The sequence below is a fragment of the Lepidochelys kempii genome, chromosome 15 (assembly GCF_965140285.1).
Source record: "Lepidochelys kempii isolate rLepKem1 chromosome 15, rLepKem1.hap1, whole genome shotgun sequence".
Lineage (NCBI taxonomy): Eukaryota > Metazoa > Chordata > Testudines > Cheloniidae > Lepidochelys > Lepidochelys kempii.
Genome location: NC_136394.1, coordinates 2,068,413 through 2,138,092, shown reverse-complemented (window position 1 = coordinate 2,138,092; position 69,680 = coordinate 2,068,413). Strand labels below are relative to the sequence as shown.

Below are 69,680 nucleotides of genomic sequence, written 5' to 3'. Positions count from 1 at the left end.
GGCAAGTTTGGGGCCCTGTCGCAAAGGTGCTGCCCAGCATACCCCCTCATGGCCAGAAGTGTTATTGTGGCACTTCTGCCCCATTTGCCCAGGATCTTCTCTGACCTACTCTGGTCATCACAGTGCCTTGACCCTCTAGCCCGGCCTCTTTTCAGAGTCCCACGCTTCTGAGGCCTCAGAGTCCACTTAAAGTCTGATATAAAATAGCAACACAACCAAGTCTTCAGCCCAGTCAGGCTCTGGTGGTGGCCCCTTCCTTGCAGGCCCGCCCCAGTTGCTATAAAGTGTCCTAATGCCAGCCCCATCCATTGGTATCCATCTCACTGCCCAAGACCTCACGCAGTCTGAAGTGCCTGGTCAGTACCCATACTGAGCCAGGCTCCTTGCCACCCTAAAGCAGCTCATGGCCTGGCCAGGGCAGCCTCCAGTTTCTGGGTTTCCCCCTTTTGAACTCCCTTCTCAAGCTTCCCAGACAAGCCAGGTGTAGCAGGGCATGGTGCATTAGCCTCAAGCCACTGGTTAACCCCTTCCAGACCCAGGTGGGGTTTGTACACCCCATCAGAGGCCCATTGCCTATCCTTGTGACACTGAGCCACTATATGCATGGGAAAAGTAACAGTGAATATTGTGTGGTACCTAGCCCCTCCCACAGTTTGATGTGGGGGTGTATGGGGATAGAGTGCAGACCTCACCTCTTCCATGGCTTCCCCTGGATCACACCACACAGACCCCCCACCACACCCAATCCAGACCAACCCCCAGCTCCATTTTCTGCACTGTGCTGGGTCTGGTCCCTTTCTTCTGGAATAAGATGAACCAGGGCTGCTCGTTGTACTTTCCCTCTGGGGCTTGCCCTGATGAGATTGATGGAGTCTCCACCTACTGGAAATTCACGTACACCTGGTAATAATGTTTCTGGATCTGATCCCGCCACTGTCCCCGTCACAGCTCATCCCACTCAGTAACTAGAGCTGAGGCAGCAGAAATCCCAGGGCTGCCTCACATAAATTACAGCAGCGATCACAGGCTTTCCTCTCCTCTCCTACCCCACCAGGGCTCCATGGGAGGCCAGCAGAGCTGGCCATCCCCAGATGACTTCCCTCTTGCAGCCCCAGTTCCTGAGATCTGGCAGTGCTTCCTCCCAAGAGCAGGTGGAGGTCTGGTCAATGGATCTGACAGCAGCTCTGCATCTCTCTCTTTGGGTCCCTATCTCAGGCTCTCTGTCAAGGTCACACCATTCACTTGGCAGGACACAGTAGCCCAGCTTCCTAGCCTCACAATGGCTGAGGCAGCCAAATAACAGGGAATGCAGCCTCTCAACGTGCTGTGTGTTTCAGCACCATCACTTGCAAACTGGAGCAGAAAAGCTCTGGAGGATATGCTGTTAGGTGCTATCCCGGAGCCCGATTCTCCCCCCACAGGACACCAGTAACTGCCATTGCCTTCTCTCTTGCTGTGGGGAGAGGGCGGGCGGGGAGATGAACTAGAGAGTATCCAAAAGGTATTTTCCAGCTGTAATTTCTGTGGGCCTGATCCTGCACTGCTTATTCATGCAAAATGTCCATTGCGGTCAGTTAGAGCTTGGCAAGAGTAAGGACTACAGGATCAGGCCCTGCAGTTTGTGATCTCAGGGACCATCCTCTTCCCTTTGACGAAGCCCCTTGCCATGCTGTTCTAGGCCTGCAGTCATCATGGCTGGGCATTCAGGCCTAGATCCACAGAGGGACTTTGGCATTGCAATCCCTAGCTTTTAGGCGTCCTGCTGCCCCATGGAATCTGCAGCTCCAAGATGGGCACCCCAGCTCCGCATTGAGGGGTGGGGGAATAAAACAAAAATCCTCCTCTGGCCACCCACCCTGTCTTGTGTGTGTGATACTCCTGCTCAGGGCACATCTCCCGGCTCAATCAGGCCCCACAGGCAAGCTAGGCAGGGGAACGCCTGGTTTGGAAATGCACCAGGGCTCAGGTGTGAGCTGAGGGGCCAAGCTGCTCGAAAGTGGCAGAAACGTAGGCACCTGCAGAGCAAGCCAGTGGCTGACTGGGGATTTTGAGGGTCTCACTGGCACCCAGTGTTGGAATTGGGATCTAGCCCTTGGCAACTGAGCCTCAGCCACACGCACGCAGGGAGCGAACCTCTCCCAGGGGCTGCTTAGAGCTCACCTCTCATCCTAACAGAGCTAATTCCATTTGGAAAGATCATCTGGAGAGGAAATCAAATTGTTCCCTCCTAATGCCTTGCAAATAAAATAATCTGCTGGGCTATTTCCCAGCGCCACCCCCACTCTCAGCCTGGCCAAAGACTAGTGTACTTCCAGAAAGAATGCCCTTCATGCACCCCATGCTCCAGAGGCGGAGCCGGGCTGGGCCATCTCTCCTCTGAGTTCACTCACTCCCACTGCCCAAGTGGGACTGGATCAGACAAGACAAACTTTCTCTCTCCTTCCACCCCTCCAGGGCTACCCCAGCGGCCCCCTCTGCCCTCCATGTTTCCAGAAAAATCTCTGGCCCTGCAGCAAAGCATTCAGAGCTTCTTGCAAAGGCTGCCGAGACCCCTGGCCAAACAGAGCTGGTGAGACTCGTGTCCTGGGGCTAACCTCAGCTGAAGAGTGTTTTGCCTTTCACACAAGGGTCTCAAAGCATTTTACAGATGAGGAAATTGAAGCACAATAAGACTGAGCTACAGTCACACAGTGAGCCAGAGTGTGAAATAAAACCCAGCAGTTCTGACTGCTCTAACTGTTAGACCACACTCCCACCCAGAAATAGAACCCAGGAGTCCTGACCCCCAGGCTATCGCTCTAAGCCCTGGCTGACATGTTTCCCCAGTGTATTTCTTCTGTAAAACTAGGTTTCAATTTAATTTGAAACTGTTACAGGTGAAGGAGGTGCCATTTGCCCCTTACAACCTTCCGGCTACACCCCCACTCCCTCACCCTGATGTCACATTGAGCCCTCGTCTCAGGTCTCCTGATGGCTACAGCCTGGCTGCCAAGGTACTTTGCTTTATTACAGCCACAGCATCCTCCAGCAGCTCCCAGTGATCGTGGCCGGGGTCAGGACACTCCTCAGCAGCTTCTCTCTGAGGCCTGACTCTCAGATGTGCTGAGCAAGTGCAGCGCCCGTCGGCTTCTGTTGGGGTTGTGGGTGCTCAGCACTTCTGCAGACCAAGCAGGGAAGGCCTCGGAGCCATGTCTAACCAGGCTGTTTCTGTGGCTTTAAGAAAACTGCGAGTTCATGTTCAGCTGGCCTGTGTTAAAACAGAAGCATCCCTGGGCTCTGGGGAGTGCAGAAGATGCTTTCAGTGCATTACAGTGAGAGGGCCAGCACTTCCTACCTTAACGCTACCGGCGAATGGGCACCCTGAGACTCTTGCAGTGACCGGGAGGTTTGGTGGGCATTCATGTCTTTTCAAGTCTAAGCTGACCAATGATGAAAGGCGGGGAGGAGAGAGGCTGGGGAAGTTGGCTCAGCTTATTGTAAAGGGTGTGGGATCCACCACATTCTCCCCATGAGATCTGGGTCTGTCACATTGGGAGATTCCTAGGGCAGACCAGTGTCACCATCTTCTGCCACAGGGGATCTGAGCTTAAGCTTCAACTCCACAAGGCCCAGGGGTTGGGAGCCTGGTGGGGGCAGGGAAAATGCCACCTTATTCTCAAGCCAACCACTTTTTGAGATAATGCTCAGAGAGACATGGACCGGCGGGGGAGGAGGGGTGCGCTGCTTTGACAAGGAGAGGGGCAATCAGGGCAGGGGCTACCAGAACATGGCCTCCAACAACATCGGCAAAAAGATACCAGGAGATTGAGGAGCTGCTTGGTTTGTTTCACTGCAGAGCATTGGCAGAGGTGTGTGGGTGTAGGGAGTGGAGGTTAGGGAAGAGGATGGCTGCTAGGTCCTGCTTGCACAGTGCATCGAAACCCTGGAGCCTCATGATGCTCTGAATGCATATGAGCAACGTTCATCAACTTCAACAGCAGCAGGCCTCAATGCTGAGTTGGCATAACCAGGCCTCTAGCTAGCAGGGACTTGTCCATCTGTTTCGCTTCTGACAGTCAGCCTCACCTCAGTCCCTGGAAAAATCATGGAGCAGGTCCTCAAGAAATCAATTCTGAAGCACTTAGAGGAGAGGAAAGTGATCAGGAACAGTCAGCATGGATTCACCAAGGGCAAGTCATGCCTGACTAAGCTAATTGCCTTCTATGATGAGATAACTGGCTCTGTGGATGAAGGGAAAGCAGTGGACATGTTGTTCCTTGAATTTAGCAAAGCTTTTGACATGGTCTCCCACAGTATTCTTGCCAGCAAATTAAAGAAGTATGGGCTGGATGAATGGACTATAAGGTGGATAGAAAGCTGGCTAGATTGTCGGGCTCAACAGATAGTGATCAATGGCTCCATGTCTAGTTGGCAGCCGGTATCAAGTGGAGTGCCCCAGGGGTCGGTCCTGGAGCCGGTTTTTTCAATATCTTCATAAATGATCAGGAGGATGGTGTGGACTGCACCCTCAGCAAATTTGCAGATGACACTAAACTGGGAGGAGTGGTAGATATGCTGGAGGGTAGGGGTAGGATACAGAGGGACCTAGACAAATTGGAGGATTGGGCCAAAAGAAATCTGATGAGGTTCAACAAGGACAAAGTGCAGAGTCCTGCACTTAGGAAGGAAGAATCCCAGGCACCGCTACATGCTGGGGACCAACTGGCTAAGCAGCAGTTCTGCAAAAAAAGGACCTTGGGATTACAGTGGACGAGAAGCTGGATATGAGTCAGCCATGTGCCCTTGTTGCCAAGAAGGCTAACGGCATAATGGGCTGTATTAGTAGGAGCATTGCCAGCAGATCGAGGCAAGTGATTATTCCCCTCTATTCGGCACTGGTGAGGCCACACCTGGAGTTTTGCGTCCAGTTTTGGTCCCCCCACTACAGAAGGGATGTGGACAAATTGGAGAGAGTCCAGCAGAGGGCAGCAAAAAGGATTAGGGGGCTGGAGCACATGATTTATGAGGAGAGGATGAGAGAACTGGGGTTATTTAGTCTGCAGAAGAGAAGAGTGAGGGGGGATTTGATAGCAGTCTTCATCTACCTGAAGGGGGGGGTCCAAAGAGGATGGAGCTCAGCTGTTCTCAGTGGTAGCAGATGACAGAACAAGGAGGAATGGTCTCAAGTTGCAGTGGGTGAGGTCTAGGTTGGATATTAGGAAACACTATTTCACTAGGAGGGTGGTGAAGCACGAGAGTGGGTTACCTAGGGAGGTGGTGACGTCTTCGTCCTTAGAGATTTTTAAGGCCTCGCTTGACAAAGCCCTGTCTAGGATGATTTAGTTGGTGTTGGTCCTGCTTTGAGCAGGGGTTGGACTAGATGACCTCCTGAGGGCTCTTCCAACCCTATGTGTCTATGATTCTAAAGCCAAGCTACCTTTGAATCATAGAATATCATAGAATCATAGAATATCAGGGTTGGAAGGGACCTCAGGAGGTCATCTAGTCCAACCCCCTGCTCAAAGCAGGACCGATCCCCGACTAAATCATCCCAGTCAGGGCTTTGTCAAGCCTAATCTTAAAAACTTCTAGGTAAGGAGATTCCACCACCTCCCTAGGGAACCCATTCCAGTGTTTCACCACTCTCATAGTGAAAAAGTTTTTCCTAATATCCAACCTAAATCTCCCCCACTGCAACTTGAGACCATTACTCCTTCTTCTGTCATCTGCTACCACTGAGAACAGCCTAGAGCCATCCTCTTTGGAACCCCCTTCAGGTAGTTGAAAGCATCTGTCAAATCCCACCTCATTCTTCTCTTCTGAAGACTAAACATCCCCAGTTCCCTCAGCCTCTCCTCATAAGTCATGTGTTCCAGTCCCCTAATCATTTTTGTTGCCCTCTGCTGGACTCTTTCCAATTTTTCCACATCCTTCTTGTAGTGTGGGGCCCAAAACTGGACACAGTACTCCAGATGAGGCCTCACCAGTGCCGAATAGAGGGGAATAATCACTTGCCTTGATCTGCTGGCAATGCTCCTACTAATACAGCCCATTATGCCGTTAGCCTTCTTGGCAACAAGGGCACATGGCTGACTCATATCCAGCTTCTCGTCCACTGTAATCCCAAGGTCCTTTTTTTTGCAGAACTGCTGCTTAGCCAGTTGGTCCCCAGCATGTAGCGGTGCCTGGGATTCTTCCTTCCTAAGTGCAGGACTCTGCACTTGTTCTTGTTGAACCTCATTAGATTTCTTTTGGCCCAATCCTCCAATTTGTTTAGGTCACTCTGGACCCTATCCTTACCCTCCAGCGTATCTACCTCTCCCCCCAGCTTAGTGTCATCTGCAAACTTGCTGAGGGTGCAATTAATCCCATCATCCAGATCATTAATAAAGATGTTGAACAAAACCGGTCCCAGAACCGACCTCTGGAGCACTCTGCTTGATACCAGCTGCCAAATAGACATCAAACCATTGATCACTACCCATTGAGCCCGATGATCTAGCCAGCTTTCTATCCACCTTATAGTCCATTCATCCAATCCATACTTCTGTAACTTGCTGGCAAGAATACTGTGGGAGACAGTATCAAAAGCTTTGCTAAAGTCAAGATATATCACATCCACCATTTTCCCTGCATTCACAGAGCCAGTTATCTCATCATAGAAGGCAATCAGGTTGGTCAGGCATGACTTGCCCTTGGTGAATCCATGCTGACTGTTCCTGATCACCTCCCTCTCCTCCAAGTGCTTCAAAATGGATTCCTTGAGGACCTTTGCTGTGGTGCAAGCTCAAGGAGGCAAGTGAGCCCTGCTGGCTCATTGCACATAGTTAACCTGTAAAAACCCTTGTCACATGTTGTTTGCAAAGCACTTCACTAAAGTATGGATAATTCTTATTTCACAGATGAGGAAAATGAGGCACAGGAAGAGGGAGTGACACAAGTAAGATCAAAGTGTAAGTTAATGGCAGAAGCAGGAATAGAAGCCAGGTCCCCTGACTCCCAGGCCATTATGTGGCCTCCTTGCTCTGTTAAGAGCCAGCTGTGGCCAGAAAAGGGACAATCAACCCCCAGTGAAGTTACTGTCTTCTAGCCTGTCACTTGGAAGCAGTCCTTTTGATGATGGCATGTCTACCTGGACTGCTGCAGCAGTTCAGCATCAAATGGTGATGTGAGCGGGGGTCACTCCTGCTCTGAGCTGCTGGTTGCTGGGGGAAAAGATGCTTGACTCTTGGGGAGAAGAGGAAGAAAACCAGGTTGCCCACGAGAGCAGCAAGATCCCTTCATGCTGTGATTTCCTCAGCTCTCACCAATGAAGCAGGTTCTAGCCAGGTGAGTAGTTTGAGAGGAGACCTCTTGGAATCCTGGCTGTGAGGGAAGTTGTACTTTGGGATTTGGTGCTCTTCTTTCTGTATCAGTAATAAACCAGTGTCCCAGGCAGGTGAGAGAGAAAACCAAGCACCTGCCCATTTGTGATCTGCAAATAGTCCAGGGCCCTTTTTGCAAGAGTCTGGGTGCTAACTCCAGCATCTTGGCCAAGTAATTTCATTCTGCCTCCCTCTTGTGGCTTCGCTCGGGCATTACATACGTTTGCGGTATATGTTGAATGGGTTATTAAATTGCTGTCTCACTCGCCAAGGAGCTGCAGGTCAGTGTCGGAGAAGGGAGAGTGCCTTTAAAAGTGGTGGGCAAACTCCTTTTGACTAGGAAATGTCAAATTGGCAACACCATACCAACAATGGAGTTGCTCGGTAAATGTAAAATTCCTAGGGCAAATTCTCCTGCAGCACCATTGAAATCAAATGTGTTTGCTCCTTGCCACTGACAATCAGGCCACTTATTTAGCCACCTACATTAGATTGTAGCACCTGACTTTAGCAATCCAGGTTTGAAAATGTTGGCTTCAACCTTTCTGTGCCTCAGTTCCTTCATCTGTGAAATGAGGCTAATACGGAAGAGTAAAGCAAGTTCAGCTCAGCTCCATCTGGATAGTGGAAGGGTGAATTAGTGTTTGTTAGGTCATTGAAAAACAAACAGCTGAGCAATGTAGGGGTCCGAAGGGCTCAGAGAGGTGGTAAAGGAAGATTGGCACTTGTAGGCCCCTAGTCCAAGTGGGTAGAGATTGAAAGACGCCACCATCCGATGGAAATGAGCTGTAGACAATGTCCCCTGTTGCTGGCTATCTCGGCAGCAAGGCCTGGTTCTGGCAGCTAAGATCCACTCTTTTCCCCTCTGGGCCAGGGTTGAGGCACATTTGTGACTAGCAGGGGTATACGTGTTCCATAGACAGAGGTCTCCCCACCCCATGTCAAACCAGCTCAGCAGTGACATTCTTAGAAGTAAAATCCCACTCCCAGCTCCCCTCTTATTTAAAGAAAGTCCCTCTGCATGCAGCACAAGGGAAAGGAACCAACCCCCCCCCCCCCCAAGCTCACCCTCAGTTGCTTTCCTCAGGGCTCCTCCTCTCCCAGTGTGCCAATGATGTTGCCCTGGGGACTCGCCTGTGGTCACAGCCGGGCTATGAGAGCTCACAAGCATCATGCAAGAGTCCCCCCACCCAAGCAGTGAGCTCTCCCTCCTAGCATGGGAACAAGACTGGAGGGACCCAGCCACAGCCCTTCAACCCCCCCAGTTTCAGCACAGGCTGAAAGAGGGATGTTGTCTGTATGTGTAGCCTGGTGCTGCGGGCGGGCTGGGTGGATGGGTTAGAAATGCAGACAGAGATGGGGTGTAAGGCGATAGATGGCTCTGGGTGCCCACCCAGGGGCTTCGCCCTCCCAAACTCTCCTGAGGAGGCTGCCCTTCCCCCAGAAGAGGGCATGCCGGCAGGCACACACCTGCACAGATAGGCCCCGCAGCACCGGTGAAAGGGGAGAGAAATAACCCGTTTCAGGCCTTGCCTGTGTCATTCTCGAGACCTGGCGCGTCCTCTGAGCGTCTTTCTGCTGTTGCTGCAGCAGCCGCTCCTTCCCCCGGCGGGGCCGGGCTGCGGCAGCTCCAGGTGGCTCATGGGTGATTCGAGTTTGCAAGTCATCAGCCTGCGCGGTTCCCTTGCCTAGAGGGAAACGGGCCCCGCGCAGCAGGGATGGCCCCTGCTCGCCTTCAGGGAAGTGACTCGCCTGTCCCCACTCTCTCCCCGCAAGGCTCTAGCTCGGTGGGGCTCCCGGGTTTCTTTCCAAGTGTTTGCCGGTGAGGTGGAGGCCGGAGCTTAGCTGGCTAGCGAGCCAGCCACAGAGAAGAGCGCAGGCCTGGGAAGAGCTCCCAGCAGAGCTTCAGCTCCCTGCCCCTGCTGGGGATGGGACATTGACCAGCCTCTCCTCTAGCCAACCGCAGCAAAACCCAGCGGGGTGACTCCCCGCAGCGCGCCGGGGAGGGAGCGGAGAGCGGCCGAGCCGGGGGACCTGCCGCCCTCCCATCACCTGGTCCCTTCGAGCTGTCGCCTCTCCAAGTCCCCGCCCTGCCCCGCTCACCCCAGCGCAAAGGGAATCTCGCTGGCGGCGGGGTCAGGAGCGGGGCCGTGTTCTTGGGGGGTTGCCCGCCTCATCTCGCCAGCGAGGAAAGGGAGGCGTGCGGGGGGGTCTTTCTAACTCCTGATCTTCTCTTCTCCTGGGGTTCGCCTGCTCCTTTGGGGCCACGGTGGGGAATCCCCCTGGTGGGAAGGGGTCAGGGGATCTTCTAATTCCTGATCCTTTCGGGGCTCTCGCCCCCCCCCCGCCCATACACCCGGCACTTGGCTCCTGCCTTCGCCCCCCCCCCCCCGCACTGAACGGGCGGCGCAGCCGGCGAGGGGGGGCGAGGGAGGAGGAGAGCCCCCTCCCTCCCCGGCTCGGTGTCTGTGAGGAGGCTCCGTGCGCCGGGAGCCCTATATAAGCGGCAGCTCCCCTCGCCTGCCGCAGTGCCCCGGCCCGCCTCGCCCGCACCATGCTGAGCTACAGCGTGGACGCGCTCTTCGGGGCCAGCTCGCTCCGCAAGGAGAGCGCCCGCAGCGGCGCCCGCTCGCTGGCCTCCAGCGGCTTCCACTCGCAGTCGTGGTCCCGCGGCTCCACCGCCGCCTCCCCGCTCCGGCGAGGCGCGGGCGGCTACAGCCAGCTGGGCTCGTCGGCCGAGAGCCTGGAGTCGCTGAACGGCGAGCTGCGCGCCCGCTCGGAGAAGGAGCTGCTGCAGGCGCTCAACGAGCGCTTCGCCGGCTACATCGACACGGTGCGGCAGCTGGAGCGGCGCAACCGGCAGCTGGAGGGCGAGGCGGCGGCGCTGCGGCAGCAGCAGGCCGGGCGCTCGGCGCTGGGCGAGCTGTGCGAGCGGGAGGTCGGCGAGCTGCGGGGCGCCGTGGTGCGGCTGGGCAGCGAGAAGGGGCAGCTGCAGCTGGAGCTGGAGCGGCTGGAGGAGGACATCCAGCACCTCCGGCAGCGGCTGGACCAAGAGGCCCGGCAGCGGGAGGAGGCCGAGGCGGCCGCCCGCGCCCTGCGCCGCTACACGGAGGAGTCGAGCCTGGCTAAGGGCGAGCTGGAGAAGAAGGCGCAGGCGCTGCGGGACGAGGCGCTCTTCCTCCGCCGCGGCCACGAGGAGGAGGTGAGCGACCTGCTGCTGCAGATCCAGGGCAGCCAGGCCTCGCTCGAGCTCCGCGACGCCGCCAAGCCCGACGTCACCTCGGCCCTCAAGGAGATCCGGGCCCAGCTGGAGGGGCACGCGGTGCAGAACACGCTGCAGTCCGAGGAGTGGTTCCGCGGTGAGCGCCGGGGAGGGGTCGCCCCCGTGCAGGGGGCTGGGGAGACCCGGGGCGGGGCGGGGCGGGAGACACGGTATCGGAGCAGGAGGCTGCGGAGACCCCTTGGCGCTGCGGGGCGGGGCGGGGCGGGGCGGGGGACACGGTATCGGAGCAGGAGGCTGGGGAGACCCCTTGGCGCTGCGGGCCGGGGCGGGGGTCACGGTATCGGAGGAGGAGGCTGGGGAGACCCCTTGGCGCTGCGGGGCGGGGCGGGGCGGGGGACACGGTATCGGAGCAGGAGGCTGGGGAGACCCCTTGGCGCTGCGGGGCGGGGCGGGGCGGGGGACACGGTATCGGAGCAGGAGGCTGGGGAGACCCCTTGGCGCTGCGGGGCGGGGCGGGGCGGGGGACACGGTATCGGAGCAGGAGGCTGGGGAGACCCCTTGGCGCTGCGGGGCGGGGGTCACGGTATCGGAGCAGGAGGCTGGGGAGACCCCTTGGCGCTGCGGGGCGGGGCGGGGGACACGGTATCGGAGGAGGAGGCTGGGGAGACCCCTTGGCGCTGCGGGGCGGGGGACACGGTATCGGAGCAGGAGGCTGGGGAGACCCCTTGGCGCTGCGGGGCGGGGCGGGGGTCACGGTATCGGAGCAGGAGGCTGGGGAGACCCCTTGGCGCTGCGGGGCGGGGCGGGGGACACGGTATCGGAGCAGGAGGCTGGGGAGACCCCTTGGCGCTGCGGGGCGGGGCGGGGGACACGGTATCGGAGGAGGAGGCTGCGGAGACCCCTTGGCGCTGCGGGGCGGGGCGGGGCGGGGGTCACGGTATCGGAGCAGGAGGCTGGGGAGACCCCTTGGCGCTGCGGGGCGGGGCGGGGGTCACGGTATCGGAGCAGGAGGCTGGGGAGACCCCTTGGCGCTGCGGGGCGGGGCGGGGGACACGGTATCGGAGCAGGAGGCTGGGGAGACCCCTTGGCGCTGCGGGCCGGGGCGGGGGTCACGGTATCGGAGCAGGAGGCTGGGGAGACCCCTTGGCGCTGCGGGGCGGGGCGGGGGACACGGTATCGGAGCAGGAGGCTGGGGAGACCCCTTGGCGCTGCGGGGCGGGGCGGGGGACACGGTATCGGAGCAGGAGGCTGGGGAGACCCCTTGGCGCTGCGGGCCGGGGCGGGGGTCACGGTATCGGAGGAGGAGGCTGGGGAGACCCCTTGGCGCTGCGGGGCGGGGCGGGGGACACGGTACCTCCAGCCCCCATAGCTCTCCAAGAGGGAGGAATGTGGGGCGCAGGCAGCCCCTTTGCACGGCCTGGAGGGCAGAGGGACGGGGGTTTGGGGCCAGGCAGCTTGTGGGGAGCGGCATCCCCACTGCTCTGGAGGGAAGGGGCGTTGGGGAACTCGCAGGGGGCTGGGGCGCCCCACTCCCTGCAGCAGGGCGGGGGCGGGGGTGTCGGCCCCGGAGGGATGTGCACGAGGTGGGAGCAGCGGGCGTCGCAGTCTGGGCTGAGTCAGGACTGTTCCGCCGCAAGCTCAGCCCAAGGCCAGAGCCGCCCGGAACTCCCTGGCCTGCCAGGCACTCCCGGGGGGTGCTGCAGGGGGCGGAGGCTCCTGGGGGTCAGGCCGGGACAACCCGAACTCCTGCAAGGTGAGTCAAGCTCCGTAAGGCATAACCCAGCACGGCAGCCACCGCCTCGGGACGGGCTGGGCTGGAGCTGCGCAGTCGGCCTCCTCGCACGGGCCGTGCGGACCCGGGACGCTGCCGCTGCTCTCCTGCCCCCGGATTAACCGCCACAGAGCAGCCCCGGGCGCCCGCCTAGTTCCCAGGTTGGCTCTGCGCTGGGGAGAGGGGTTAGCGCGCCCGTGTCGCTCCCCGGGCGGAGCGCTTCTCCGGGGGGCAAGGCAGGAACCGGCCCTGGAGACCAGCGGCGGCGGGCGGGGTTCCAAGGCTCCCGTACGCCCTGTGTCAGGGCGCGCTGCTGGGGGCCGGGGGGGCATCAAGGTGGCGTTGTGCCCTTGGGGGCTCCCAAAGCCAGGCCCTGGTTTGCGAGGTTGCAGCTCCCTGCCCCCGGGGCTGCCTGCGTGGGGACGTGCCCCGCTGGTTGGATCTCCCCCCCACCCCCACCCCAGGGTCTGGGGTCGCCGGAGCTCTGCCGGCTGCGGAGCCGAGCTGCGTCTCTGGCCTTCCTGGAGGGAGCTGTCCCGTCCCCATTGCAAAGCGCCCCTGGGCGGGCACGGCGCGGGATCAGCACCCGGGACAGCGCCTTCGCGCTGCGGTGCGCCTGCCGGTGACCCCGGTGCCCCGGCCCGGGTGTGCGCCCCAGTCCCTGTCTGGGCTGCGGGGCCGCGCTGCGGGAGACCAGACATCTTGGGGAGCCTCTGCCCCGGGGCTTCCCCGCCGCCATCCTCACAGCTCCGGCCGGGGCTGGGCGGGGCAGCCCGCACGCTGCCCACGGGCCGAGGAACGCAGCGCTGCCCGCCCGGGGAGAGGAGCAGCGGCAGGGCACCGGCGAGCAGCCGCTTCCCCGCTTGCAGTCCGGCTCCGCCCCCTGCCCGGGAAGGCCCGCAGCCTGCTTGGGCTCAGGAGCGAGCGGCAGACTGGCCCGACTCTCGGTGCCAACGCCCAGACAGAAGGCGCTGCAGCCCCGGACCCGGGCTCCCGAGACGGGCCCTCCAGGCTCCGCCGCAGTCAGTAAAAATCACAGCCCTTAGCAGCTGCCTCGCACTGTGCAAACCCCGGCGAGGCCCAGGCGGGGCTTGGTTACCTACAGCCTGGTCCGGAGGGTGCGCAGGGCGTTACAGCCCCGGGGCCTGCCGTCTGAGCCGCCAAAGCCAGGCGAGGGGCGGTGGGCCCGAGCAGCCCAGCGCCGCTGTCTGTCTGTCTGTCTGTCTGGTTGCCCCAGGCCCCTTCACATCGGCCTGCCTGCTTCTGCAGTGCTCTCCCGATGGCAGAGCCCTGTTACCCTGGCTCCAGCTGGCTGCCAGGGCAGGACAGGAGCCTCGCTGTGCCCTCCCAGCTCTGGGCATGGCCGTGTACCTGGGGAGAGGGGGTGTTCATGGGGGTGTGGGATTCTGTATTTTCCCTGCTACCCCACTCTGGAGCCCCTGTATCACGATCATCTTCCCACCAGATGTGGGCTGGGTGCAGCTTCCTTCAGACCCCTGCCACTTCTGGATGCCAGGAGATTGCAACAGACTAACCTGACCTCCCCCAACCCTCTTACCCAGAGTAGGAGGAGCCTTCTGCAGCCCTCCTAGCCTTTGCCAGGCAGGAGTGCCGCGGAGCAAGGGTCTCAGACTCAGGTGCCCTGTCCTGGCTGCCCATCGCCCCACTATTCAGCCTGCTAGCTCACACTGGTGGGGGTTGAACCTGCCAGTCGGAGTGCAAATCCTTTATTTTCTGATGCTATTAGGGGGAGATTGAATCTGGGCAATCTGCTAGTACAGTGACTGCCCCACTCCATTAACAAGCTTCTTGGAGGGGCCTTGTAATGAAGACGACCCGCCAGCTGCCTGGAACCGCAGCAAACTGCCCCCGAAAGCATGCTGTGTCATTGCAGCACGTCTTCTGGCCAGCCTGGGATTGCGTGTCAGCTGAGGGTGACGCGTGCTGGCTTTCCTCGCCTGCTTTGCAAAATTGTGATGCTGGGTAAGATGGAAAAGTTTCCAAGAAGAATGTTAATCAGGCTACTCCAGTTCTGAGCTCTTCAGCCCTTTGATTCCTCTCAGGAAGGTTCTCCATGGCCTTTTGGTTAATTTCAAGTACAATAGACATTTAATGTGTGAAGGAGAAGGACTGTAACTTGTGCTTTCAGGGAGATGGATTTTCTGATCAAACTGGTCTCTTCCATCTTCTGTGGCAGCTTTCTAAAGCAGTCAGCTTTGTGACAATGTTGCAAGAGAAAGGAGTGGATTGAATGTAAGGCTTACATTGGTAGGGTGACACCCCTGGGCTGGCCTGAGGGCTCCCCCCCACCCTGCTGTGTGCAGGGCTGGCCCAAGCCCTCCCTGCCTCCCACTGGCATGGGGCCAGGCTGAGGTCCCCCCCCGGGGGCCCCCCCACCACACCCCTGCATGTGGGGCTGCCCAAGCCCTTCCTGCCTCCAGCCCACGGGGGACCAGCCTGAGGTCTCCCTCCTCACTGGTGCCTGGGGCTGACCTGAGCCCCCCTGCTGCCTACCTGAGACCCCCCCCGCTTCCCTCTGCATGGGGGGCTGGTCCTCTGAACCTGCCCTCTATGTGGGGGGCTGGTGGTCCAAGCCGCCCCCTCCCGCCACCTGCCCCTGCATGGGGCCACCCGAGGCCTCTCTCATCCCCCTGCATGTGGGGTGGGCTGGCTGGCATGAGCTGCTCCTCCTAGCCCTCCCTCCAGCACAGAGCTGGCATTGCCACTTGTCCCCCTGCATGATGATCAGTTGGGAAAAGCAAACCAGACAAATGCCCAGTTTTGTCAAAATGTTAGGACGGGTGGAACAGGGCATAAAAAGAGACTGTCCTGGCCAAAATGGGGTGTATGGCCACCCGATGCACTGGAGAATTTCCTCCCATCATAGGTAAATGATTGCAGCAGATTGTCATCTTCTGACAACCTTAGCTTCTCCTAGCCTTTCAGGGACGAGGATACAGCTCTTTGCAATTAAAAGAAGCAGTGCTGGGTATGTGAACAAATGCAGAGCTGCAGGAGGTTTTTGCAGGATACCTCCTCCCTCTGAGAACCTCCGCTGGGAGGGAGGTGGGACTGAATGGCCGGCACTCTGACACTACAGTGAAGGGTGCCGTAGAACAACATAGGATTTATCTAATGAAGGAAGAGAGTCTCTCTCTTCTTTCCTCTCTCCAGTTCTCTCTTTCCATCCACCACTGCAGTGAGGCTGGACAAGTTGTCAGAAGCTGCCAAGGTGAACACAGATGCAATCCGCTCTGCTCAGGAGGAGATTTCAGAATACCGCCGGCAGCTCCAGTCCAAGGTCACCGAATTTGAAGCCCTCAAGGGGACCAAGGAATCCTTAGAGAGGCAGAGAGTGGACATAGAAGACCATCATCATGCTAATGTCTTGTCCTGTCAGGTAACATACAGCAGAGGACATCACCCAGCTGCCAGTGTCCCATGCCAGACAAGGCCTGTATAACCCTCTTCCCAGATATGCAGGGGGCGGGAAGTGGCATGGCAGCCTAGCTGTAGGAAGGTGGAATTACTTCCAGGCTTTGAGTGGAGTACACACGCACTGGGTAGAATCCAAGCCCACCCCATTCCTGGGACTCGGCTTTGTTGGTACTTCAGACACCACCAAACTGTAAACTTCAGCCTAAGCTTTCTCCCCAGGCTTGGCTGTTTCTAGGGTTGTCCCTGCAGAACATCATCTGTTCCAGTCTCTGCCTCAGAGAGAGACTCCAGACCCTCTTAGGTTTTGACCAGTCTGAACTATCCCCACAGTGACTCATCAAACTATCCCTCTGCATCCCTATACAGGGTTTAAGCAGCTGATGGTGGAATGGCTCAAGGGAGGAGCCCTGAATCACCAGCTGTGTCCTAGAATATGCCCTGCCAGTTCACTCACTAAGAATGAGAACAGGCTTGCTTTCGTGGCTTGGGGAATTTAGCACCATGCTGTGATCTACTAGGGACAGTTGCACCGCAAGTTATCACCAAAGGGGAACTGCTGCTCTTTGAGAGGTGGGGAGACTCAGTGGGATGGGATATGACTCCGGATGTTTTCCTTCGACTATCACAAGCCAAATCCAATACAGCAGCTCCTCACCACATGGGGGAGATGGGGTGGATAGTTCTTTCTAAGTTGTGGGGCCACACAGCAGCCGCAGAGGCCAAGAGAGGTAGGGGGTGGGAGGGGAGCAATTTGGGGCATGTAGGGCTGCCACAGGGAGAGGCACCTCTCCCCCAGAGCTGCTGCCTGTGGGGCGAGAGGGCTGGGGGGAGTCCTTTTTTCCTGCCGCAAACCCCAAGCCCCTCATCCCTGGCCCCGCCCCAGAGCCTGCACCCCCAGCCAGAACTCTCACCCCCCCCACAACCCTCTGCCCTACCCTGAGCCCCCTCCCTCACCCTGAATCCCTCATCTCTGGCCCCACCCCAGAGCCTTCATCCCCAGCCAGAGCCCTCACCCCCAACCTTCTGCCCCAGCCCTGAGCCCCCTCCCACACTTTGAACCCTTTGGCCCCACTCCTGCCACACATCACCTCCTTATTGGTGCACATAAGACAATTCATTCTGCATATGGATGTAAAAAATTAGAGGGAACAGTCCCTGGCGAATCTGGAGATAACTTGGCCCTAGCAAAGAGGTGATGATCTGAGTGCAGAATGAGCCCAGTGAATTGCGCATCCACTTGAAGCTAGCATTGCAGGATCTAACGGCAGTGATAGATGAGCACTGGACGCCATGGTATCCCAAGGTGCACAGTGGCAGCTCAGTCTCTGCTTTGCTTGTGGAAAGTGGAAATCTGGCACAGGGGCAGTGCAGCCTGGAAACAGCCCTAATTGTGCTTCTGCCCCAGGAAACCATCCAGCAGCTGGACAACGAGCTGAGGAACACCAAGTGGGAGATGGCAGCCCAGCTCCGCGAGTACCAGGACCTGCTGAATGTCAAGATGGCCCTGGATATAGAAATTGCTGCTTACAGGTACAGAGCCACAAGCAGGGGTAGAGGTGAGCTCATGGAGGCAGCTCTCAGCAAGTTCTTTAGAACTATCCAATGCTAAGCGTACAAAATAGACACCAGCACAGGGGACTTTTCACTAGACAATATCATCACCCCCACTGCCTTCCTTTCAGAGTCCCTAAATCATTTAACAGCCTCTCCTGGGCAGTTCTGCCAAGTCACCACCCTCATCTCGCTGAGCAGAGCTAGTATATATGATGTTTATCCGAGCTGGGAATTACACCTCCCAGCCGCAGTGCAGACAGAGACTTGGGTATGCAGATGGCCCTACCCAAGGACAGGAGGGAACCAATATCTTAAGCATCAAGCTGCTCCGGCCTCCAGGTTTTGCATGGCTCCTTGGCTTATCCCCAGCTAAAGCATGCACGTGGAGGCAAAGGGATGAAATCTTACAGCAGGCTTGTATGGACAGCAAGTTGATCTCCCCAGCCCCATTGGGGAAAATACTGTGAACAGCAAAATACACCCCCCTCCAAGGAGCCTGAAGGGTGAATGTCAAAGAGAAACCAGGACCCCAAGGGAGTCCTTAGGGCCTGATACAAAGCCCATTGTGCTTAACTGAAAGACTCCCATTGAGTTCAGTGGGCTTGGGTCAGACTCAAGTGTTCACAAAAGCAAAGTTAAGATTTACTAGTAACATTTTGAGAACTGCAAAGTGGACTCTGACTTCCTTTCTCTGTCTCTCTCACAGAAAGCTGTTGGAAGGAGAGGAATGCCGCATCGGGTTTGGACTCGGACCTTTCCCCTTCCCTGACACACCCCCTAAACCCCCCAGCATTTCCACCCACATAAAGGTGAAACGTGAGGAGAAAGTCAAAGTGATGGAGAAGTCTGATAAGGAAACCGTGATTGTGGAGAAGCAGACAGAGGAAATCCAGGTGACTGAAGAGGTAACGGAGGAAGAGGAGGCCGAGAAGAAAGAGGAAGCTGGAGAGGAGGGTGAGGAAGAAGCTGAGGCAAAGGAGGAAGAGAAGGAAGAACCTGAGGAAGTAGCGGAAGGTGAAGAAGAAAAGGCCAAGTCCCCAGAAAAGGAGGAGGCAAAGTCTCCAAAGAAGGCCAGGTCCCCAATGAAGGAGGAAGCTAAATCCCCAGAAGCCAAGTCTCCAGAGAAGCCTGCATCCCCCACCAAGGAGGAAGCCAAGTCTCCAGAGAAGCCGGCATCTCCTACCAAGGAGGAAGCCAAGTCTCCAGAGAAGCCGGCATCTCCTACCAAGGAGGAAGCCAAGTCTCCGGAGAAGCCGGCATCTCCTACCAAGGAGGAAGCCAAGTCTCCAGAGAAGCCGGCATCTCCTACCAAGGAGGAAGCCAAGTCTCCGGAGAAGCCGGCATCTCCTACCAAGGAGGAAGCCAAGTCTCCGGAGAAGCCGGCATCTCCTACCAAGGAGGAAGCCAAGTCTCCAGAGAAGCCTGCATCTCCCACCAAAGAGGAAGCCAAGTCCCCAGAAGCCAAGTCTCCAGAGAAGGCCAAGCCTCCTGTGAAGGGTGAGGCCAAGCCTCCAGAGAAAGAAATAACCCCCCAAAAGGAATTGATCAAATCACCCCAGAAAGAATCCAAGGTGCCCATAAAAGAAGAGATGCCAAAAAAGAGAGAGGAGAAAGCCCCAGCCAAACCGGAAGTGGAGGAGAAGGAAGACAGCAAGAAAGAGGAGGGGCCAAAAAAGGAAATCCCAGCCAAGGAGACTCACAAACCTGAGCCTAAGGTAGAAGAGAAGAAAGAAGAGGAGAAGCCCAAAGAAGATGACAAGGAAAAAGCTTCCAAGCCGAAGCTCCCTGCCCCCGAGGAGAAGAAAAAGGAAGTTGTAAAGCCTGAAGAGAGAGAGGTGAAGGAGAAGGAGCCAACCAAACCAGCACCAAAACCCAAAGAAGAGAAGATGGAGGAGAAAGCTGCTAAGCAGAAGCCTGAACCTAAACCTCAGGAAAAGGAAGCCAAGGCCAAGGAGCCCAGCAAACCAGCAGAGAAGGAGCCTGAGAAACAGAAGTCTGAAGAAAAGAAGGAAGAACCTAAAAAGGAGAAGGCTGAGCCCAAAATGGACCAAGAGGAGAAACCCAAAGCTGAAGCTAAACCCAAAGAAGAGTCAATGGCTGCCAAGACAGAACCCAGCAAAGACACCAAGGAGACCCCCAAGGTGGAGACACCCAAAGATGCGCCAAAAGCTAGCAAGCCCAAGGCAGAGAAAGTGGAGAAGTCCTCCAGCACAGACCCAAAAGAGGGCAAACCCACAGAGAAAGCTGCTGCTGCTGCCGAGAAGAGCGAGAAGTGAAGAGCAGAGGCTGGGACATGCGAGGAGATGGACCACCAAAGAGAACTCGGAGGCTCTCCCTGCCAGGTGGTCAGTTATATTTTTGTTTTCACAAGAGGAGCCTTTACTTAGATGGTGGGTGCCCTCCCACCTCTGAGCTGGAGCTCACGTTAGCAATATATTTATGTGAAAGAAATCAAAACCCAGTACCTGAGCCTCCACCAATGATGTTATGTTATGATAGCTTCAATAGCAGAATGTGATACATGCAGAATGCCACATTTAAACACTTGAATTATAAAAGAAACCTGCCCCTTTTCCAAATAAGTGCATTTATTTACAATATGTGCAATAGATGGACAAATGCAATAAGGAATGTACACAGTTAGAGCTCTGTTATACTGCGGAGAAGTACAGTAAGGTAGGAAACTCAGAGTTGTAAATGCCTTTTCATTTTACAAAAGGAAATTATTGAAATCCTCCTTTGTACACTGCACCGTCTGTGGTTGACTTAAAGGGAAGCAGGTTAGACACTAGTTGCAGAAACACACAAAGAAATAAGAAGTGCACTATACAAGTCCACTTTCAATTGCTTCTGTGCAATAAGAAATAAAATGCTTACAGACTAACTACTCTCTGTCTCCTATCTGCCAGTTCCTTCCAGAGGAGAACAGGACCACAGTTCATCACTGTTGAAAGGCCACTGAGCAATGGAGGGCAGGGCTCTATGCAAATGTGTGGATTGGGAGGATTTGATACAAACAGCTGGAGTTCCCATTCAATCACCCTTAGACATTGGTCCTTGTGACAGGACTTGGGCCCAGGTGCTCAAAGGAATGTAGGCTCCTAACTTCCATTGGAATCAATGGGAATTGGGCACCCAACTACCTGGGAGAATCTAGGCCTTGGTCTCTAAAGAAGGAAGTTTGGCTGTTGAATTAACAGATGGGCTAGATCTAGGCCCTTCCACAGTGCATCCAGCGCTCTTAAGCATTCACCAGTTGTATTAGCAATGGTTTCATTGCTCTGCAATGCTCCGGCAAGCCCTCCTTTAGAATTTGGGAAGCCCAACTTGCAAAGAACGTGGAGCGGAGCGAGGTAGGGGATTCAGTCTGTGCCCCAGGCCACTGGCACTGAAGGAGGTACCCCAGCAAGGAAGCCAGCTGTGCGAAGGGAGTGCCTGCAGGAGCCAACTTGGCTCCACAAACCATGGGTTCGAGGCTGCCACCCGGAGAGAGGAAACTAGCGGAAGAGGTTCAGATGAACAAACGGACAAGGCAGAACCACTGCTTGTGGGAAGGGGCAGCCCATGTGCAGGACTCGGAGCTATGGCATGTGTGTGCATAACCACAGCATGGGCAGGGGCTGCTGTGGCAGCAGGAATGTGTTCCAGCAGCAAGGAGAGAGAGGGATTTTTAATAGTGAGAGTCCTAGGGGTCTCTGGGGACTGGTTTATTACAACAGTATCAGCACAGTCCCACACTGCAATGCAGACTGGCTGCTTGGCCTGTGTTCTTCCCTGCCCAGAGGAGACATGGGAGAGCAGAACCGAGAGAGGGACCAGCAAAGGCCAGGCACGAGAGGATGTAGGACAAGCTCCGGAAATGCCCTAGTTTCCAGGCTGTGTGTGCTGGGGGGGAGAAGCCTGTGCCGTCTGCCTCACGCTGCACAGGCCAGCATGGAGCTGATCATTAGAGAAGCTGGTGCTGCCGTTCTTGCAGAGGAGGCATCAGAGAACTGGGGGCCTGGAGCGCTACGCATTATGGGGTGAAATGGAGGAGCTAGGTCCCACAGAGACACTGGGAACTCGTTGACCATCTGCAGGTCACCAGCCTCTCAGCAAGAGGGGAGTGAGTCCCCGAGGGATTAATAAGACCCTCCTTACAGGCAACCCACAGGGAGGGCCATTATCTTCTCCCCCCCCCAGGCCTGGTGGGGCCCCCTGCACAGAGCAACACTGCACATTAGCATGATCTCAAAGCACTTTCCAAAGGTTGGTCAGCACCATTAAACCCTCTTCCTCTGCGCGTTTTACACATGGGGAAACCAAGGCACAGAACAATAAAATCGCTTGCCCAAGTTCCCACGTGGCAGTGTGAGGAACAGAACCCAGGACTCCTGACTCCCAGTTCTGCCACCGTCTGTGCATCTCACAGCAGGAGTCCTTGCATGTCTCACAAACCAGCAATGAACGCTCCCGCCCCGTGCGTACAATGGCAGCAGCACAAGTGCTTTGTCATTAAATGAACGGGAGCAGGGCAGCACGGAGAGTGAGCTGGGATAACTAGAGAGGGCGGAATCCCGGAGCCATGACCTCAGCTTTCAAGGTGGCCGGCCAGCCTGGAGCGACAGCTCCACCCACCCAGACTTGGTGATGAAAACCAATTGTCATTGGAGGTGCTGGTGCTAGATGGCAGGGATCGGTGCCCGAGGTAGTCTGGTCCCTGTAGCCTCGCTTCTCTTCCCAGGGCAGCACCGTGGCCAGGGGGTGAGTGTTTCCGCACCTGCTTTTAGCAGTGGACTGAGGTGGTGCCAAGCCTTGGCAGCTCTTGATGGGTTCAGGCCACTGATCTGGAAAATCAGCGGCTTTCCCGAACCCATTCCCAAGGTTTCTAAGAGACTGTGCAAGGCTGGGGCTGGGCTTGCAGAGGAATCTCTCCCCACCAGGCTTAATTTGTAACGAGAGAGGTGCCAGGGCTCACGCAATTTTTCACATTCATAACTGATGCACCAAGCCCAGGGGTGCTGGGGCTCCGCCCTGGCAAGCCCCACACAAATTAAGCACTGCCAAAGGGGTGACATCGCCCGCTGAGCTCCCGGGGAGCAGTCAGTCATCCAGGCTCTGAGCTGCAACCGTGCTGTGCTGTAGCTCAGAAGCCCAGGAGACAGCCCCGTAGCAGACAGCTACCCCATCCCTGCCCACCAGGCTCCTCCTGCCCCCATTCTCTCGGAGGGACCCCTCTTTTCATTGTATAACCTCACTGTCTCCCAGGCCTTGCTCCTGTTCCCATGGGTACCTCCTTCAGCTCCAGGACAGGCCGCCTCTCTCATCCTCACGTAGGGCTGGAGTGCCCCGTCCTGCAGGGACACCCAGGGGAGAGCACTTGCAGGGAGGAAATCTTCATGGGGTCCTCTCAGCGGGGAGGGCTGTGGCTGGGAAGGCTGTGTTCATCAGGCCAGCTCCCCCAAGCCCATGGATCCCATAGACTCAGACCCTCCACACAGAGCATCCCCAGTGCTGCAGTGTCTAGCCCCCGTGGGCTGGAGGGAAGAGCAATGTGTGGCTGAAGGGGCAGCAAACAGCAGGGTGTGGAGAGGTCAGGTACCACACCTAGGCTCATAGAAATGGGCTGACTCCAAGCCGGGGCCTTTTGTTTCCTCCTCCCTGGTGTAGTCTGCTCATTTCCAGCCCCTGTGCCCTAAGGGGTGAAGAAATGTTCTGACAGACACAGTAAATTTTCTTCTGCCCAGTCCCCCTGGCCATTCACCCACCTTTAGCTCGTGGACAGTGGCAGGACAGGCCAAAGAAGCTTTTGTTTTGCCCCCTGGCACTCACTGTTAAGAACAGCCCTCGTGGTGGGTGATGTCTGGGACTGGCATTGTCACATCACCATGCCAACAAGATGACGTCCTCCTGTGACCACAGCATCACAACCAGAGGGGCTGTTAGCGCCCAGCATCCCAGGTAGCCCCGCCCCCAGCAGATCAGCTCCTGGCTGTCCTACATTTACCCAAGGGCGACACTTCCCTGCCGGATCAGCCCAACCTCCTGGCCAGGGCCCCAGGCTGCGAACCAGGGCTCTGGAAGCGCTGAGCACTGGCAAGTCCCATTGACTTTCCCTGCAGTCCTGGCTAATCAACAGCTCTGAGAATCAGGCTCAGGGCTCTTTCCTCCCCGACACTGCAAGGCCAGTTCAGATCTGCCTGTGCAAGAACATCAGTTGGCATCAGCTCAGGACACGTGGCCCTGGGCAGGGCTGTACCACCAAGGAGAGAAGCACAAGACCTCCCTTTTCTCCTTCCCTCCAGCATCTAGTATTAGACACTTCCTGAGATCCCTGAGAGTCGGCACCTGGGGGACAGACAAGACAGCTCCACCATGGCAACCAGAAAAGCTTCTAACAGTATGTTGGTTTTCCCCTACACCATCTAATCACTGTAGTACGGGAGTGCCTCCCACACATGAATGCATTTATCCTCACCACCCACCTCTGAGGTAGGTCAGGACTGTTATCCTCACTGATGGGAAACTGAGGCACGGAGGGGTCAAGGTCACACAGTCTGTAGCACAGCAGAGAACTGAAGCTAGATCTTCTGTGGCCCAGTCCCTTCCTACTGTTGTTTATATTTGTATTCCAGTAGCAGCTAGAGGCTCCATTGTGCTGGGCACTGCACAGAGACATGCTAAGAGCTGACAGGCTAAAGAGACCAGACAGACAAAAATAAATATTTTCCACCCCCCATTTTACAGAGGAGGAACTGAGCCGCAGAGAGATGAAGGTGTAACTTCACTGCAATCGGAGGTGTAACTGCCTCTTATGTGGACATAATCTAGCTAGGTAGGTCCCGGCCCTGCAAAGCTGGAGGATTCCTCAGGCCCACGCTGTGGCGTTGCTGATCTGGCACTCATGCTCGCTAGACTTGTCTGCTTGAGCCCTGCCCCCATGATCCCTCTATAGGTAGCCTTGGGCCAAGGCCATATGGGGCGTCTGTGGCAACATTTGGAATTGAATCCAAATTTTGGCAGTTTTTAACGATGTGCGTAATTAACAACTGGAACAACTTATCAAGGGTCGTGGTGGATTCTCCATCACTGACAATTTGTAAATGAAGACTGGGTGTTTTTCTAAAAGCCGTGCTCTAGGAGTTATTGTGGGGCTGGTCTCTGGGCTGGGTGATGCAGGTCAGACTAGATGATCACAGTGGTCCCCTCTGACCTTGGAATCTGCGAGTCCAGATCTCCTGAGTCCCAGGCCAGTGCATTCACCCCACAGCCCTCCTTCCTCTTCCACCCCATGAGCAACCAGGCACTTTGGGGCTGCGCTGACTTTTCATACTAAGTACAAAGAGCAAGAAAGAGCAAAAGTCTTTGCCGGAGAGCAAAGGGTGCGTGATGCCACTGACCCAGACTCAGAGCTCGAGGCAGCTGCCTCTGCAGACAGGCAGGGTGCTCAGCAAGTTAAACAGCAATGCACAGAAAAGCAAAGTATTTCTGTGTCTACAGCTACCCATGCCACACTCCGAGGCTGGTGTTCTCCCATGCTGAGGAGAAGGGCCGTGGGATCTCACGGCCACACAGAGCAAAAAAGGAACCGGATTTTGAATATTCATCCCTTGTAATGCAATTCATCTGCTGTGAAGGGCTGACTCAGTGCTGCTGGGGTCAGGAATGGGCAGTTCCAGGAAGTCTAGACACTTCAGACCTGATGGTTATGGGATTAAATCATCCCCTTGGGCCATTTGGAATTGAAGTCGAGGCCCATTTCCCATTACTGAGCTGGGATCTTACTGAGGTTTTTAATTAATCATTTTATAATAAAGTCACTTTCCTAGTCTCTCAAATGAAGTGGGAAGAATTCCAGGAAGCAAAGCTTTGATTGTCAGAATGGAGGGAAGATGTACTAATTATTTTTAATATTTCTTCACAACCTTCCGCCACCTAATAGAGCTTTAACACATCCCAGCCATCTGCTGCATGCTGGCCTGGCCTGTCACTGAGCTGTCCCCATGGATCTCACAGTCACACTTGCTGAGCTCCTAAATTTGCTTCAAAAACACATCAGTTGCTTTAGAGGAGGGAAATGTGCCGGTTCTACCTAACGCAGGCTCTGCGGTTCCCTGGGAAGAGGGTCATTCAGGAGAATCACCACCATCACATCAAAGATGAAACAAAGCAGCAATTTCATGATGGAGATCCAGGACTAATTAAAGGTACATGATTGTTTAACTATTAATTGGTGAGCTGGCTAATTCTCTCCACACTGGTAGACAAATTAAGTTGCAGGCAGCTGAACCGTGTAGGATTGGCTCAGACAAGGAACGAAGTGAGGAAGGCTGGGAGTGCGGACGGGGATTCAGGAGTAGTGGGCTCAATTCCTGACTCTGCCCTAGACTTCCTGTGTGATCTTGACCAAGTCACTTAAACTCTGCGCCTCAGTTTCCCCATATGTAAAAATAGGGATAATGGTATTTCCCTTGTCTGTCTTGCCTATTTAGATTGCAAGCTCTTTGGGGCAGAGATTGTCTTTTACTACATGAAAGTACAGCAATGAGCAAAATGGGGCACAGATCTCAGCTGGCTCCTAATCCCTAGCCTAATAAAGGTGGTGTTCAAACAGAGCTTTGACACTACGGCTGCCATGCTGCTTTCTTCCCTAAGGCTCAGAGATTGCCCAGTTTCCTTCCCAAATATTTTACTGCCCCCATCCTTACCCAGTCATGCAACATCCTACTCATGGGGTAGGCCTAGGAGCGGCTGAATCACTGTGGGGTTGGGCCCTAGCCACAGTGGAATAGATCTTTCTTGGCTCCCCACTTCAGCAGTCCCATTGCCTGTGGTGGGGGTTACATGCAAGAGGCAGACTAAGAGGGCAGCATGGCTCAGTTTGTAAAGCCCGTTGGGACCGTGGGAGAGTCACGGCTCTCTGGGAATACAAGCTAAGAGGGCAGGTGAGGATATGAGCGCTCACTGCAGCAGCGCCCCTCGGTGGCTGCAGGGCACGGTACCATTCAGCACACGGTACTTGCAGTAGCTGATCTCTCTCTGACGGTACTTACAGATCTTAGTGGGGCTCCTCGAGGCGGTCCATGGAACACTTGCTTGTGATCCAGAGGGAACCGGCTCCCCTCCTCCTTTCAAGCTGCAGGCTCCTGGTTGCAAAGCAGAACCTGATCCCAGGTGGACAACAAAAGGGAACCTAGGTGCTTTTGCTGTCCCTAGCAGAAGGGGAATGAGGCAAGTCCATCGGAGAAGAGGACTATGGGAAGGATTTTCAATAGCACCTAAGCGATTTAGAAATGCACGTCCCATTGAAAGTCAATGTGTCTGGGTAACAAGAGCAGAGGGAGAAGACGACAAGGCAATCAGAACAGCATGTGCAGAGGGAAAGTAGATGGGGCAAAACTCAGCCTGCACGCTTGGAATGGAGAAGAAAAGGAGCCAGCAAAAGTTCCCAGGCCAACACACCTAGTGCAACAGACAGCTCCAAAGACACACCCTGCCCGGCTGTCTGCCCTCATTAGCAATTGATGTGGAGCACGGACTGGCCCTACAGCAGCCTTGCCTAAGGCCCTGTCTACACTGGCCGGTTTCTGCGCAGTAAAGCAGCATTCAGCAGGAGTCACGCGGCCAAGCCGCTGAGTGTGCAGACACTGCACAGTTGCAGTGCTGTAAAAACACCACCCCGACGAGAGACGTGCAGCCTTCTGCGCCGGGGGTACAGACACCCTGGTCGATGACAGCCCTGCGATTGGCCTCCGGGAGGTGTCCCACAATGCCTGTTCTTGCCTCTCTGGTCATTGGTTTGAACTCCACTGCTCTGTCCTCAGGTGACGAACCGTGAGCCCCACCCCGTAAATTCCTTGGGAATTGGGAAAGTCCCTGTCCTGTTGGCTCGGTGGTGCGTGCAGTGGTCTCAGCGCATCTTTCCAGGTGGCCAAGCCTGCTCCATGGACCAGGCGATCCCCCGCTTGGCGCAGTGCCGAGCTGCTGGACCTCATCAGCACTTGGGGAGAGGAGGCTGTCCAGCCCCAGCTGCACTCCAACAGTCAGAATTATGATACCTATGGACAGATTTCACGATGCATGACAGAAAGGGGCCGTGAGCGGGACACATTGCAGTGCAGGGTCAAAGCGAAGGAGCTGTGGAACACATACCACAAGGCGCAGGAGGCAAACCGCCGCTCCGGTGCTGCACCCACGAGCTGCTGGTTCTACAAAGAGCTGGACGCGATCCTTGGTGGCGACCCCACCTCCACTGCGAAGGCCACTGTGGATACTTTGGTGGCTCGCGGGCCAGTCGAGAGTGGACAGAGCCAGGCGGAGGAAATCTTGGACGAGGATGTGCCGGGGTAGGGGGACCCAGAGCCAGAAGACAACTCGGAGGTCAGAGATGCATGCAGCCAGGAGCTCTTCTCTATCCCAGAGGAGCCCTAGCTAGTCACAGCTGTCGGATCTTGGCGAAGCGCAAACAGGAGAGGAGGCCCCTGGTAAGTGGCTTTGATTTTTGGAATTACTGAAGTGAGTTGTTGGGGGCAGGAGGATTGGAGAAAGCAGGCTTGTGTCTGTATGATGTGGGTACCACCACATGCCTAGTCTGAGCGGCAGAGCAAGGTATTGATTGACTCCCTCACTTTACGGGAATCTGCCTCAAAGATCTCCAGGAAACTCTCATGGAGATGCTGGGCAATCTGCTGCCGCAGGTTCTTTGGCAGAGCTGCTTTGTTTCTTGCCCCATTAAGGGTAACTTTCCTGCGCCATTCTGCTGTCATGGGGGGTGGGGACCATGACTGTGCACAGGTGAGCCGCATAAGGGCCCGGGTGGAATCCACAGTCTTGGTTCTGTGCTCACCCTCAGCAACGAGATCTTCCATAATGAACACAGCCTGTGGAAAATGTGGGGACCATAATGATTAGAAGGCCCCCCTACAATGCCAGCTTTCCCCAAGAGCCACATGCCCAGTGTACAGCGGGGTCCAGGAACAGTGATTTCCCCTGCCCCTGTGGCTACTCACCATTTTGGGGGTCTTGTGGCTCATGTGTGCTTGCCTGGGGTCAGCCACTTAGTGACAGGTATGTGAATAGTGGCTATTTTAAATCACTGAATCAGCGGTCTGTGTGTTGCAAACAATGCGGTTTCTGTAAATTGTTGCACTTTGGCTTAACAGATAAGACCTTGGGAGCCCAGCCTCCCTCTTTGTTATCACCGGCTGAATGGCTGTGCAGAATTAGAAAGCGGCCACGAAGAACTAAAGAGAACTTTCTGCGTGATGTCATGATGCACTCTGCGGCCGAAAAACAAGAACTGAAGTAGTGGCGGGACAGCGAGAAGAGGGACCGAAAGGAGAACACGGCGCACCAGAAGGAAGCCACGGAGCAGCTATTGAATGTTATGGCGCGCCAAGCAGACACACTCCAGGTGCTACTAGCACTGCAAACCAATCAGCTGCCCGCCCGCCTTCCCCTGCAGCCGCTGTCGCAAAACTCTTTCCCACGCACCCCCCAGACACCACCAACACACTTATCAACCTCCTGGCTCCAGTCCGTACCCGCAGCATTCCACTCCTGCCCCATCACAGTCCAGCCCTGCGGACTCCCACTACCCACTGCACTCAACACCCGTCCCGCTGCAGTTTCTCCCTGCTGAAGTACAGTACTCGCACTGTACTCCAAAGGAGAAGGATGGATATGAGCCCTGGACATACACAAATTTTTAACCGTCCCGGGACCCCTTCTCCTCTTGAGGCCTTCCCTTCTACCATCCCCCTCAGTGCTGAGGTGTTCTTTTGTTTCTCTCCCCTCCAGTTGTTGTTTTTTAATAAAAGAATTGTGTTGCTTTGAAAGCAATCTTAATTCTATTAATTGAAAGCAAACAGAGCCCTGCAAAGCAACAGATAATTTTCTTAAACCTTCATAGTGCATCATCTGCACCAATCACAATCACCTCCTAGCATTACAAGCACTGCATTCCCGAGCACAGCAACAAATATTAGTGGCTTTCAGCTTCAAATTGCTGCCTCAAGGCACCCCTGATCCTTATGGCCCCGCACTGTGCCCCTCTAATAGCCCTGGTCTCCGGCTGTTCAAATTCAGCCTCCAGGCGCTGAGCCTCAGCGGTCCAGCCTTGAGTGAAGCTTTCACCGTTCCTTTCACAAATATTATGGAGCGTACAGCACGCGGCTATAAGCATAGGAATATTGTCATTGGCCAGGTCCATCTTCCCATATAGGCAGCGCCAGCAGGCCTTTAAATGGTCAAAAGCACACTCCACAGTCATTCTGCCCTTGCTCAGCCTGTTGTTGAACCGCTCCTTGCTGCTCTCAACGTGCCTTGTGTGTGGCTTCATAAGCCACGGCATTAAGGGGTAGGCAGGGTCTCCCAGGATCACAATTGGCATTTCAACTTCCCCTACGGTGATCTCTTGGTCCTGGAAGAAAGTCCCAGCTTGCAGCTTCCTGAACAGGTCAGTGTTCCAAAAGATGCGTGCGTCATGCACCTTTCTGGACCAGCCTGCGTTAATGTCCGTGAAATGCCCATGGTGATCCACAAGTGCCTGGAGAACCACAGAGAAATACCCCTTGTGATTAATGTACTCGGTGGCTAGGTGGTCTGGTGCCAGAATTGGAATATACGTCCCATCTATCGCCCCTCCACAGTTAGGGAAACCCATTTGTGCAAAGCTATCCACAATGTCATGCACATTGCCCAGAGTCATAGTCTTTCGGAGCAGGATGTGATTAATGGCCCTGCACACTTCCATCAACATGAGTCCAATGGTCAATGGTCGACTTTCCCACTCCGAACTGGTTCGCGACTGATCGGTAGCAGTCTGAAGTAGCCAGCTTCCACAGTGCAATCGCCACGTTCTTCTCCAATGGCCGGGCAGCTCTCATTTGTGTGTCCTTGCACCGCAGGGCTCGGGCGAGCTCATCACACAGTCCCATGACAGTGGCTTTCCTCATACGAAAGTTCTGCAGCCACTGCTCGTCATCCCAGACGTGCATCACGATGTGATCCCACCACTCAGTGCTCGTTTCCGGAGCCCGAAGTGGCGTTCCACTGTGGTCAGCACCTCCGTGAATGCCACAAACAATCTCCTGTCGTAGCTACTACATGTGGCGAGATCAATGTCACACTCCTCTTGCCTTTGTAGTTTCAGGAGTAACTCCACTGCCACTCGTGACGTGTTAGTCAGAGCGAGCGGCATATTGGTCAACAGTGCGGGATCCATTCCTGCAGAGGCAGAGCGCGCAGTACACAAACCACTGAAAGATGGCTCCGAATGCAGATGGAAGCATAGGGATTGCTGGGATGCGAAGCCGTGCATCACGGGGCTTTGGGACAGGGCCCAGGATGCCCCGTGACCCCTCCGTCTTCCCAGAAGTCTTAGTGGCAGAAGAGGAAGAGATGTTCTGTGGGACAGCTGCCCAGAGTGCACCGCTCCGAATGCCGCTGCATTATTGCACAGGCAGCTGTCAGTGTGAACACACAACAGCGGTTGCCCTTCAGCACTCTCTGAGCAGTGCTGTAACTCTGCCAGTGTAGACATGCCCTAAGGCAGGCAGCCTCTCCATTGGCCACTGGCTGAATCGTGAGCTGAATGACAAATTACCCCCAATTTTTTAATTTTGAGATTTCTGGAGGCTCAAACCACCTCTGGGATTCTCTCTCTGGGGCTGCAGCACCACCAGATGCACCAGCTACACACGCAAGGACTTTAACTATGCTGGGAAAAAGCAGTACAAGGGCCCTAGACCGAGCACAGTTCTCCAGGGGACCACAGCTATTCCCAGACAGGAAGGGGACTGTGCCATACTGGGTTAAGAGGCCTGTCACGATTCCACCTCACCCCAAATCCCCTCTTGCAGCTGGGGGCAATAATGCCAGGGTTACCTCTCCCATTTCCCCTCTCAGATTCCCTAAAAATGCCACATCACCACTACCCTTACCTGGGGTGGCTTATTGTCCAGCCCAGTGCAAACTGGTCCTTGGATGCCCCAACGACAGCCCTTTGAGAGCTTCCCCCTCCCCGAATGCAGCTACAACTCAAAACACAATCCAGCCACTCAGCCCTTTGCAGCCTCCTGGCACTGGCTTTCTGGCTCAGAAAGGTCCAGCCTGGCCCCTGTTCCCTAACGAGGTTTAATCACCCTGTGCCCTGGAACAACTGCGGCCAAACTAGGGGCTGTACTGGTAATACCAGTATCCAACTCAGCCCCAAACTCATGTGGGCAGAGCAGGCCCAAGATCCAGGCAGGGGCTGGGGGTTTGCAGCTACATTCCCTGACTGCAGCAGAAACAATAACCTCCGTGCTGGCATCCAGGGGGAAATTCTGTCGAGTGGCCAGAACAATCTGTTAAGGTAGCAAAAGCCCCAACTGAGCCAAGTGCCTCAGATTTGCGTGGATGAAGTGTGTAAACCTGGCCTGTCTCAGCACATTTTGTCCCCTGGCAGACAGCTGGCAAGAGCGGCCCCGTCGCCTGCATTAGAGCTGAAGGCAAGTTGCGGTTGCCATCGCCTCGCTGCTCCAGAAGTTTCGATCCAGCCTTCCCCGCTTCAGATGCTGTCCTCAACCACCCCTCCAGGGACAACGGCAGCCTCCATTCTGGAGCGGAGGCTCAGCAACCTCCCCCTGTTCCTGCACGGGGCTGAGATGGGTGTGCTGGGCCCCAGCCTCGGGGGCACGTACCTGCTTGCTCTGATTAGCACTCAGAAAACGCACCAGGCAGAGGAAGCAGCAGTGAGAATGAGGGGAGTGGCTGGAGGAACAGGGCCAGCTGCTGGGTGATCAGGACCCTCCCGAGTGCCACTTGGGAAAAGGGGGCAGAGGAGAGCTAAGGGGTGATTAACACTAATCACCTCTATGGCACTTTCCCTCCACAGCTCTCAAAGTGTGTAAATTGGCATCATCTCCATTTGACAGATTGGGAAAACTGAGGTTAAGCAAGTCAGTGGCCGTCAGCAATAGAATGCAGGTCTCCTGCCTCCCAGTCCAGTGCTTTGTCCACTCTACCCTATTGCCTCCCTGGGACAGAGGAAGGCTGGGAGAGGTGCAGGAGGGCAGAGCTCTGCACATATGAAGTGGGAAGGCAGCCAGGACAGAGGGAAAGTCCCCTAAAGACTCCAGAGATGGAGTTAATGAGACACACACCCCCCTGCCCCTGCTCTGGCTACCAGGCCAAGTCAGCTGAACAGCTCCACATGGAATCCTAAAGCCTGAGACCAGGTTACCTGAGCTCTCAACCCCCCGTCACAAACTGTAAACTCACAGGAATTGCTTTGGCCCTGGACTGCCGCCTCCTGTGGGATGGACGGGCTCAGCCCCAAGACACAGAGCCAGAAGGGTGGGGAGAGGATGTACATCTGGCCAAGGACATAAGGGAAAGCTCTCCTGTAATAGGCAGCACCATGGGATTTCGAACATCTATGCAGTGCAGACGGGACCCGAGTGAGAACGTGGCAGAGGCCCTCAGCACAGCAAGCAGCATGGGACTCCATGGGCTGCTTTGGAGGAGAGCAGAGCTGAGCCTAGAGTGGAATTAGCCTAGCTTTGCAGGTGATTAAATGGCAATGCCACCAGTGGCAGGCAAGAGCAAGTTCACCCTCCCTTCCCCAAATCCATTTCCTGCTCTGTGAGAAGTGCTTTTTCTGTCTAGTCAGCTGGCACGCTGCCAGCAAAGGAGGGTGAGAGTCCAGGCTGCAGTGCAGGTTCCATTAAGGGGCTATTTTTATCCTTTGTCTCCATCTCATTCAGCACAGTGGGGAGGGCAGCTGGGAAGAACACAGCAAAACAAACAGAGCGGCAGGCGAGACAGGCTGGGGGGAATCAGTGGCATTTCAAGAGGGGGAGAACCGACAGAGCCAGGCAAGGGGCAGCGCATACCAGGAGCCCCCCTTCTGAGACAGCAGATTTGTTGCTAGGTTTCAGAGCAAACCCCGAGCTAGCTTAAATATGCCACCTCCTCTGAGCCCAGCCACACTCCTGCAGCTGTGGGCTCACACATACACCCATTCCACTTGCCATTGCCAGGGGCTCACGGCAAAGGAGGGAAGTGGCTCTGGAGTCAAAGGAGCTGAAGCTCCTCCCACAGGAGCTGGGATAGGATTTTCCATCCCTGATCAAAAGAGCTTCCTCAAGGCCTGGAAGTGCTGGTGCAGGGGTGATCAAAGTCCTCTCTTGGGCCCAGAAGAAGGGCAGGACAGAGGGGCAAATGGGGGCGGGTGGCTGAAAAGGCTCGCATGGGCACAGAGAATGAGAAGGGAGTGACAGTCCAATGACATCTCCTCCATCATCTCTGTGTCCCTAGCGCAGAAGCCTGGGAGCTGCCACTTTTCATGGGCTATTTGCTAAGCCACGCCCTTGGGACATCCACCCGGGACCCTTTAGAGAAGCTGTGAGCATAGCTCCCTAATAGGCATCGCTAGCAATGATCCAGCCGCTCCCCTCAGCTGGGCTGCCACCAGACCCACCTACCAAGGTGCAGCTGGCATTCACACACATGGATCAGACACGGACTTTTCTTCATCTACAATTTAATACTTTACAACACCCCTGGGAAGCAACGCTGGAATGAGAGCGCTGCATGAAGGGGCAGGGGAGGTTCCTGGAGGACGTGGTTGACCCCCAACCAGCTGAGAACCACGGTCACACAGAGATTCAAGTGCTGCGGGAGTTCAGTGGCTGGAGGCAGGACAATCCGGGTGATGGGGTCAGCGGTGACTGAAGAACCCCTGAGGATGGTTGTACTTGAACGGCTTCATGCGGTTGGGCCCCCTGCAAGAGGGGATGAGAGAGCGGGGAGGTTAGGCTGCAGTATGTACTAGACCAGGGGTTCCAACGTTTTCTGAGGCCCCCCAACATGCTATAAAAACTCCACAGCCCACCTGTACCACAACCACTGGTTATCTGCATATAAAAGCCAGGGCTGGCGTTAGGGGTTAGCAAGCAGGTCAATTGCCTGGGGCCCCATGCCACACATTTTCCCCGTGAAGCTAAGTTACTCGGCTTTGGCTTCAGCCCCAGGTGGCAGGGCTCAGGGCTTCAGCCCCACACAGTGAGACTTCGGCTTTCTGCCCTGGGCCCAAGTCTAATGCTGGCCATGCTTAGAGGACCCTCTGAAACCTGCTTGCGGCCCCCCAGGGGGCCCTGGACTCATGGTTGAGAACCACTGCACTAGAAGGGGATTTTTATCCTATGTCTCAATCTTATTCAGCACAGTGGGGAGGGGAGCTGGGAAGAACAGAGTGAAACGAACAGAGTGAAACAAACAGAGCGGCAGGCGAGACAGGCTGGGGGGAATCAGTGGCATTTCAAGAGGGGGAGAATCGACAGGGGATGAGGGGGATCTCTCAAGTGTGGGTGCAGAGGAAACAAACCAGGAGCCTATGGGCTGAGCCTCATTCAGAGTCACTACTGCAGGGAGCTTCACAGTCTCATTCCAAGAGCCATTTGCCCCAGTGTAAAACTGCCAAGACAATTAGGCTCAAAGGCAGTAGCTGCTCAAGCTGGCCAGGGAGCTGCAGGGCAGGATCACGGCGCAGTGGGAGAGGGATTGGGAGGATGCTCAGACTGGAACAGCAGTACTATCTGGGGGAAGCCTGCCCAGTGACTGTTCTTTGGCTGAGTGTGGACTGGGGCGACTGGTGAGCGTTAGTCCAGTGCTCGGAGAAAGGGATAAAAAGGCAAGAGGCACCTGCCAGAGCAGGAGAACCTGCTTGCTGGAATGAGGTGTGTGTGGTGGGTTCAGCAGGAGACACAGGGGGATGCTCCTGAGAAACCATTTCTTGGGGGTGGGGAAGAAGCTTCTACCTAGTGGCAGGACAGACCATGGGACTTCACAGTTTTAAGGTCCGTCACTCATGGTTAAGGGCCAGACCAGCAGGTGTGGATGAGCCCAGGACAGACTTCTTGGCAAGGAGCAGCTGCCGTCTACGCTACACCATGGCAGAGAGCAAGGGGCAGCTACTAGAGAAACAAGAGCCTCAGCTCACAGGGCACCATCCTGAATGGCTCCACCCAGGATCTCCACTGCCCAGGTGCAGGATTCAATCAAGGGCCTGTGTGGGGCAGATCAGGCAAGGAGGGGGCAGGGAGGGGAGGCATCAGCCACAAAGACCAAGGCCTGGAAAACGGAGTAAATGGCATTGGCTGATCTCGGAGCAGCCCAGGCTGGCTCCTGGTGGAACTGTGTACATGCCGGGAGCAGCAGGAAGAAGCGGGGACAGGAGGAACCGCATCTCATGGGGGGGGGGGGGGGTGTCTCTGCAGGCAGCGAACGAGGTGCGCCGAGTGATGCTCAGCTGGTATCAAGTGGAAGGTGGGAGGAAGCGGTTTGCAGAGCTGCACACTCCAGGGAACAGTGCAGACAGTGAAGCTCTAGAAACTGCCTCATTAGACGGCCTCTGATTCACTTCATATTAATCGTTTCCCTCCCTGGCGTGTCCCCGACATGGAGTCTTGCTGGCCAGAGAGTTATGTACGGTCCCTGTGTGGCTGCCTTGGCTCCAGGGCAGCCCTCTGCCCGTTCCCCAGAGCCTCCTGGCAGTGGGCTGGGCCCTCACCTGACAAGACGCAGGCACATCTTCTCCTGGGGGAACTCCTTGGGCCCTTCCACGCTGGTGTCATGGGACTCTGTTTCCAGGTAGACGTCCAGCACGACGCACAAGCGCTGCAGCTGATTGGTCAGCAGCTGGTAGCCAGGCCTTGGCCCACACAGCTCCTTGTAGCACACGTTGACCTCGCTCTCCATTGCCTGCAAGAGCCAGGGGATGGAATCAGTCTCCCAGGGAACTCTGGCTAGCTGATCACTAATTACTTTCCCTTCCTACGCTATGGACAGTGTCTCCTCCAGGGACCCCCGGTCTGCTGCAGGAACCTCGCTTTCTGGTGAAGGGACTGGCTCGACACCCCCAGAAACCCAAGATCTCTCCGTCTTCCCCCATTCCCCTCCAGCAGGCCTGGCACAGTTGCTACCAAGACGCTTCAGCCAGGCTACCTCCAGAAGGCGAGAGGGGAGTTCAGACTCCACAGCCCATTCACCCCCTGGCCTCTGCCGTGCTTGCTGATCTACTCTTTCCAACAGGCCAGCAACTGGGATCACCCAACAGTGGCTCTGGCGCTTCCAAACCACATTAGATCTGACCCCGTGAGAGAAGACTCTTCTCCCCTCCAGTTTACCCGAATGTTGTCATCGTTGCTATTGGTTTTCTCCCCTTTCCAGTTCAGACACAGGTTAAAGATGGGTGGCATGGAGGAGTAGCCTGGATTCAGCACGACAGCTGCCTGGAGTTTGGCTGAGACGTGCAAGGGAAGAGATCTAGGATTACACACTATCCCTGAACCTCCTCCCCGCACCAGCTCCCTAACCCTCTCACCCAGTTTGGCTTGTTTCTAGCGCACTGGATCTGCTTTTCGGAATCTAGGTTGATGGCCTGTGAGGACTCTGTCTCCCCCAACCAGCCACTCACAGTGATGGAGCCAGAGCATTCTGGAGAGCGACACTGGTGCCCGTCAGGGAGGCAATGATGGAAAGAAAGCCAGCATAGCTTCCAGGCATGGTTATGCCTCCCAGGATTCTAGGGAGAACCCAGGGTGCGGGCTAAGTGAGGGAGGAGGGAAGACAGCTTTGCCTGGCCCCCCAGATGGCAGACTGGAGCTGTGCACTGGCCCAAGTCAAAGTCTAGAAGAGCCCATGCCAGTCACTTATTGGGGGAGGAACAGTGGCAGATTGCCACGGGGCCACTGTCTAGTGAAAGGGCCCAGTTGTCCACAAAGGTTGAGACCCACTGATCTAACTGTCCCAACAGCTTCTGCTGCTAACACCTGCTAGTGACGTCTCAGCCTTTCAAGGACAATCACCACGTGCCAGCCTCTCCTCAGGGCTTGAGGGCTGGTGAACAGATGGCATGAGGACACCACTGGCTGCTTCTGAGTGTAATGTCAGAGGGAACAAAGGAAGCCACACGCAGCACTCCCTGGAGCCTGAGACCAAAGGAGGGGAAACACACCCACCTGTCCCTCTCTCTACCAGAGCCATATAATAGAGGTGAGTGTCTTCAGCCAAGCCAGCCTCCACCACGTCTTTGGTGTAGGACAGCTCCTGCAGGGGGAGACGCCGGGGAATGGGGATAAACAAAGCTGTGTGCTCAGATCTGCAGCGTGGGCACCGAAGACGGGAAAGTGCAGGGTTATTGATCTGCTTCTGCCAGGGGAGTGGGAAGCTGAAGCTGGTCCCTTGCTCTGGCGTTGCACCTAAGGCTATCTGCACCTACCAGGTAATCCTCGTAGGGGAGCGCAGCCCACTTCACCAAGCGTGACACGACCTTGGAAGGGAAGAGATGCTGGCACTCGCTGGAGACCGGCACGATGCCATGCTCTGAAAGCAACGACAAACCCAGTTGAGCTGAACTGAAAACCCACAGGCAGGATCAAGCCCCACTACCACTGTCTGGGACAACCAAGACAGAACAGGGGAGGGGGGAAGAAGCTCAGGTACAGTCAAATCTGGAGTCCATGGGCCTCTTTAGTTGCAGCTGATGTCTACAGACACTGAATAGAGGGGCATGCGAGAGCATCCGGCAGCTCACCAACCTGAGCCGTGATCCCTCCAGAGCCCACAGGCTGGGCAGGGTGGGGCAGGTCTGCACATGGATGGGAGAAACTTTGGCAAAGTGCAGGCTGTGAGGTGAGCAACTCATCTCTCTCCACATGCCGAACTGATTCCCAGTGTGGTGTTTGAGGGCAGAGTGAACGCAACCCAGTCCAGCTGCTAGGAGCGAGCGAGCTGAAGCAAAGCCTGCCTCACACTTTAACAGTAAAACCGCTAGCTACACGCTATCTGCAGAGCTTTCACAGCTGGTGACAGCACCAAAGGCAGAAAGAACAGCTGGACTTTCTGAAGCCAGGTGGAACTTGCAGCACTGGCCAGTTCGACCAACCTTCCACTGAGTATACGGGGAGTTCGATCTGGCCAGAGACACCCATGGGGACATTTGTACAGAGCCACTGTAAGCAGAGCTCCAACGAGGGGGGTCAGAGACCATCACTACAGGGACCAGAATCTCGCTTTTCTGCTCTGAAAGCAGGAGCTGCGTACCATGTCTGTCGGAAGGACGAGGGCCCTGGAATCCCTTCAAGGAAACACTATTGTCACCTCTTCTAAACAGGATTCAAATGGACAACCCTGCTCTGATGGCCAATGTCCTACGCTCAGGGGAGGAGGGAGACCACTGGGAGGGTGCACTGTCCTTACCAAGTGAAGCAAACTGCTTGTGGAGAGCCAGGCGGGACTGCAGCCTCGTCCTGAGCAACTTCATAGTCATCTCCATGTGGCTGGCACTCAGCGAGTTATCTGCGGTCACTGTGTGCTGCGGACAGGAAGGACTGTGACCTAGAGCCTGGATTTCTTTCCTTACCCACTAGCAGGGGCCGACAGCTGGTTGTACTGGAATCCCTTAAGCACAGTATTCCACAGTGCACAGCACACTGGGAAAATACATTTTCCTCTGGTTACTCTCTGGAACATGCTCATCTTCCTCCATCTAATTAGCCTGAAGGAGACTAATGCCCACTTGGGAAGAGGAGCTAGATTTGGCTCCCAGCAAACTAACAAGGCTGGGCCATTGCCAAGCCAGACTGTGGCAACACCAGCCTGTCCTCGCCCCAATTCAGCCCCTAATTCAGCTGCAGTTAGATTCCTGAGCTCAGGAGTGACTGCCTTTTGATACTGCAGGAGCCACCAAAGCTGGCTGCACCTGGCTTTGGAGCTTAAAAGAATGGCAACCGTGGGCTTGAGATCCCAAGTGTGAGAGTAGCCACCGGGTAGAGCAGAGGGGATGACAGCCTGGCAGGGCCTCAGGAAACACCTTCCCTCACTAGGGTTTTGCTTTCCGGAGGCTGTGCCTCAGACATACCTGAGGCTGATCTTTGGGGAAATGCAGGCCACCCAGCTTCTGCACCCACATGTAGGGGTGCCCCAGATCTGTCACATAATCACTCAGGGTCAGGATGCTTAGGAAACAAAAGGAAAATATCACAGTGCCACCTAAGACAGAGGGGGCGGTCTCCCCAGTGTGAGAGAGCCAGACCTGGAGTGCTGGAAGCAGCAGACAGACCCACCTCCCCGACACTTGCCAAGAGTATGACTCCAGCTCCTGATGCAGCCATGCACACACCAAACGGGCAGGCATGTGTGTCCCGAACTCCAGGTATCAGAGTTCTTTTCCCAGCTAAACAAGGCTTCCATTATAGACGAGCCACCATCTCACCCAGCTGTTCCAGAAGCAGCAGTCCAGCCCTGAGTGTAGGGTATTGCCATTTGGCCTGGCTGCCCCAGCTGTCCTGGGCTAGAAAGCTTCCCCACAGCACACACTGGCAGAAGCAGCCCTTTAGGTCCCACATCGCGATGGGAACAATGCAAGCACCCTAGTCTCCTGCTCTAGGCTGCCCTGCCTGACTGGCCTCCATGGACAATGCTGGACATGACTAAGGGCAGGGGCAGGTGTGCAGCTGACTCACCCGACTTTATCGAACTGGAACTGGTTGGCTGGATTTGGAGTTCTCCTCCCATGATCCCCAGGATACAGGCAGTTCAGCAGGGAGCCTGGAGACAGCAGATCTCTGGGGGAGAAGGAAGGCTAAAGTCAGCCACAGATTTTCCAGAATGACAGTGCTCTTTGGGATCATTAAGAGCAGAGTGCACTGGCAACGGACGAGACGCATTTCAGGGCCCCACAGCCACGGATTTCACCCCTGGCCGTAGAACTGGAATCAGAGTATCCTTTTCCTGGAAGCTGTTTCCCCTGTCCAGCTGTAGCGATAACTGAAAACACGACCCGCGTGTAATCTGATGCACCGAGTTTGTGGGAACCTGGAGGAGCAACTGAGGGGTGAGCTTCGCCAAGCCATCTAAATGGGTTGACGCTGAAACCTAAAGATGGCCAATCTGTGGGCTGCTGAAAACAAACTGCAGAGCTGGTGTAAAAGAAATGGCTGCTAATCTCCCCGCAGACAAGAGGGGCAGCTGGCTGATCACACCATGCAACAGAAACCTTTGTTTGAAAGGTGTTCTGCACTTGCCACAGCATCAACACCACACCCCAAACCACGACAGAACACAGGGCCGGCTCGCTGCAAAGCACATGGGGCCCTGAGGAGGAGAGGCAAGTTGGTGAAGGGCAGCTGCAGGTGACAAAGGACCCAGCTGGGAGAGTCTGTAGGCAGCCTGCTGCCAACTACGACTCCAGCAGATGAAGGATTTGCTGCACAGGAACATCCCTCCTCCCTGCCCCTGACCAGCAAGGGGGCACTGCCATGGAGAAAGTGCTCCAAGCCGGGGGATCTGTCCACTGCCACGTGGAAGCTCATGCTATGAGATGCACAGACAAGCAGCCCCCACTTCCCATCTCATCCCTGGAGCTCCTTCAGAACTGGGCATTTTCTACTGAATTAACGTCCAGGGCAGGTTTCTGCAGCTGCAGTTTCAGCCCAGTTCTCACACTAATCAAACTTGGATGGGTTCTCCAGCAGAAGGCATTATCCACGGCTCTCGAGACAAGGTGACCTGGAGAACAAGGAGGTGGAGGGAGAGTGCCAGACACAGGCTTGGGGCAGGGAAGGAAACCATTCATCTGCAAGATGGTAATTAAATGTGACAAGCAGATGAGATGCCCCAGCTCCTCCTCTGCCTGTGCGCTAACCTATTAATCTGGGCCCGCTGGCCGTGGCAGCAGACACGCGGTACTCCAAGGGAAGCAGATTTATTTTCCCAATGATCAAAGCCACGTGACCGTCTCCTTTTACCCTGATCCTTCAGTCTCACTGCAAAGGATAAATCAGATTAGAGAAAGACTCTGTCTCTGTACCGACAACTCAGTCCCTTGCCTTCCGAACTGTAGCTGCGTGAGCAGCTGCATCACCCTGGCGGCTGGCCGACAAAGGGCTGCAGGACGGGTCCCCCTTGCTGAAGGGAAGGACGCTGCATGAGCAATGCGGCCCACTGCCTCGTTCGGGAGGGTTTTCAAGTCTCCAGCTCCCCTTGCTGGTGGGCGCTTCACGTTCTGCCTCACGCAGGGCAGGCTGAGATAAAGCCGCCAGGTCCCAGCTCCGCTGGGTTGCTCAAGCGGAGGCAGGAGAAATGCAGGCAGCATTTCAACAGAAAGTAGCTTGTAGCTTTTCAGCCAGGGAAGAGAGGAGCGAGGCACATCCTGACAACAGCTTTCACTTCGCAGCCCCGCGGCTGCTTCTTAGAGGCCAGGGCGAAGGAGTCCTGCTAAGCACTCTGCTGAGCTCAACCCCAGTCAAGCCTCTGTCACGTGGGGTGCTTGGTACGTCCCCCTAGGGTCACTTTGAACAGAGAATGCGGAGGACAGCAGCTCCTCTGCGGTGAGATCAAGGTCAGAAAAATTCCATTCCCAGTGCAAGGACGGGGAACAGACTTGGCCTTGACACCTCCGTGGGTTTGGCTTACCCAGCACTGATGGGCGTGGTCATCTCCGTAGCAGTGGTCACCTTGGTTTTCACCGTCATGACATTGAGGTTTATCAGGTAGAAGAAGATCAGGTGGAGCACGCTGTCATCTGCGTGGTGACATTGGTGACGGCATGGGAAAGAAAAGCCATTTGTGGGGATGAAGGAGCAGGGCAGACAAGAAAGGAAGAAAACAGTCAAGAGGAGCAGAAACCCCATGCTGCTTTCACTGGTTCATGTGGCTGCTGACTCTGACTGGCCAGATGTGGACACGGACACCAAATCGGGGGAGGAAACTATGTACAATTCTAAGCTAGAAATCAGGGGAAGGAAACTTGAGATAAGGGAGTCAGTGATCCAGGTGAACTGAAAGTGCAGGGGCAGCATACAATATCCCAGCCCGGGATCTGGCCAGGCCACTGGAGTGAACACCCCTTCTCTAACGAGATGTGCTGAGGATCTTGAATAAGCATAGGTGGGAGGCCTGTGGTTCTAGGTCTCCTCTGAAAGGTAGTTTGATCCCCTAGGGGCCAGAGCCCTGGGGCAATGCTGACGCCAAGCAAAGCGTGCCCCTTGCTGAGCTGCCAGCACCGCTTTTCCTTGGAGCCTTCCCATCCAGGTACTGACCCGCCTGATCCTGCTTCGCTTGTGGAAGCCTGAGACTGGACAGCTAGAGACCCTACATACTGCTACCCTGGGAATCCCACGCATGTGAGACGAGTGCAACACATGGCCAAGGAACCCCTCTCTCCCTGGCCCCTCACGCCAACAGGACAAGCCCTGCCACATCTGGAAATGGCACAGAGGTGCCCTCTGAAATGCGTGCAGCAGCACGGCCCCTGTCCTGTGCTAGGCCGCACCAACGCCGGGCGAGGTTCCCCTCAGAGGTGGTCTCACAGGCTGTCAAGACTAACAGTGCTGCAGAAGCAGAAGCTCCTGAATCCTGGTGTCGCAGGGTGCCAAGCTCCATGCAGAGGAGTCTCTGCTGGAGGAGGCAGAGCCAAGCACTTCCCTGCAAGCCCGGGAGAGCAGAGCTGCTGGTGCAGAGGCCAAAGGGCACGGCCAGAGGGCCCTCATTTTTGCACCAATGGCTCCATGGTCTCAGAACCAACAGATAAAACTCTGCTCCCTCTGTGCCTGAGAGCAGAGAGGCAAACAAAGAACAGCCTAGAGACTACTGAGGAACAAACACCCTGGCCCATCCAGAGGGCATGAGAATACCATACAGTAGAAAGCCAGACAAGTTTCTCTCCCCAGCACAGCTGCGCCAAGGCACTCTGGCAACTCCGCCATTACCACAGTTCGAGTTCACTTGCCCCTTTGTTAGAGAGGCCAGGGCAGTGGTCTCTCCCGTCTTTGTCCCCCCCGCCTACATGGAATGGTTTGGCTCACTCTGGGCCGACCTGCCGTGAAGATCATCGTTCATTCACGTAGGGGGGACTCTTGTGTGACTCACCCCCAGCTACCCAGAAAGGTGGATCTTTGAAACTCGACTCCTGGGGCCACATTCTGATCTCACAGGCACCGGTGTACATCCAATGGCTCACTGAAGTCAATGGATTTACACTGAGATCAGAACCTGACTCTTGGAGTCTAACGCCCTTGTACCTTTGCACTTGAGGTCAATGGTAACAGACAGTGGGTGTCTCTTCAGCATCTCCTTGCGCTTGTCGTCCAGCTGCACGCCCAGCGTGGGGCGGCGACGCTTCTGCGGCAGGGGAGAGCAGAATCACAGCACCTGAAAACATGTCACATTCTTCCCACCCCATGGCTATGTGTTCACAGCAAATGGGGCAAGCTTCTCTGTCTTTTGCAGGCAAAACAATGCTTAGCACTTACACAGCAACCTAACTATAACTACTCCATGCAGCATCCTGGGTGCCAGGTAGAGAATTTACAGAGAGGGAAACTGAGGCACAGAGCTGTGACTTGTCAAGTCCACAAAGGGTAATTGGGGTCAGATCTCAGGAGTTGCTGAGTGCTCTCTCCAATAGCATCTGCACGTCTGACGGCCCATACTCGGAGTGGACCTTCTCTCAAAGCACTAAGAACCTGAACCCTGCCAGAGCCAGCTGTGAGCAATGCTTGGCATACACATACCCCAGTCATGCAAACCTCTGAGGAGGAGATTTCCAAAGGCACTTAGGGCAATTCAGTGCTCAACTCTCACTGCCTTTGAAAATGTATCCCCTAAAGGGCTCTGCAAACATTAACCCTCACATCCCCTTCTTGGGAAGTGTGACAAAGGGAGAATTTTGGTAATATTTTTATTAATCCTCTGTATGCCTCTGTTTCCCCCAAGCTTTGCATTGCTATGCACGGAGTATAAAGGGTTAAAAAGCTGTTCATGAGGCAGAGGAGTGGACAGGAGGTGTTGGGCCATGTAACTGCCTGGGATGGTATAAATGGGTGTGTCAGGACTGGCTGAAACTGACCCATATCAATGGGGGATCTGGAAAGGCAAAGGGAACCCCAATAGCCAGGACATTCACACCTAGAAACCCACAGCCAAGAGGAAGCAGATCCCCCCCTGCAGGGAGAAGCAAAGCAAAGGCCTGGAGCTGGAGAACAAAGGGGAAAGGAGCTATGAGCTAAGAGCTCGCCTTTGGAGGCAGACAGACACCAGGGACTCAGGAGAAAGGGACAGATGGCAGTGTTGGCCAGGTTGAATTCTACCCCAACCTTTGCCTCTCCACACCAGGGTTCAGAAAAATCAGTGAGGCATTTTTTGAAAAAAGAAAAAAAAATTAAATTAGATTTTATTTAAAATCAGATTCTTTTTGATGTTGTTATTCCAGTCATAGTAAGTTTTTCTTGTAAACCAGTTTAAAATGAATGAAAACGAGGAGGGAGGGAGGGTGTGAAATCTACTAGTTTTGAAAGTCTGAAGGACAGCACAAGTAACTTAGGAAATGGTATCCTTTTTATGAGACTTAGGTGAGTAGGAACTTAAGCTCCAGTCACTTTCCCATCAGCATATTTGAAAATTTTCCCAGGTTGACCTGAAATAATCAATTTAATTCACTGACTACAATTAATCCCTATTTAGTTGTAAATGGGAAACACGTTTTGGTAAGAGAAGTTTATGTATCCAAAACATTTAAAAGTTGGTTTGTATAATAAAAATAAATCTTATTATGCTGATTTGTGTGTTTAATTCAATTCCAGTTACCACCCTAACGCAGAATGACACAAATCAGGAGCAAAAAGTGAATTACCTAGTAAATAAGCAATAGGTCATTCACCCTTTTCTAACTTACTGAACGTGTACAATTAATAAGAATTTGAAACTATTAAGCTATATAATTATTTAAATAAATTGATATAGTTATAGTTTATCCTCCAAGGTAACAAAAAGATGTATCAAATCTAGTGTACAGACTCTATTTACTTGTAAATCAACAAGTTTTCATGGTTAGATCAACCAATAAAGTTGCACTTCATAAAAATCACTGAAGTACAAATGGAAAAGGTGATTAAAATCAATGATATAAGTGAGGTTTTCCACTGGGTGATTTAAATCATGATTTACATTGCTGATTTAAATAAACCCTTCCTGCTAACCAAAGGACTTTCCGATTCTGGAGGCCAGGAGACTAAGAAATCGTTACCTTGGTTTGGAAAGGCTGTCTGGTGGTACTGCAGATACTTTAGGAGCACAATATAAGCCTCCTGCAGGAGTCTGGCTTGGCTCAATTTGCTGCAGGGAGTCAAGGAGAAACAGGAAATGCCCAGTTTTGGAGTCGTGGAGGCCACAGGCCTGCCCCTGTGGAATTGTGAGGGTCCTTGGGGCCCAGTGCACTAAAGGGATCACTCCCAAGGGACTGGTTATAGGCTGGGCATGGACTAGACCCTGTGGATCTGTGACAGGAGGCATCATTGGTCCTATTTACAGATGGGAACGTTGAGGCTCAAGGTCACACATCAGATCAGTGGCAGAGCAGGAAAGAGAAGCCCCAGCCCTGCCCCCCACTCTAAGCACTACCCAATGCTTCACTGGGAGAAACAGAAGTGGGTCCACCCATGCGAGGAGATCCCAGAATTTCAATATTGGGGCAGTGCTAGTCCCTTACCGTGGTCTGCTCCTCTTCAGCATCAGAATCACTCTCGTCATCTGCACATTCAAACAGAGGGATAAGCAAGAGCCAAGCGCAGGGATCCATTTGAGAGACTGTCCAAACAGTCATGCCCCAGGGACCCACTACCCCTGCACTGCAGTGTTATCCCTAGAAGACACAGGTGCCCACAAAGGGGCACTTAGCACAGCTGAGGCCCTCGATGTGTTACATGCCTTTTGGCCCCTTTACAGCCTCTACATGACCGAGATCCCCCATGTGCCACCGGGCACTGCTGGAGGGACTCTTCCTAACACTCGGCCACCCGTCTCCCCAGGAGGGTGAGTCGGGTGTGAGGGAGGAGCCAAGGCTATTTAAGCAGCCACTGCACAGAGATAAGCTATAGAGCTATTGCAGCCCTGCCCAAGGAACAACATTGCTCCTCAGATCCTTCCCCCGCCACCTCCCGTATCAGCTTTCAGCCCCCAGGCTGGGCCAAGGCAGGCGGGGATGCCAAGTTATAACTTACCTTGGGAGTCCTCTGGTGGCTTGTAGAGGGCCTTGGCTTCTTCCACACTCCCTTCGATTGCCACAGCCAGCTTCTTATCTGTGGAGGGCAAAGCGCCATTCAGCACTTCTTGAGGGCCATGCATTTAAAGGGAAGGTTGCTGCTGCCAGCCACCTAGAGAGGCATCAAGCTTGGAAGCAAGGATGCCAAAGAGTTTGTCAAGTTACTTTTGTAGCCTCTTCCCCACTAGCAACAGGCAGATTCAGGGCCTAGTGGGCAGCCAAGATGCAAGACATTTTGTTTGTAAGCATGCTCCAGAGCTGTGGTGAGATCACCTTCCCATCCAATGCTCTGTGCACCTCTCCACAGGTGGAACAGCAGTAATGACACACAGACACACTAGTGACATTGTGGTGCGAGGGGGATCACAAATTTCCCACTCCGATTATTGTTTCACATTACCCTCCATCAATATGCCCCGTTCCCCAAATGCAAGGTATCCCCTACGTCAGGGGCAAAATGCCAGATGGGTTGTGATCCTGTCTTAAATGGCTTTTGTGCAATGCAGTACCCATCAAGGTATTTTTACCAGGCTCATCGCTGTAGCAGGTAACTGCATGTGGGCTGAGGAGCCTGAAATGAGACATCACAAGAAGAAAGGAGAACCAGAGATGAAAGCTGGTCAGCAGCATTTGGCATGCACATCTCTACATGTCAGCAACTGGAATGAGTGAGTAAAAAGAATAATTCAAAAACGATCAGAGGACATCCTTTTCCACACATTTAATTAAGACTATGGAACTCAGTTACACTGGAAGTTGCTGAGGCCAAGAATTTGGCAAGAGTCTAAAAAAGGATTGGTCATGCATATGGATAACAAGAATATCCAGTTATATTAATAATAGTTTTGGGTGCTCCAGGACATAACTATTAGAGATCAGGTTGAGACCTAATATGGGGGTCCATTATCCCACATTTGCTACTGCAGGTTTCTTACACCTTCCCCTGAAGCATCTGGTGCTGGCCACTCTTGGATACAGGATGCTGGAGTAGACTGGCCCCTGGTCCAATCTAGGCTGGCAACCCCTAAGGAGTCTCAGCCTCAGGAGCTCACTGTGGGACCGGTTTAGGGTTTTCCAGGGTGCCCATCACCACAGTATCCAAGCACTGAACAGAGAATTAGAGAGGGCCACACACTGGGGCTCTACACTGTGCCCTGTCTGGTCCCTAGGAAGCTCTAAACCCAGGGGTGGGGATTTGGCTATTTTAAAAACAACCACCTTCTGCTACAAAGGGGGCTTCTGGCAGATTTCAGACGCAAGGAAAGAAAGGTACTCACCCTGCCTGAGCGGCTGGGAGAAGGGTTTCATGTTAGCTAATGGGGTGGGCCGGAAAAGGACAGGAAGGAAGGGAGGGAGGGAGAGAGGGGAAGAGTGAAGAAGAGAAGTGCTATCCCCTTGCTGTGTGTGTTGAGAAGCAGGTGACAGTTAAACAGGTCTCAGCGACAGGGAATTTGCCAGGCAAGGAAGGGGGCCCCTTGACTGGCAGATGAAGTTGCAGGAGTGCACTGAGCCACAGTAAGCACAGAGGGCATTAGTCTGGGCTCTCCTGGGAGCTGCCAACCCTTATGCTTTGACAGAGGACTTGAAGGGTTGGATCACCTCCTCACTGCACACGAGCCACATAGAGGACAGGAGCCATGTCAGTTTCAAGGCTCTGCCCTGGACCAGTCTCCCCGACAAGTTATGGGCTTTGTCCCGCTACAGGAAGCCATGCAGGAACTGACACCCCCTCAGCACCGACCCAGCAAGCAGTGAGGCCTGCTCCAGGCTGTTACACCGTTCAGGGGTGTGAAAATCCCACCCCTCCGAGTGCCGTAGCTATGCTGACCTAAGCCATGGTGTAGACACAGCTAGATTGACAGAAGAACGCTTCCACTGCTTGGGGCACTGGAGTGCTGACACTGATGGAAAAACCCCTCCCACCATGGGGCTATGCCTGCATAGCTAAGCCGCTGTTGTCCCAGCAGCGCGGACATGGCCTTCAACAGCCCGTTCTGAATGGTCCCGGATCACGACAGCCCAACAGGCAGGAGTGCCGAATGCCAGCGCCATACCATGGGGGCTGTGGACGGAGCATACTTGAGCTAGGCGGCTGGCTTTAAAGCCATCACTGCTGCAGTGCCCACAATCCCTTGAGTGGGGCACAGGTTTGAAAAGAGCTCTCAGAGCAACTCTTCCAGGAGAGGCGTGGGAGGGAGGGAGGGGCGAGGGGCTCAGCCGCAGCAGCCAAACGAACGAGGTTCTCATATGATGCTGCTTCATCAGGCCGGCTCCCAGGCTGTGGCTGCCCCCAAGCAGGCTCCGAGAGCAGCGGTGGAGGAGCTATGCAGAAGTGGCGGAGGCAGAGTGGATCGGATGCAGCAGAGTCATCCGCACATCTCACAACAGCAGGATTTTCTGCAGGCAGCTGTGAAATTTGGCCCATGGGGGGACGGACTCCCCGGTCCACTCACATCACAGCTTTCAGTGACACAGATGAAGGCTGTCTCAACCGCCTTACTCCCCTCCCCCGACATTGATACTCACCACAGGCCTGACCATAGGCGTTGGCTTGGACAAAGAGAACATAGAGAGGTGGTGGCAAGTGTCTAGCTGTCTCGTACTGCTTGTGTGCCTGGTCGAAAGGCATGAAGAGATACTCCTGGACAGGAAGGGAGGCCTGGTGGGACACAAATCACACACACACGATTGGTACTGGAATTGTTTGCACACCAGCCCAGTCACCGAGCGGTTTGTGCTCGATGCGGCTGTGCAGGAGACCTGGAACCTGCGCCAGGAACATACACAACCCTCTGGGCAGAGATGCCCCTTGGGATGTTCAGCAGCAGCCACCGGGAAGCTCAGCTCTCCTTAGGGGGAGGACTAATGGCTTTGCAGACGGGAGAGAACCTACTTCTTTCACCCGCTCTTCCCAGCCAAGTCTGACGCAAGGGGAGGAAGCTACAATTGCTCTCCATGGAAGGTCCCATCTAACGAGTCTTCTGCCAGCACCTCAGCAGGGGCTGCTGCACAATGAGATTGCACAGGAAATCCTCGCCCTGTGAGGATCTGGAAGCACAGGTAAAGGAGCAGTTCCAACACCTCCAAACAGCCTCGGTCCCCATGCTCCCAGTGCTCTGAACCTCCCTTACTGCGGATTTCGCCAGCCTGTCCCCACACCATCTACCTCCCAACAACTGAAGGTTAGAGGGCAGACAGGCAAGGGCCAGCACAAAGGGCTCTGATCCATCTAGCAGGAAACACACAGACTCTCACTGCAAGCAGCCAGTCTCACAGGCAAAGAGGAGGGCTTTGTTGAGCTCAGGAAGTACCTGCATGATGCTGTTGAGCCGGGGCTGGAGGCTGCTCAGATATTCCTTCTTCACTTCTATCTCCTTCAGGATCTTCTCCTTGTTGGCCAGACACTCCTTATACTTCTCCGCCAGCCTGCACAAGAGAAGCTCATTTACAGCACCGCATTCACAAAGGAGACAGATGTCAGATCAGAATCTCTGCTCCCTATTGGTGCATTTCTAAACCTCAGGATCCAGGGCTCCTGATTCCATGGGCAGGAGCTCTCGAACTGAGATAGGTCACTCTATGCTTTGAAGTCAGCTTCAGAGCCTATTTTGATCAATATCTGACCTTGCTGTCACCTCTGAAGTGATGTGATAAATGAAGAGTTCATTAAAATCCAAGGGAAAGGGAAAACAAACCGCAAGAAACCTAGCAGAGCTGGAAAACTGGGAAAATTGAAAAGAATTCTGAAGAGCGTTCAAGAGAGCGCGAAACTGTTAAGAGATAACTGTTGAGGTGGGATCTCCGCACGGATCTTCTCAGATGCCTGTGGAAGCATCCCAAAGCAGGTAGTAAACTCCATTCCAGACTAGCTGGTCCCTTCTGGCTTTGGAATCTATGAAAATAAAACTGAGGAGAAACTACTTGAGAAATCTGAAGAGTAAATGTGCCATTTAGTAAACACAGCAACATATTCCAAGCTCTCTTCTACTCTAAGAAATGAGGACATACGAACGGCCCCTCCTTACTCCCCTGATCTGCTCCCATATTCGCATCTCAACCGCTGACTTCACCGACAAAGTACATTCTTCATGCTGCTTTATTGGGTCTGTTAGCCCTGTAGATCTAAAATAGCTACAGGAGAGTCTTTTCCATCTTGTGCTGTCAACAGAAGCATTTTGGTTTTTTAATTTTTATTAAGTGCCTATCAGTAATAGCTGTGCAAACCCCTGGAAGACAATGAGGTTTCACATAACACTGAAAAACTTATTTGACATAAAGAATCTTTACTACTGGCTCTGATAAATGAGAGAGACACCAGCTTAACTCTCAGAGCCCAAGAGGGGAAACCTCCCTCACTATTTTTAATTGTGAACTGAGGACAATTGCTGATCAGAAAATGGTTCTTTCTCCCTGTGATTTTTTTCATCAGAAAACAGAAAGCCTGAAAATCAAAATATTTTGATTTGGGAATGCCACCGCAGTGTCTCATGTTGTACTGTGGGTGCCTAATGCTTCCATTTTGCTCTATACAGGCTACTTAACTGGTCTACATCTCCCAGGATGTACCATGGTCTCCCCTCTTGAAGAGGGATGGCATGTATCATAGCAGTTTTGCATCATGGCAGATGAAGTCCAGCAGGGGAACCTGGCCCATAGAGAAGAATGGAAGCATGGGGCAGCCAAACCACAACTCCCATTACACGCTGCGGTGGCATTTCAAAATAAAAATATTTCAGCTTTTGAGCATTCAGTTTTTCGCCCCAAACAAATGGAGTGGGTGAAACAGACAGGGAAAGCAGAGCCGTTTGTGAAAAATTCTGATTGTGGAAAACCCAATTTTCCATCAGAAAAACAGTTTAGACAGGAAAGCTAAGGCTGTCTGGAATGGACCTGCTGAGACAAACACAGAACCCCACAATGCCAGTTTTACACAGGCCCTCACTTAGAAGCACAGCTTTAGCTAAGAGGCATAGTCATAACTATCAGATGATAGTATGGGAGGGTGTGTGACTGGCTGGAGAAGGCAGAAATGGAAAAACCACAAAGCTTCCAGTCAGAAGAGTTCTCATAAATAAAACCTACTTTTAAGCTAGTACACCCCACAAATTAGAGCTGCCAAATGAGGGGAAAGAGACCATGAACACTGTAGGCACTAGGGCTAGGATTTGCACAGATGACTAGTGATTTAACCACACACCTTCCACTCACTACTGTGGGGAAACCTCATCCTAGCTCTTCTTTGCTTTTTAAAGTCGGTTTCCAAGGTGCAGACATTTTTAGTGGGACATTAAAGCAATCCGTTGGCAGGACGCTCCTCCTGCGGTTACCGATGGATGATTTCAGATTGGTGATGGCTGAGCCCCTGTTAATGACGACTCTTTGAAATGGAGCAATGGACAAAGAATTGCATGCTCTCAGCTCCACCCTGTGGTGCGTATAATATGTGGGGGGAGGGATAGCTCAGTGGTTTGAGCATTGGCCTGCTAAACCCAGGGTTGTGAGTTCAATCCTTGAGGGGGCCATTTTAAATGCAGAATTACACCCTTCACAGCCCACTTCTGTCAAACAATGAGTGTTGTTCCTCTGGGAAGAGACCAGGGCATAGCTCTGCCTCCCTTTAATTAGCCACATAAGAGAAGACTCCCTGAACTGAAAAACAGGATCAAGACACTGTTCAGAATAAACAGTAAAAACAGATCTGAGAGACAGGCCCATCTGTGTGTTAAAAAGGGATCTGCCATTTGTCCTTTAGTAACTAGTTTAAACTGACTGTGTAGCCTTTCTTTGCTGTTACTGTATTGTTTGTTTCATTTAGTGATTGACAAGTGAAATACAAAAGGTTATTTTCAAAGTGCATATCCCTGGGCTGTGAAATATATACCAACAAACGCTTGGTGCCAGGTAGAGACAGGACTGATCTGAATGGTGGCCTGTTGGCTTACCTTTTGCGCTGCTCCAGCTCCCAGTCGAGGCGGGCCAGCGTCTGTTGGTGCGGCTCATTGAGGGTAATGTCAGGTTTGCTGATTTCTGGAGGAGCCTCTTTGTAAAATTCATCCACGCTCACTAGATCAATCTCCTCATGTTTTGACCTGCAGGGATGGAGAAGGGATGAGTCTGGGGGAGGCTGGGAATCCCAGTGCAGAGCTGCACCATTACCGGCAATCTCACAACCTCAGCATTCACTATTTGTTTCCCGATTACGAGACCCACCTTGAAACATGAATTTACTAACGTTCCAGAAAGCAAAATTGCAACAGGCCCCGCTAAGCGCACAGTTCATATCTGAACAGGGCCATTCCTTTCCTGGGTGTTGCCAATGTGTGTTCCCTGCCTGGCTGTCTGTCCTCAGATTTATTCAGAAGTCAGCCGAGGGACAGTCGCACTTCGTAAGAGCTCAGAGACTTGACTGTGGAAGGTGCAGCCTTTGGAATAACTACACTGATGCAGTTCAGCTAAGCATTTTAAAAACTGATCCAAAGAAAACATTGTTGGACCAGCACAATTCCTATCAAAAACCTTCACAGTATTTATCCTGACTGTCCTGACTCTTCCCTATGCACCCGTCTCCTTCCACTTGCCCCAGGAACCTCCAGGATATCCAGACCACATGCCAGATTCTCAGCCCTGGTATGGCAGCATTCAGGATTCTTATGATCTTTCAGTGATGGGAGCTAGGCTCTCCTTGTGACTCTAGGCATTACACCCTCCCTAAGACCCTTTGTATCTGACACGTGCAACTCAAGTTACAGCCTCCTTCTCTCTTGCTGTACTCACTTAAACTCCAGGCATTTGGTGATCTCCTTCTGCAGATGCATCACCTCATACAATAGGTTCTGGAGTTGCAGGTGATAGGCGTCTACTTTCTGCTTTGCCTGAAAGAAGAATGTGATCAGGTGAGCGTAAAAATAACAGTGCAGATAAAACCGGAATTAATAGAGCAACATGCCCAACAGATGGCAAGGACCAAGGGCTGCCATTTGGAGATGGCAGATTTTATGGAATGGCCATGGTGAAACCCAGGAGGTATCATGGGCACTGGTTGGCACTCCACCACCAGCCTGTACAAAATGGCCTTGAGTTCATTACTAGTGGGGAGATCAGGGCATGCAAGGTGAGAACCAAATCAAATTGGATGTTCTTCTAAAAGATCTGCTCTAGTTCAAAGAATAATTAATTCTCTGGCCTGTGTTAAATAGGTGGTCAGGGCAGATGATCACAGTGGTCCCTTCTGAATCTATAACCACGGCAAACAAAAGCTGTCAGATCAGAAGAGAAGCTGGCTTTGTAACTCTATGTGCCTGCTATAAGGACACTGCTAAGGCTTTTCATTCCTGTGGGCACTACTCACTTCAAAAAAGTTTTGCAAAACTGAAAACCAGCGAGTGGGTTAGAGCAAGCATGCAGGTATGTAGGGTTCCAGGAGCTAGTCAGTCTGGGAAGGTTCTGGGGCAGTGGTCCCCAAACTTTTTACCTCATGCCCTACTTTACCCCTGTCCGCATCTCCCCACACACACCGGGAGTGGGGCCGGAAGAGAAGCTGTGGCTCCAGGAGCGGGGAGGCCACAGACAGGGGTAAGGGGGCAGAGGCTGGACTGGAAGCCAAGGCCAGCAGTGGAGCTGGGTGGCACTTCCTCCAAGGCCCCAGCCGCACCCCCCAGTTTGTGGACCCCTGTTCTAAGGAGTTTAGTAGTATCAACTCAGCTTACTTGGAGGTGTATGAGTAATTAATACAGGTTTATCTTAAACATAGTGTTTGGGATTTACCAGTTACTTCTACATTGATATACTATCAAGATGACAATTACTGGTGCTATGGTAATGGGTGAATTAGAAATACCTAGAGAGAGGATTTTGATCCCTGCAGAAATCTGGAATCTGAATAATCTACTTGATTCTCCACATTAAAAATAAAGACTGCATGGCTGAATCAAGGGACAGGTCACGCCACGTTCCGGGGAAGAGGCTGCAGCGATTAGCAACAACACAGCTTCTCAGCTCACTACGTGCATATTTACTTGATAAGAACATAAGTCAAGTTTTTTCAGGAACACCCATCACTGTGTCTTTATCCCCCTCACCGTGAACGGTCTGATTGTATCGACATGGATACTTCCAAGCAGGATCTCCAGATAGAACAGGAGGGAGAAAATGCAGGGCAGCATGGACTGGTACTTGAGAGCCCTGGAGCCTATACCAGCTCGGCTGGGTAACCTGGGGCCAGTCAATTCTCCTCCCCGTACAATGGCGAAAATGATACTCACACCTCCTTTGTAAAGTGCTTTGAGATCTAGGGATGCAAAGTTCTACACAAGAGCAAGGCACTATTTTCTTCTCAGCCCTGCTGTACATCAGATCAACAGCAGCTTCTTGACTGTTAAATCACATCAGACATTAAGAGGGTGCTGCTGCTTCTTCATTCATTCTAGTTATTAGATTATCTGCTCCACTTCAGTGGAGTTTCCCTGTGAGCCTCCAACTCAGAGACCACTTGGACCTAATCCAGTGTGTACTAAGGTACCAGACAGTAACCCCCACTCCCCCTCTGCCATTCCAGAAGATCCCTAATCCCTCTGCCATTCCAGGTAGCATCCCTTTCAATCTCTGGCCTCCATTGTACCTCATGGGTCTGATCTCTCCCCTTCTTTAGTCGAATATGAGCCAAACGGTTGAGTTTCTTCAGGGTCATGAAGTGCATGCAGCTCTGGATCCGACGCTCTTCTATTGCAACAGCCTGACAAGTAGGAAGGAGAGCTGGGGTAAGGAAGTTTACTCACTAGTAACTGTTGCTTGCATAGATTGCCACTGCAGAGCCACTTTGTTACTGTGCATGGGAGAAGTAACTAGAACAAGCAGGGATCTGCAGAGACTGGAAATAAGGCGTACATTTTTGGCAGTGAGGGTACCAAACCATTGGAACAATTTACCAAGGGTCAGGTGGGTGGATCACTGATCATTGGTAAATCAAGATTGGATGTTTTTCAAGAAGCTCTGCTCTAGGAATTATTTTGAGGCAGGTCTTCAGCCTGTGTTATACAGGAAGTCAGATGGGATGATCACAATGGTCCCTTCTGGCTTTGGAATCTATGAGACAATTCTCAAACGTGAAACACTGGTTAATATCTCTAGGACTTCCTAAGGTGCCACACATTTCCAGGTTCAGTGGAAACAGACATGCACAGACTCTTTCCTTAGTCCAGGAAGAGATCAGAATCACAAGATTCCCCATGGGCTCAGTACAGGGCTCTTTTTCGCTCAGGAGGCCAGTTTCATGACATCCTTCACTGGGATTTAAACCTTTCAGAGACCAAGTGTGTTTACCCTTTGGTAAAATCATCAAACAAGCCTGACTATTACCAGGTGGATCTACCCTATCCTGGAGGCACACAGACTTCAGTCAAAGACTCGCACCCCTGTTTCCATGGTCTTCGGTGTAGCGAGAGCTGCTAGCCTGACAGCCCTGGCTGAAGTTCTCCTCTCAGCCACAGAACAGGCAGCTGCAGTGCAAGCTTTCCTTAACAGTATGTCTCAACTCTGAGCTGATGTGGCCATCCCGTGCAGGCCAGAGGTGCATTCTATCTCCATGCTCTTTGCTCTCTAAACAGCAGTCACTAGAGTCAGCTTGCTATGTGAACACCTCCCTAGCCGGAATTAGAACGAGACTCACCAACTTGCTTCACACAGGCCCCCAAACAGGCATCAGGCAGGGGTAATCAATAATTTGGGTTGGATTCTCTCGCTGGTAAAAGGCCTCCTATCCCCACACCACTCTCCTGAGCTAATCAGTCCTCATATTTTATTTGGTTTTGCTGAGACTGTAATAAACGCCTTCCCCCTTTGTGCATCTTGCTAGGATGCCATGTGGACTTCAAACCCACGGCTTTCTTGGAGCAGCAGAAAGGTATTTAAAAATGCTCAGGGGAAAGAACTCTAGGGGCTTTTTCCTACACTGTCTTTGCTGCCTTTGCTCTTCAGATCCTGGATTTCTGCCATGAGCCTCTGAAGTTCCTGGCAGGTTTGCTTGTAGAGTTCATAGTCTTTGTTGGGATCTCGGAGTTCCACCTCTGCCTCTTCACTGTAATACTTCACATCCTGCAAAGAGCCAGAAATACAGAGTAGCACACAACACTACAACTCATCCCCCCGCTCTCCTCTGAAAAGGGCCCCGTGGGGTCTCTCAAATCAACACTCCCTCCATTCCAAGTTTAAAGCAGCTTTACGCAACCTCAGAAGATCTAACTAATTGCTGGTGCGGCAAACTCCACTGGGGATCTCAAAGTCTAGTGAGCTCAGACTGTCTCTTACACTGTCACCAGACGCCAGTATCAGTTCCCACCCCATGTAATTTGACAATCAAGAGAAGAACAAGAGCAGTGAGTAAAGTTCTTTCAATTATCAGACAGGATGGAAGACAGTTCGTTAGCACTAGGCTCCAGTTTAGTTGCCACCCTCACTCAATCCCCCCTCAATCTTTTCAGGGCTTCTTAAAACACCCCAAGATCTTTTCGGGGGCCAGTGCAAACTTGTGACACAGCAAGAAAATTGCTCAGAAAGCACAAGGCGCAAACTCTAGCTCCCAGAGTCATAAACCATCTTTTCTCAGGATGCTGGTGATTGCTAAAATTCCCATTTACTTCGGTAAGAGTAGCGTAAGACCAACCCTGAGTGCTTTTGAAAAGCTCACCCTTATAACACAGTGTACATATAGGGGTGATATTTTTCTGATGTCAAGAGCTTTCAGAACAAACCACTGAGTTGAGCGACAGCCTCTTCTTCTGCATTCCAACCAGCCCTACAGGTGTCTGATCTGCATGCAGAATTGTCACAGGCTTACAATCACTCTACCCCACCTGGTCAGGGTCAGCCCTGCTCCGCTTGCTCTCCTGTGGGGCCCCATCGGTGCGGATGACCTTGGGTTTCCTCTTCTTGCTTGAATCAGATGACATTTCTTATTTCACAGGCTGTGGAACAGGAGAGGAATACAAAAATCACTCCTCTCCAAAGGGGAGTCCCTCAATTCCTTGGGAACAAACCGGAGCTACTGTCAGAGCACTAGTACTCCAGTGGGAGGGTAATCCAACCCCTCCCTTCCTATCCTAGTCACTATAACTCTTGTCCTAATCATCTCCCCTCTCAACTCCTCAAAGCAATGTCACCCCCCTCAGAGCATATCTGCTAAAATGAGACTCCTCATGTGATCTGCCCACATCACTGAATCCTTTCGCTGCCTCCCCATTTCTGTGTCAAACCCCTCCTGCTCACCTTTGAGGCCCTCCAGCACTCTGCCTCATCTGCTTATCCCACCTAGCCTCATCACATCACATCCCCACCCCCAAGGATGTGTCAGTGCCTCGTTTGTTTGTCTGCTTCACCCCACAGCCACCTCTATGTTGCTTCCCACGCTATGTATGTCTTATGCATGACGCATCACTTGATGACGACCTGTTCTGTTCATTCCCTCTGGGGCACCTGGCATTGGCCACTGTCAGAAAACAGGACACTGGGCTAGATGGACCTTTGGTCTGATCCAGTAGGGCCACTCTTATGAACGCCCTCCCAGCTTTGCCTTGCCAAGCCATTCCCTGTCCTCATTCAAATCCCTCTGCCTCACTGCCCACAAGAAACAGCCCCAGATGTAACCAAACCCAAGCCAGCTGCTTGATCTAATTGCTGCAAGAACCTCATTCCCTCTCTGGGGTCTGTTCCCCCAGTGCTTGGGCACATCACAGCTGAAATTCCATGGCTAGCTCCTTGGGGTAGGGTCCTTGTCTTTCTATCTGTCCCACGAAGAACTCCGCTCACTTGCGGGCGCTGCAGATACAGTCACCATCAGTACAGGAAATGGGAATGAGAACCACCCCCTCACTCCCGTTCCTCGTCTCTGTCCTTGGGGATTCACGCAGCCAGCGCCCCCCCAGACCCAGACAGCCTCCTTCCAACGGCGGCGAGACCTAGCGCACAGGATCCCGGCGTCAGCCCCTCGGGCAGCGGCCACGGCGTGACCGCCTGGCGCCCAGCCACACGCACAGGCAGGGAGCGCGTCTCGCCCCGGGGAGCGCCGTGCCCGGGAACAGCTCTCCCCAGAGCGGGCCCCAGCAACGCCCTCAGGGGCCCGGGCCCCAGCAACGCCCTCAGGGGCCCGGGCCCCAGCAACGCCCTCAGGGGCCCGGGCCCCAGCAACGCCCTCAGGGGCCCGGGCCCCAGCAGCGCCCTCAGGGGCCCGGGCCCCAGCAGCGCCCTCAGGGGCCCGGGCCCCAGCAGCGCCCTCAGGGGCCCGGGCCCCAGCAACGCCCTCAGGGGCCCGGGCCCCAGCAGCGTCCTCAGGGGCCCGGGCCCCAGCAGCGTCCTCAGGGGCCCGGGCCCCAGCAACGCCCTCAGGGGCCCGGGCCCCAGCAGCGCCCTCAGGGGCCCGGGCCCCAGCAGCGTCCTCAGGGGCCCGGGCCCCAGCAACGCCCTCAGGGGCCCGGGCCCCAGCAGCGCCCTCAGGGGCCCGGGCCCCAGCAGCGCCCTCAGGGGCCCGGGCCCCAGCAGCGCCCTCAGGGGCCCGGGCCCCAGCAGCGCCCTCAGGGGCCCGGGCCCCAGCAGCGCCCTCAGGGGCCCGGGCCCCAGCAGCGTCCTCAGGGGCCCGGGCCCCAGCAGCGTCCTCAGGGGCCCGGGCCCCAGCAGCGTCCTCAGGGGCCCGGGCCCCAGCAACGCCCTCAGGGGCCCGGGCCCCAGCAACGCCCTCAGGGGCCCGGGCCCCAGCAACGCCCTCAGGGGCCCGGGCCCCAAGCGTCCAGCACCGCCGGCCACCTGGACCGAGCAGCCTCACCACACACAGCCCAGCCCCCGCCGGAGCGGCCTGGCCTCGCCCCGCCCCGCCCCCCCCCGGACCGCGGGGCCCCGCCGCGCTCCCCGCTGCCCCGGGCGCTCACCGGGCTCCCGCCCCGCCACCTCCAGTCTCCCAGCGGAAGTGCCGGGGCAGGAGGAGACGAGTCCGCGGTCAGCGAGGGCTAGAGCGTCCGCCGAGCTTCACCGCCCTCTGCTGGCCCTTGGAGGAGACAGATCCCTCCACCCGCAGGCCCCCCCCCCGCCCCATAGACTTGGGGGCGGGGCCCCATTCACCAGGGGCCCTGTCCCTTCCATCCGTGAGCCGCTGCCCCTCGTCCGCAGCACGTGGGGGTGTCTCCCCTCGGCCGCTCCCCGCCCATGGGGCACCTGGGGGCCAGGCAGGTAAATGCCCCAAGGGGGCTCTGCCCCACACCGAGGGGGTTCAGGGAGGAGACGGGGGTTATCGGTGTGGGACATGGTACCGGGGCCCAGCTGGGCAGCACTTGGCAGGAGGAATCAGACTTGCTGAGGTCCCCGGGGCCGTGAGAGCGGGGGGTCTGGCTGGTTAGCCCCTGCCCCCCAGCACACAGGGCCCACTCCCCATCAGGCTGGAGCGGGGTCTGCACCCGCACTGACAGCTGATGGGCTGCGAATAGCAGGGGTTAGAGCAGCGGTTCTCAACCTATGGATCATGGTGGGCTGCAAACGCGGCCCACAACGCGTTCCGTGGGGCACAAGTTGAAAACCACAGCACCACCTCCTGCTAAACCCCCCCCAGACCCCAGGCTATGCCCAGCGCCCCGCACCCAGAGGCCAGAGGCGCTGGAACTAGCCTGAAGGGGTTTCCATCATATACAGGGTTTACAGTTTGCTTCAATGGCTCTCGGCCCCCCCACTATAAAAATTGTTTCAGCCCCCCTCCACATCCCATGCCAGAGACCCCTCCACAGAGCGGGGCCAGGAGCGGAGCCCTGCGCCAGGCTGGGCAGCCAGGGCCCGAGCCACGCCACACTGGGCCGGGTAGCCAGGACCCGAGCCCTAGCGTGGGGCTAGGAGCAGAGCCCTGGGGCTAGGGTTGGCAACCAGGACCCCAGGCACAGGGCCAGGAGCGGAGTCTCATGTAAAACCTGGGGGTGCTGCACAGGGCTGGCCTTACCCTGAGGCGAATTGAGGCAGTTGCCTCAGATGCCAGACTGGGGGGGCCACTAGGACCCAGAGTGTAGAAAATGGTGTCTGCTGCTGGTGCATCTGGATTCTCTCTGCGCGAGATGCACAGAGATGGGGGAATGCTGTGCTGGATCCAATGTAGGAGCAGGGCAGGGGTTGGGAGCAGAATCAGGGAGAGGGGCAGAGGCAGGATCCTGGGCCCCAGTAGCCAGGCTGCTGGAAAATGGCTCCTCTCAGGCAAGCTCAGGGATCTGGGGGGTGGGAAGGGGGCCCTCCGTGATGCCGGGCTCTGGCTCCATGGCCGGCATAGTAGCCACGGCATCGAAAGGTGGACAGTCTTCACTAGGGTCCCCGCCCAGGAAGGAGGTCGGTTGCCCCACGCTCACGCTCACGAGGGACATCCCATGGGGAGGAGGGCACAAGAGACAGAACAGGCAGGCAGGAGAAAAGGGGAGAGGGAATCACAGAAAGCAGCAGGAGCTGCAAGGGGAGAGAGGAGGAGGAAACTCTTATGTACCTTTCTAGCCCCCCCAGGGCCTGGACTGATTAACCCCAGCTTCTCAGGGAGCTTCCTGTTTCCTGCTGCTTCCCTGAACCCACTTGAGGAGAACAGGCAGCCAACTGAAGTAGTAGGAGCCAGTTAGGCCCTTAAGACGCTGATATCTTCCTTCACTCAGGCCCTGCTACCGGCCTGCTTATTTGTCCCCTTCAACTGAGTGCTGGGAGCCACTATCGCTGGCTCAGAACAGCAGTCATGAGTGAAAGAAGAAAACGCCCCTCTGGGGCAGCATTCAGTAAAAGCAAGCAAGCAAAGGAAGCTTTTCTATCTAAGCAGGAAGGAGCTCTCCTGAGATACATAGACTCAAATGTTCACGGTGAGCCTTCCGGCCCCAGTGAAGATGTGAGTGGTGAGGAGATGCCTTGGGGGGGGGAGGGATAGCTCGGTGGTTTGAGCATTGGCCTGCTAAACCCAGGGTTGTGAGTTCAATCCTTGAGGGGGCCATTTAGGGATTTGGGGCAAAAATTGGGGATTGGTCCTGCTTTGAGCAGGGGTTGGACTAGATGACCTCCTGAGGTCCCTTCCAACCTTGATATTCTATGATTCTATGATCTTCCAGTTAGTCAGAGTGCAGGTACTGCAGCATCTGTATCTCCATCTCAAATGGATGTGGCCATGCACATTCCCGAAGAAAAGGATAGATCAGAGAAGAGTGTGGTGGAGGCGCAAGAAACAGCTGCTGCTGAGTTTAGTTCCTTAAGTCTAGAGGATCCAGGACTGTGGATCCACTTGAGCAGTAGCCTGAGGGACTTGCTTGTACTGCATGGGCCACAGTAAGTGAAAAACTTCATGTTCCCCAAAGACAATGAAAATAGAAGTTTCCATCCAACACATTACTGGCGTGAAATCCCCAGTGGTGACAAAGTGGAGAGGCCATGGCTTATGTACTCAAAAACCCAGAATGTTGCATACTGTTTTTGTTGCAAATTCTTCCAGTCTAATGTTCCAGCCACATTGGGTTCTACAGGAACAAAGGACTGGAAGAATCTGGCTAGAAATCTGGCATGCCATGAGAAGGCAGCAAATCACCAGAGAGCATTCCATAGGTGGAAAGAGCTTGAGATGAGACTAAGGTTAAAAGCCACCATAGATGATCAGCATCAAAAAAGATTGCATCAGAGTATCTTTACTGGCAAAATGTTCTGAAAAGGCTCATTGCATTGTGAGAATGCTTGCTACCCAAAACCTAGCACTGCGTGGCCCTTCAGATCAGCTGTATGTGCCAAACAATGGAAACTTCCTTAAGATTGTGGAGCTGATGGCTGAGTTTGATGCTGTACTCCAGGAGCATCTAAGAAGAGTCACCACCCAAGAAATGTACACACACCAGTGCCTTGGAAAAACAATTCAAAATGAGATCATACAGTTACTGGCAACAAAAGTCAAACAGAAGATTGTGGCAAATCTGAAGTCAGCAAGAGATTACTCTGTTATTCTGGACTGCACACCTGACATCAGCCATATGGAACAAATGACTTTAATGCTCCTTTTTGTAACAACAACAGAACCTAGTGAAAATGTCCCTGCAATGGTGACTGTCAGAGAGCATTTTCTAGAATTTATTGACATTGATCGTACTACAGAAGCTGATATGACAAATGTGCTTCTTAAAAAGCTGGAAGATACAGGAATTACAATAGCTAACATGAGAGGTCAGGGCTATGATAATTGTGCCAACATGAGAGGAAAGAACAGAGGAGTGCAGACACGGATTTTAAACCCTCGAGCTTTTTTTCTCCCATGTAGGTTCTCATTCATTGAGCTTGGTAGTCAGTGATGCACCATCAGCTTCTAGTGAGCGTCTGCTGAATTTTTTAATGTAATTCAAAGCATCTATGTATTTTTCTCTGCATCAACTCATCGATGGCAAATTTTGAAGCAACATCTGGGAACATCCTCTCTGACACTGAAACCACTGAGTCCCACATGATGGGAAAGTTGAGTGGAGGCGATAAAGCCTATCAAACACCAAATTGGGAAGCCAGATGATGCCATAGTTGCCATAATAGAGGTAATGCTATGACAGGAACTGTTCGTGGGAGAACAGTGGCAAAGGGAAATGGAATCACCAGAAACATACATAACTTCAAATTTCTGTGTGGCTTAGCGTTGTGGCATGACATACTGGTTGAAATAAATGTTGTAAGCAAGAGACTCCAAGGTGTTGACCTTGATATATCTGGAGCAATGGAATAACTGGACAAAGCAAAGTCATACCTACAATCTTACTGGTCAGATGCGGGATTTCAAGATGTTCTGAAGAGTGCATAGAAGTTGGCAGAAGAACTTCACACTGAAGCTATTTTCCCACCCATTCAAGAATACAAGAGTCACCGAAGAAGACATTTTGATTATGAGGCATGGGATAATCCCCTAAGAGACTCCAAACAACAATTCAAAGTTGAATTTTTTAACCAGGTGCTAGATTGTGCAATACAGTCAGTTGAAGAACGTTTCATGCAGCTCAAGGAACACAGCAGTATATTTGGGATGTTGCATGATATTCCAAAACTCCTCACTATACCTGAAGAAGACCTACACCAGCAATGTAGAGCACTAGAGACAGTGTTGATGACACCTGATGACATGCACAATATTGATGCGAGTGAGTTAGGTGATGAACTGAAAGCCCTTTCAAGATACATTTCAGCAGGATCAACTCCAAAGGCTGTTCTGGAATATATGTGCAAAAATAAGATGACCACCCTCTTTCCAAATGCTTTTGTTGCTCTGCGCATACATCTAACACTTCCTGTAACAGTTGCCAGTGGAGAACGCAGCTTCTCCAAGCTGAAGTTAATAAAAACACATCTACGCTCCACAATGACACAGGAGAGGCTGGTCGGCCTTGCAACCATCTCAACAGAGCATGAACTGGCCCAGCCTGTGGACCTTCTGAAGCAGTGCAAATCTTTGCAACCAAGAAGGCACGGAAAGCACCACTTTGATTATTCAAACAGATAAAAATGCCAGTGTTTACTAGGCAGAAAAGAAAAGTTCCATTTGCTGTTCAGGTGTTTGAAAGTTAAGTGTTACTTAAAATTTTTGAACAAGGCATTTTAAGTTGTTAATTCTCCTTTATCGGGGTAGGAATAGAGCAGCACCATGAGAGGAGTAGAACAGGAAGAAAGCAGAATTGAGACCTTTCAAAGTTTTGGCTCAAGCGAGGGGACATCATTTGAGCTCCGCACCTCAGGTGCCAAAATGTTGTGGGCTGCAAACCCCATAGTTCCTTCACCTTTGCTGCCCAGCACCCCCCAGCCCAGCCCCTCACTGCACAGAGCCCACCCACAACCCTCTCCAGAGATCCTGTCAGGGTTCCCTCCCCACTCTGAACTCTGGGGTACAGATGTGGGGACCTGCATGAAAGACCCCCTAAGCTTATTTCTACCAGCTTAGGTTAAAAACTTCCCCAAGGCACAAATTCTTCCTGGTCCTTGGATGGTATTTCTGCCACCACCAAGTGAGTTAGACAAAGATTCAGGAAAAGGACCACTTGGAGTTCCTGTTTCCCCAAAATATCCCCCCAAGCCCCTTCACCCCCTTTCCTGGGGAGGCTTGAGAATAATATACCAACCAAATAGGTAAAAAGGTGAGCACAAACCAGACTCTTGGGTTTTTAGGGCACTAAAAACCAATTAGGGTCTTAAAAGCAGAACTTTATTATAAAGAAAAAGTAAAAGAAGCACCTCTGTAAAATAAGGATGGAAGGTAATTTTACAGGGTAATAAGATTTAAAACACAGAGGATTCCCCTCTAGGCAAAACTTCAAAGTTACAGAAAACAGGAATAAACCTCCCTCTTTGCATAGGGAAAATTCACAAGCTAAAACAAAAGATAATCTAATGCATTTCCTTGCTTTACTTACAATTTTTGTAATTTTAGATGCTTATTTCAGGTAAGGTTTTAGGAGAGGTTTTTTTTCCTGCCTGGTCCCTAGAGAGCACAAACAAAACCACCCCCCACAGATGTAAAAAGATCTTCCTTTATTGGTTCTTTTGGTCAGGTGCAACCAGGTTATTTGAGCTTTTAACCCCTTACAGGTAAAGGAGGGATTTAATGCTACCCTTAGCTGTATGTTTATGACAGATCCACTCACTGGACCGCTGCTGGCAGGAGCACTCACTGCCTGATGCTGTCTCCCCATCAGCCAGCCCCACCTCCTGCCAGACCTGAGTGGCAAATTTTGATATTTTTCTTAGCACACAGCTGGGCTGCCGCTGTGTGCTAATTGGGCCGCATGCGGCTGCAGGTTGAGAACCAGGCCACAATACAGTAACTGCTTCCTCCTCCCCAGAGGCAGAGATAGCCCCTATGCTCCTGCCCCACCAGCACCATGGGAACCTGCTTACAAGTGGATGAGATTACAGTGGATGAGAAGCTTGATATGAGTCAGCAGTGTGCCCTTGTTGCCAAGAAGGCAAACGGCATATTGGGCTGCATTAGTAGGAGCATTGCCAACGGATCGAGGGAAGGGATTATTCCCCTCTATCTGGCACTGGTGAGGCCACATCTGGTTTTGGGCCCCCCACTACAGAAGGGATGTGGACAATTTTTTGAGAGTCCAGTGGAGGGCAACAAAAATGATTAGGGGGCTGGGACACATGACTTCTGAGGAGAGGCTGAGAGAACTCGGGTTATTTAGTCTGCAGAAGAGAAGAGTAAGGGGGGATTTGATAGCTGCTTTCAGCTACCTGAAGGGGGGTTCCAAAGAGGATGGAGCTAGGTTGTTCTCTGTGGTGGCAGATGACAGAACAAGGAGCAATGGTCTCAAGTTGCAGTGGGGGAGGTCTAGGTTGGTTATTAGGAAAAACTGTTTCATGAGGAGGGTGGTGAAACACTGGAATGGCTTACCTAGGGAGGTGGTGGAATCTCCTTCCTTAGAGGTTTTTAAGGCCTGGCTTGACAAAGCCTTGGCTGGGATGATTTAGTTGGTGTTGGTCCTGCTTTGCGCAGGGGTTGGACTAGATGACCTCCTGAGGTCTCTTCCAACCCTAATCTTCTGTGATTCTTCTATGATCCCCAGGGCAGTTCTAACACAGCTCACTCTCACAGCATAGACAGGACCAAAATGGGTTTTAACCACGGTCCCATTGCCACAGCTAAAGCATGCTGCTGTCCTGGCTGCTCTACAACACTAATCATGGCAAGGGGTTACTGGCTTGTAAAGAAGTCCCCTAGCAGAATAGTTTTGACAAGACAAATGGGGCCTTAGGTTGGTTAGGGAGGGGAAAGATCACCAGGGCAGGAGGCCAGTGACCTGGGTAAAGCATAGGGCAGGGAAGCACATGATCCGGCTTCTATTTTTGACTCTGCTGCTGACACACTGCACACAACATTTCCCCTCTCTGTGCCTTGGTTTCCCCCTCAGTAAAATGGGGATAATGCCTTCCAGGCTTCATTCATTAACATAAGTAAGACTCCTTGAGAGCCTTGGATGGAAAAGGGGAGGTGCATAAGGAACATGAAGAAGCATGTACTGGATATGCAGACAGTCACCCTACATATTATCATTGATATGACATGTCCCATATATCTGTCACACTCATGCACATTTGGCTCTGTCTTTGAACCTCAATGGATTTCTCTACAGCCTCACATAAAGGGGTTGATTGACTCTCACCCTAAGAGAACATAACTCTCAAAGCGGAGCTGTGCTGAGATCCTTTCTCTACATAGTAAAAAGAAAAGGAGGACGTGTGGCACCTTAGAGACTAACCAATTTATTAGAGCATAAGCTTTCGTGAGCTACAGCTCACTTCCTCAGATGCATATCGTGGAAACTGCAGCAGGCTTTATATATACACAGAGAATATGAAACAATACCTATTCCCACCCCACTGTCCTGCTGGTAATAGCTTATCTAAAGTGATTTCCAGCACAAATCCAGGTTTTCTCACCCTCCACCCCCCCACACAAATTCACTCTCCTGCTGGTGATAGCCCATCCAAAGTGACAACTCTTTACACAATGTGCATGACAATCAAGCTGGGCTATTTCCTGCATAAATCCAGGTTCTCACATCCCCCCCACCCCCATACACACACAAACTCACTCTCCTGCTGGTAATAGCTCATCCAAACTGACCACTCTTCAAGTTAAAATCCAAGTTAAACCAGAACATCTGGGGGGGGGGTAGGAAAAAACAAGAGGAAACAGGCTACCTTGCATAATGACTTAGCCACTCCAAGTCTCTATTTAAGCCTAAATTAATAGTATCCAATTTGCAAATGAATTCCAATTCAGCAGTTTCTCGCTGGAGTCTGGATTTGAAGTTTTTTTGTTTTAAGATAGCGACCTTCATGTCTGTGATCGCGTGACCAGAGAGATTGAAGTGTTCTCCGACTGGTTTATGAATGTTATAATTCTTGACATCTGATTTGTGTCCATTTATTCTTTTACGTAGAGACTGTCCAGTTTGACCAATGTACATGGCAGAGGGGCATTGCTGGCACATGATGGCATATATCACATTGGTGGATGTGCAGGTGAACGAGCCTCTGATAGTGTGGCTGATGTTATTAGGCCCTGTGATGGTGTCCCCTGAATAGATATGTGGGCACAGTTGGCAACGGGCTTTGTTGCAAGGATAAGTTCCTGGGTTAGTGGTTCTGTTGTGTGGTATGTGGTTGTTGGTGAGTATTTGCTTCAGGTTGCGGGGCTGTCTGTAGGCAAGGACTGGCCTGTCTCCCAAGATTTGTGAGAGTGTTGGGTCATCCTTTAGGATAGGTTGTAGATCCTTAATAATGCGTTGGAGGGGTTTTAGTTGGGGGCTGAAGGTGACGGCTAGTGGCGTTCTGTTATTTTCTTTGTTAGGCCTGTCCTGTAGTAGGTAACTTCTGGGAACTCTTCTGGCTCTATCAATCTGTTTCTTTACTTCTGCAGGTGGGTATTGTAGTTGTAAGAAAGCTTGAGGAATTCCCTTGAGGAATTCCCTTGAGGAATTCCACCATGATTTCAACAATTTCCATCCCACCACCAACCTCAGCCTGGTCCAGTCCACACAAGAGATCCACTTCCTGGACACTACAGTGCTAATAAACAATGGTCACATAAACACCACCCTATACCGGAAACCTACTGACCGCTATTCCTACCTGCATGCCTCCAGCTTTCACCCTGACCACACCACACGATCCATCGTCTACAGCCAAGCTCTGCGATACAACCGCATTTGCTCCAACCCCTCAGACAGAGACAAACACCTACAAGATCTCTGTCAAGCTTTCTTACAACTACAATACCCACCTGCAGAAGTAAAGAAACAGATTGATAGAGCCAGAAGAGTTCCCAGAAGTTACCTACTACAGGACAGGCCTAACAAAGAAAATAACAGAACGCCACTAGCCGTCACCTTCAGCCCCCAACTAAAACCCCTCCAACGCATTATTAAGGATCTACAACCTATCCTAAAGGATGACCCAACACTCTCACAAATCTTGGGAGACAGGCCAGTCCTTGCCTACAGACAGCCCCGCAACCTGAAGCAAATACTCACCAACAACCACATACCACACAACAGAACCACTAACCCAGGAACTTATCCTTGCAACAAAGCCCGTTGCCAACTGTGCCCACATATCTATTCAGGGGACACCATCACAGGGCCTAATAACATCAGCCACACTATCAGAGGCTCGTTCACCTGCACATCCACCAATGTGATATATGCCATCATGTGCCAGCAATGCCCCTCTGCCATGTACATTGGTCAAACTGGACAGTCTCTACGTAAAAGAATAAATGGACACAAATCAGATGTCAAGAATTATAACATTCATAAACCAGTCGGAGAACACTTCAATCTCTCTGGTCACGCGATCACAGACATGAAGGTCGCTATCTTAAAACAAAAAAACTTCAAATCCAGACTCCAGCGAGAAACTGCTGAATTGGAATTCATTTGCAAATTGGATACTATTAATTTAGGCTTAAATAGAGACTTGGAGTGGCTAAGTCATTATGCAAGGTAGCCTGTTTCCTCTTGTTTTTTCCTACCCCCCCCCCCAGATGTTCTGGTTTAACTTGGATTTTAACTTGAAGAGTGGTCAGTTTGGATGAGCTATTACCAGCAGGACAGTGGGGTGGGAATAGGTATTGTTTCATATTCTCTGTGTATATATAAAGCCTGCTGCAGTTTCCACGATATGCATCTGAGGAAGTGAGCTGTAGCTCACGAAAGCTTATGCTCTAATAAATTGGTTAGTCTCTAAGGTGCCACAAGTCCTCCTTTTCTTTTTGCGAATACAGACTAACACGGCTGTTACTCTGAAACCTTCTCTACATAGTGCCATCCTCTGCTCAGCACCCAAAGGTCATCAAGGCAGCATTAGCCATCTTATTAGGACAGGGGTACTTGGTGCTTTTTCCATCTTCTCTTGTCCCCTGTAACCTCATCGTTGATGGTACAACCCCCCCTTCATAGCCTCTGCCATCTAAAAACGTCTCCCTCTATCATTCTTCCTTCTCATGTCTACGGATCTTCTCTTCCCTGTTCCTCTCAATCCTTTGTTTAAATGGCCTTATGCTATAGAGTATCCATACAATGACTATACAACAGCGCTGTCTGTAACTGACACCAGGTACTCATCACCATCATACATGTTTCTGAGCATGCTCTGGGATAGTTTGTACCTTGAACAAGCCAGCAGGTGCTCATTCTGCTGAGAAAAAATGAAGTAGTTTCTGTTGACTCTCCGAGGCAAGTGTCTCATTACCCCACTTGGACATGAGAGAGGTGGGAGTGGCTCTCT

At 53.5% G+C, this 69,680-nt stretch overlaps 2 protein-coding genes across 7 annotated transcripts; one reads left to right on the top strand and one right to left on the bottom strand.

Moving 5' to 3' along the window:
- The first annotated feature begins 9,795 nt into the window (after positions 1-9,795).
- On the top strand, positions 9,796-20,213 carry NEFH (neurofilament heavy chain). The gene is made up of 4 exons (XM_073312818.2): positions 9,796-10,702; positions 15,538-15,737; positions 17,181-17,305; positions 18,036-20,213. Exons 1-4 carry the CDS (start codon positions 9,898-9,900, stop codon positions 19,603-19,605), a joined length of 2,700 nt encoding a protein of 899 aa, XP_073168919.1. The 5' UTR covers positions 9,796-9,897; the 3' UTR covers positions 19,606-20,213.
- A 13,606-nt stretch (positions 20,214-33,819) lies between these two features.
- Positions 33,820-61,077, bottom strand: THOC5 (THO complex subunit 5). 6 transcript variants are annotated; one of them, XM_073313388.2, is made up of 20 exons: positions 60,886-61,077; positions 57,242-57,352; positions 56,340-56,483; positions 55,012-55,125; positions 53,169-53,266; positions 52,337-52,483; positions 49,706-49,820; positions 48,921-49,053; positions 46,354-46,431; positions 45,843-45,883; positions 43,378-43,477; positions 41,771-41,879; positions 39,820-39,921; positions 39,216-39,312; positions 38,555-38,669; positions 37,575-37,678; positions 37,315-37,402; positions 36,481-36,596; positions 35,865-36,055; positions 33,820-34,077 (listed from the first exon to the last, which is right to left on the bottom strand). In XM_073313388.2, the coding sequence occupies exons 2-20, from the start codon at positions 57,335-57,337 to the stop codon at positions 34,014-34,016; spliced, it is 2,052 nt and encodes a 683-aa protein (XP_073169489.1). In that variant the 5' UTR covers positions 57,338-57,352; positions 60,886-61,077; the 3' UTR covers positions 33,820-34,013. The 6 variants fall into 6 exon arrangements, with proteins under 6 accessions (XP_073169489.1, XP_073169488.1, XP_073169491.1 ...); XM_073313387.1 differs by lacking the exon at positions 60,886-61,077 and adding an exon at positions 59,306-59,402; XM_073313390.1 differs by lacking the exon at positions 60,886-61,077 and adding an exon at positions 59,203-59,227.
- Positions 61,078-69,680: the final 8,603 nt, after the last annotated feature.

Coding starts and splice junctions, on each gene's coding strand:
- NEFH (XM_073312818.2), top strand. CDS start 9,898: ATGCTGAGCTACAGCGTGGACGCGCTCTTCGGGGCCAGCTCGCTCCGC. Junction 10,703..15,537: donor GTCCGAGGAGTGGTTCCGCG/GTGAGCGCCGGG, acceptor CCACCACTGCAG/TGAGGCTGGACAAGTTGTCA. Junction 15,738..17,180: donor CTAATGTCTTGTCCTGTCAG/GTAACATACAGC, acceptor CTTCTGCCCCAG/GAAACCATCCAGCAGCTGGA.
- THOC5 (XM_073313388.2), bottom strand. CDS start 57,337: ATGTCATCTGATTCAAGCAAGAAGAGGAAACCCAAGGTCATCCGCACC. Junction 37,403..37,574: donor TCCCCTACGAGGATTACCTG/GTAGGTGCAGAT, acceptor CTCCCCCTGCAG/GAGCTGTCCTACACCAAAGA. Junction 36,597..37,314: donor TCTGGTAGAGAGAGGGACAG/GTGGGTGTGTTT, acceptor TGCACGTCTCAG/CCAAACTCCAGGCAGCTGTC.